The 62,220-nt window shown below is 30.4% G+C and overlaps 3 protein-coding genes across 4 annotated transcripts; all 3 read right to left on the bottom strand.

Annotated features, from left to right (window-relative positions):
* Nucleotides 1-11,255: 11,255 nt before the first annotated feature.
* Nucleotides 11,256-17,237, bottom strand: LOC111020867 (Protein kinase superfamily protein). The gene is made up of 10 exons (XM_022297660.2): nt 16,947-17,237; nt 16,725-16,852; nt 16,446-16,564; nt 16,196-16,314; nt 15,329-15,727; nt 14,331-14,585; nt 13,487-13,644; nt 12,697-12,912; nt 12,408-12,557; nt 11,256-11,464 (listed from the first exon to the last, which is right to left on the bottom strand). Exons 1-10 carry the CDS (start codon nt 17,080-17,082, stop codon nt 11,306-11,308), a joined length of 1,839 nt encoding a protein of 612 aa, XP_022153352.1. The 5' UTR covers nt 17,083-17,237; the 3' UTR covers nt 11,256-11,305.
* Nucleotides 17,238-24,615: 7,378 nt separating this feature from the next.
* LOC111020847 (protein GLUTAMINE DUMPER 3) lies at nt 24,616-25,185 on the bottom strand. Its single transcript, XM_088127689.1, has one exon. It carries the CDS (start codon nt 25,183-25,185, stop codon nt 24,778-24,780), a length of 408 nt encoding a protein of 135 aa, XP_087983815.1. The 3' UTR covers nt 24,616-24,777.
* LOC111020846 (diacylglycerol kinase 7) lies at nt 25,099-34,481 on the bottom strand. 2 transcript variants are annotated; one of them, XM_088127688.1, is made up of 14 exons: nt 33,878-34,481; nt 33,383-33,505; nt 33,146-33,283; nt 32,982-33,067; nt 32,631-32,718; nt 32,291-32,366; nt 31,208-31,290; nt 29,247-29,317; nt 28,938-29,015; nt 28,353-28,440; nt 27,660-27,776; nt 27,355-27,477; nt 26,891-26,931; nt 25,099-25,238 (listed from the first exon to the last, which is right to left on the bottom strand). In XM_088127688.1, exons 1-14 carry the CDS (start codon nt 34,241-34,243, stop codon nt 25,196-25,198), a joined length of 1,521 nt encoding a protein of 506 aa, XP_087983814.1. In that variant the 5' UTR covers nt 34,244-34,481; the 3' UTR covers nt 25,099-25,195. The 2 variants fall into 2 exon arrangements, with proteins under 2 accessions (XP_087983814.1, XP_022153322.1); XM_022297630.2 differs by lacking the exons at nt 25,099-25,238; nt 26,891-26,931 and having other exon boundaries at nt 27,000-27,477; nt 33,878-34,479.
* Between the last annotated feature and the right edge of the window lie 27,739 nt (nt 34,482-62,220).

The following is a 62,220-nucleotide window of genomic DNA, read 5'->3' as shown; positions in this document are numbered from 1 at the left end:
AGTTAAGTTATACTATGTCAATTAAATATATATTTTTTAATGTATTAATGATATTTTTCAATCTTTTTTAAATGAAAAAATGATGTTTTTCACAATCTTGTCATCGGTATTGTTTAAAAAAATCAATTTAATTCTTAATATTATAACATTTTTAACAAATTATTTAAGTGTGACTGATTATAAACTTACAAGGTATAATTAATACACAGCTGAGGGAGTAAAAAATTGGTGGAGTTAGCCTATCTAGAAAAGGAGAAGTTGAAAATTTTACCAACTTCTTAAAAATTTAGAATATTAATTTTAATATAATTAAAATTTCTAAAATTTAAGAGACTAAAAAAATTCTTAAAAATTAGACAATAAAATATTTGGTTATATTCTAAAAGGAAAATTTCAGTTATTCGTTGGCTATATCCTTTGTCACCCTCAAAGTGAATTCGTACGAATCTACTTCTCCATTTTGATTGGTTGAAAAAACATTACCATTTTTAAAGGTTAGAATAAAACTATTTAAATTATTGACATTTTTGTTGGTTAGTTTTGACAAGCTATAAGTGGAAGAACATGGGGATGGAATTATACAATTAAGGCAAAAATCAATTTATCGCCTTTCCAAAAAAAATAAAAATCAATTTATCTTTAATTATCACAATTGGACTATTAAATTTTTGTTAATGTATCTACATTTTTACTTGTCTATGAATTTGACATGAACATAAAAAGAGTATTGCCATTTCTATGATATTAGGAAAAAAATCGACAAAATATAAGAAAAACTCTACAAACTATTACTAACGTTGATATAGTACTAATAATTATATTTTTCTTAATTTTTGTAATTTTTTTAGTACAACATATGTGGGTAGGGATCGAACTCACAACTTTTTGGTTGTTGGTATATGTCAATTACGATTGAGCTGCTTACTTTGACACTTGATTTTTGTAATTAAAACGTGTCTTGTCAACCACAAACTCCGAACTAAAAAAAAGTAAATACTTAAAACCGTAAACTATACTCAAATTAATATGATATTGATTACTCTACTCATTGAATATTTGGAAGGTCTGCTACTCCAATTATTTTCATAAATTTATTGTTCCCACCCTTAATTTAAGGGTATGTTTGAGAAAATCACTTCTGTCATTATCAAAATCACTACTATTTTCATTAATCATGTTTCAAAATTTAAAATTTTGATTTTAGCAAAGTTTAAAATCACTTAAAATTGATTTTTAAGGTAATGATTTTGAAAAATCAATTATACTTAAATCTTCATTTTATAACCGAATGGTCTTTTATTTTATTTTATTTTTTTATTTTTTTTGAAAAGATAAACTAACGGTCTTACCGCTTGATATTGTATTACTATTTATTATTAGATTAAACCAAGTTCTAAAAACTTGTATCAAGTTACAAAAGACAAGTCAACATGAACACAATAAAAACATATTAACTCCCAACTCTTTTTTTAGATTAAAGGTTTAAATCAACATATCCATTTTATTGTACTACAAAACAAGAAAAAAGTTTTAAAAAATACAAAAATCCTCTTTATTGTTTTTAGATTCACTAAATGGATTTAGTAACTCTTGGTTTGACATATTTGTTTTCTTTAATTATTTTGTACTTTAATCCAAATGTGGAAATTCTATTATTTGGTGAGTAAATTCTTATTTTCAGATTTTTGTTCTCCAACCACGAAAAGTATTACTTATTTATTATTTTTTTTCTTCTTACAGATACGCAGCATTTCTTTCTAGTTAGGTGGGAAATTGCAAAGATATCTGCGTTAAATTAGGCTCAAGTTGTCAAGCGTAGACTTAATAAGGTGCATTCAAAAACGTTAAACTGACAAAGAAAATCCTTATGGAGTGATATATATGATTTTTTTTTTCAAATATGAAAAAAAATCAGTAAGGGTTTAAATCTGATTTAGCCTCTAAGGTTATTCCATTCTAATACTTTAATTTTCAAAATATCTATTTAATCTTTAAATATTAATTATTTTTATTTTATATTTTGACATTTTGAAAAGTCCAATTTTAGTTATATCTTTTAAAAATAATCATTTATGTTCTTAGCATTATTTTGCTTTTAATAAATAAATGAAAAACACAATTTTAAATATGTGTAATATCATGTTGACATGGGTATAAATGATTATTAGATGGACAACTATCAGGTGACAAAATAATAGTGAAAACAAAAATAATTGTTGGTCATACAAGATTCTCAAAGAATTTATAATTCTTGGACTAAATATAATTTGTATTAATTTTTTTGGGTCATGGCTCGTTGATCTTGATTATATGAGTGGCTTGTTGATTGGCCTAATGGCTGACTTACAGATCATGATCGACATTGTTGATCTTGATTAGCATTTTTGACTTGTTGATTTTGATTGACTCTTCAACGTGCTAATCTTGATTGGCTCTCCTCTATTTTTAGAGTCTTCTATGAACCTTATGTACTGAACTTGAGCTCATGTGCCGAGCTTGTGATAACTTAAGCTTTGAGTTTAGTTGACGATGAGCTTTTGACCCATCTAGTTGTGAATTTAGACTTGGAAAATCTTGAGTAATGACTACATCCACGACAGGCTAATAAAAAACGGCCAAAGGTTTTGTATCCTTCGCAGAATCATGATTCTTTGGTCTCTGGTGATACTAATTTTAAGAAAATTTTGGGTTCTCATTTTGCTCGTTGCGCTTGTTTTCTTCACAGGTGGCAAATAGGCTTACTATCGAACAAATAATTAGAAATTAATAGACGATTCTAGGCATGTCTTCTTTATTTTCCATAAGAAAAGAAATTTTTGAGCCTTTCATTACTCAGGAATTATGCAAGTAAGTCAATCATTGTGAGGCATTAGAAGATAGAGATGTGGTGTGGGCCTTATCACTTCTGCTGGACACCATGGGCAACAACTGTTGCATACTTGTAGATACAGACTTCATAGATAATTCCACATACAGGGGTAAGCGTAGATGCCACTCAGAATGCAGCTTTTCACAAAGAAATTTAGATATATCGACCCTATATAGAGTGACATGTACTCTGTTTATCCTTACCTACTCAATTTGTATTCTGTGTTTTTCAATCACTACCTACCCTATCACGTTGGAGAGGGTGAGTTAATACTGTCATAATATTGTTACTCCATCCCTATTTTCACTCAAAAATTTCTATATCAATTTTAATCATATTACTCCAACATAATTGAGCTTTTGATGGTTATTTCTTCCTAAATAAATAAATATATATATATATATATATATATATATATATATATTTAGGAAATCTACGATTTCAAATAATAAAAAGTTTGATTCTGTAGGGTTATTTCTCCTCTAAGTTTTTTGGTTCTTAATATCTCATTGCTGCATAAGTTGTTAGTTCAAAGGTATATTTGTCATCAAAAGAAAAGGCAAGGATAATATTTGGTCAATTTGTTTTCACGGTATTATTGTCCAATTTAAATTGTAGTATTGAACATAACTGCCAGTTAGCCATTTTTACAATATTTGATAGTTTTGACTATTTTTCAAATCGCTCTATTTAATATAATCCTTCCTTTAGTTGCTAACTTACTCAAATTTGACCAAATTTTATAAATCGAGCAAATCTTGAAAGTTGAGGAACAAAAATGGAATATTAACCTAACAACAAAAAAAAAGGACAACGTTGCAAATGTGTTGAATTGGCAAAATCTTCACGAGATATTAGCCAAAAGGACAACTGAAACGACGTCATATAGTTCCAATTTTGGTACAAAAGAGAGTGGAATCATTTTTCACACACTGGAAAATTGGATTGGCCGAAGAAAGAACAGTGGAACAAGTACAAATTCAGAGATGGTAATTAGTCTTTTATGATGTGAATGAGTTCATTCTTGCAGCTTTTTCATTTACATGAAAAGATGAACAATGAAAAATTTCCTCCAAATCCATGTTGAAAAGACATGTATGGTTCATAACTTTATATATGGGATTAAATTTTCATTAACATGATATATTTCTAACAATTTTTTAAATTATTTATGAGTTCAACATCGATACGAGATCGATCTACGTTATTATTATTATACTATAAAAAGTCAGCAAAATAGTACTAATATATGAACATAAATAATAAAACTTTTTTAACTCATTTAAAAAATGTGAAAGAGTTGTTAATTTATAAATTTTTTATTTTTATAAATTTTTCAAAATTATCTATTGATATCCATATTTTTATCGACATTCCATGAAATTGAGATCTTTTATATATAAAAGTAACTGTGGATCTCATATTAATACTAATTGAAATTAGTTTAATTAACTTTTTGAAGAAAAATTGTCGTTTCTATACCCCCAAAGATTTTTTTTTTCCAGATGTCTATGTCGTTTTCTAGAAACTAGTTATTATGACATTTTCTAACATAAATTTTTTTGAACAAATTTTTTTTTCTCGCAACAAAAACCTTCAACCTCTCTCTAGATTGGGAAGATTTATCAGAAAAATATACATGGGAAAATAATCAGTTGGAGGCAAAATCGATTTAATAGAACAAAAAATGCAACCTCTCGCTGTGGTGATGATGTGCCAAAGACATTGTCAAGATGAGGTTGAGAATCGTTTTACGAAGGGGAGAGAGAGATCTAAGTTCTCTTTCTTTTCTTTGTTCAAACTCTTAGTTTCTACGATTCTCCTCCACCACTTACTCCAGCTTTACAAGAATAAAGAAAAAGAAGAAAAAAAAATTTTGATTTTGTTTTTGGCAAAATTACCCCTTTAAATTTTTTAGTTTCGACTTTGTTTTAGTTGTCATAGTAAAATTTTCAATTTGCCTTTTATAGTTTGGGTGTAATTTTAGTTCAATTCTTATATGTTTAAAAGTTTGAACTCTGCCATTGTAGTTCAGTCAAAGTTCACAAAAATTTTAGTCCTTACGAGTTGTTACTATATTAAACGTACATGACATACATGTTTTTTGTTTACATGGTATGAATTGTTTAGAAACAATTAATTTTATCACAATTTAAACAATAAATTAGAAATACAAACACCCTAATTAATTTCACCACCCACATAATTCAAATATAAACATCGAGCATAAATATGAATAACAAATTCGAATAATTAATTTTATGCAATTTGTAATAAAGAAAATTAATTGCAAAAATTAAATAGAGTAGGGTTAGAGAAAATGACACTGAAAATTTTATAGTGGTTCGGCAACAACCGACCTACTCCACTCCCCAAGCGCCTCTTGGGTATTCGACTAATAAACTTTGACTCTTTCCACGGTAGGAGTCAAACCGGTATAAAACCTTCTTTTTCCGGGAGCAAGAAAAAACCCGATCATTTCCACGGTTCAGGATCAAACCGTTACAAATGCTCTTTTTAAGGCTTAAGAGCAACCCTTACAAAGGATATGAAATTTGAGAACGAACTTACAAACTCTCTCAAAGAGTGGGTATACAAATATTTGCTCACAAATTTGTAAGAAAAAATTCTTACAAATAAGAGCCCTCAAATTAGCTAAAAAAAATAAAATTGGAAGCTCAAATATCTCTCAAATAAAAAAATCTCCCTCAAGAATATAGAACAAAAATTGAAGCTTTGAAGAGAAATTAACAATGTAGAAATTTGGAGAGAAAACTGGGAGAGAATGAGTTGTGTAAAATGTTGAAGGAAGTGAGGTTTAAATAGGCGAGGAAAAGTTGAAAATAAATTTGAAATCGAAATTGAAATTGGACCCTTAGATCTTTAATGATTGAAAATCAAAGGTTAAGATTTAATTGAATAAAATAATAATCGATTTTGAAAATATAATATAATAAATATATTTTTTTCTTTCTCTCTAACGGCTCTTCAACACTTTTTTTTGTCTTTCTTTCTTTTAAGTTACCGCTGTAACTTAATTTTTTTTTAATTATTTTCTTCTCCTTTTCTTTTCTCTTTTCGTTCTTTCTATAAACTAAAAAAAAATTTCTTCTTTTCTAACTATAAACTAAAAAAAAATTTCTTCTTTTCATTTTCATTTGTAAACTAAGATTTTTGACTCACCACATGTCCTCCTCTATTCGTCTGTGTAGGATTTAGATTTAATTGTCACGTCATTCACTTTGGGAATTTATCCTTTCAACTTGATTCGACAATAACTTCTTCCTTTGAGCTCCGATTTGGGTAATTCAAAAACTGTTGGAACCCTTATTTCGAGCTCTACACAGTGGATACTTCAAAACACTAAAATTATCAAATAACAAAATTAAGTTTATTATCATCAAAACATTAATTAATTAATTTATTAAAATTAATTAATTTGAGATTAAGGGCCAAAAAACCAACATGTTTTTGTTTATTGCCTAATATTTAGGCACGAGTAAGACATATGAAAAAAGAATATGAGTTTAACTTAAAGATAATTTGTGAGAGTGGACCGAATCATATGTATATCAAATTAATACTTGTAAAATCATAGTAACTAAATTAAAACTAATGAATTTTTTTTAGACAGAAACTAATGAGTTATTATTTAGACGTTTTTGGTAACCATACATGTATTTCTTTATCCACTTAACTTTTTGATTCCCTTTTACACAAAAATACATCCAAAGAAAACTAACACTTTCACTTTTGGAAATCCTAAAGTATTTGAGGTGTGAGTGCGACTCATGAATGCCCACAAATTGCATAATTCATTCACTTTTTGACTTTTATGTCAAAATTGATTAGATCAAAAAATGGGGAAAGAAAATCTTCTATTTAAAAGTTGGCACTAATGGTAACAAGAAGTAGAAAAGGATCAGAAATTCCGAACTTGTGGGTGGCCGCAATTTACAATTTTTCTTTGGGTTAATTCGATAGCTTTTTAGCTTTTTTTTGTCCCTGTAATTGGGGACACTTGCACCCAATCTAAAGTCCGAACTCGAAACATCAAAGATTTTTAGTATTAGTTAAACTCATCCAAAATTTTGAATACAAAACTTCATAGTAGATGGTATACAATTTTTTAAGCTTAAAAATAATAAGTGTTAAAATCTAAAGTGACCAAAACTAAAACTCAATCATTTTCAAAACGTGAAATACATTTAAAAAAAAAAAGTTTTGTGATATCATTGTTAATAATGAGAGTTGAAAGCTTCGTCAAAATCTTTAGTTGAAGCCCTACCATTTTAGATTGAAAAACACCTTAATTCATCCAATATTATTGAATCAAGTAAGAGTGGTACATGCCAAAAGCATTCTCTTGAAATAATATAATATTTCATGAGATGAAATTTCGAACCTACAATCTTTTACAAATATTATCATTAGGACACACCACCATTTTTTATTTTTAAATGTCTTTTTTTTAAATCATTTAAGTGAACTGGTACATGAAAAATACAAGATTTAGGCGAGCCTCTATAGAAAAGACTTGTTTATGAAATTTTTTACCATCGGAATGGAAATAAAGAGAATTCAGACATCTCCATATTTTTCTTAATGGTATATATGATATCGTTTACTTTGGACCTAAGCTGTTATGACTTACTTTTGTCTCATTAATTAATTTTGAAAAATGTGTTTACATTTCAGACTAAGCTTCATTACTAGATGATAGTTAGGGCAATTTTAATGCTAAGACGGTAAAACTTATCCAAGTTCTTTAGGGCTTGTTTGTTAACGTTTCTGTTTATTGTTTCTGTTTTTTTATTTTTAATGAAGAAAAATATATTGCATGGTTCCAACCTCAAAGAATTCAACAATGATAAAACAATCTTTTTATTTATGTTTTGGAACAAATTGGAAATAAGAACAAATAAGGATAAACTTGTTTTGGTTGTTCCCAAAATTTCTATACAATTGTGATAATGTTCCCAAAAGAGAAGAAACAAGAAACAAAGTTAGGTGTAAAATGCTTAAATTCTTTAAAAAAAATTGGAAACAAGAAACAAGAAACGGGAACGTTACCAAACAAGCCCTTAGTGAATTTTATTTTAAGGAAAAATTGGTGTCCTTATGAACAAAAAGCCATGTGTGCTCTTTGTTCAAATCTTACTAGAAAAGAAACACTACCTAGTGCAAAAGAAATTTATCCTTAATACTGTGATCACTATATACTTAATACTAAAAACTGTCCAAAGTAACTCAAGAAAAAACAGGTCATTTTTACAAATTTAACTCTAAAATTAACACTCTCATATTTGTGTCTATTTGTCTTTATACATTAACAGCCTAATTATAGTTAAATTTGTAATATGACTTTTTTTTTTAATTAAGTTTTTATTGTCACACAAGGTTAAAAAGAAAATAATGATATGAAATCAAAATACATTTAATTAATTAAGTTGTAAATACTTTATGTTTTAAGTTTCTTCTATATGTTTTTAATTTAATAAAATAAACCTGTGCACTTAGCCAATCTGAACAGTCCTCAGTTATTTAAGACATATATCTCTAACTCTCTGTTAGAGGTGATTTTTTACTGACAGGTTGGTCCCCTATACGAGTTGACTTAGACATGTTATTAAAAAAATGAATTTTATTGATAAGCATACGAATTTCGTTCATTAGTGAATTGAGTTTCATATGTCGAAATACATTTAAGTGACATATTCACCTAAATATCTAAATATGTCGATAAAACAATAATTTAATAAGACCGACATTTTATCCCATGACATTATAAGTTCATAGCTAAATAACAAAAAATTAAAGTGGTTTTCTTTTCTAAAAATTAAAAGAAAAAAAGGTGGAAAATATAAAGAAATGGGAAGGGAGAGATTTTTTTTTTCTTTTTTTTTTTTTAGTCCACGTGGGTGGGACCCGAGGGAGTGGGACGTTTGAAAAAGACGAGAGATTGAGAAAACAGAATCACGTGACGAGGACGGCCTCACCACATCCCCTTCACGTGAACCGCACACTTTGTTCCCTCTTCCCACTCATCGTTCTAAACTGTCTTTATCAATTTTATCTATACCTTCATATTAATATCTCTCTTAAATCTAAAATCCTAATTTCATTTTTCCTTTTCAAATAAAATAATACATCATTTAATGACGTATTAAATTGTGAAAAAAGGAAGTATAGATATTACCGTAGCATTAAAAAATTTCTTAGGTTGTATTATGGATTGAAATTCAACGAGTATATTGTGTATATAAGTGAAAAATACATATTAATATTTATGGGTTTCATCTCAAAATTAATTAGAAATGAGAGGAATAATCCATATCTATTATAAATTATTATAAGATCTATTTTCTTTTCGATACCTACAAAGAGTTCATAAAATCGGATTCATAAATGTAAATGAAATTTTTCAATGAGAAGCAAGTCAACACCACTCGAAGGAAAACCTGCTACCACTGCAATCATTGATGCTCTTTTGCCACCTCTTTACTGATGTCAAGGAAAAAGGATCAGAGGTGTTTAATAAATTGTTTTGTTGAGGTATTAAGTAATTCTAAATTTACGGAAGTCTCTAATTTGGGTATTAAATTTCCATCCATATTTCTATTGATATTTTTATATGTCTATACATTTAAATTGACATAGGAATAAATCAGAACATTTTCAAATGTCTTATTTAAAAAAGATCGACAAATTATATAAAATAAATAAATATATATATATATATTTTAGAAATGAATAATGTGTAAATAATATTAATAATAATTTTTTTTAACTTTTTTAAAAATTAAAAAAAAAGGTCAAATACTTATTTTTTTTATGTAGATATTTTTTGACCACCATATTTTTATTGGCATTTTCATAAAAGTGAGACGTTAACATGTCCAATCAGCATCAATATTTAAAACATTGGTTCTAACCACATATATTTTAAAACACATTCAGTGTTGTCCTCTATCGCGAACATACAGGGGTGGGTGTTGCACTCTATCGGAAACATATGGGAGTAGGTGTTTGTGATTTTCGTGCCTCTATAATTCATTACATTCGCCAAGAACTCTTGAAGTTATATATTACTTTGAAGTCTACAAAACAAGAGGTGTATATGGACACACCTAGAGAGACACTTCATCCATTGTTTAAACTACGAGGTCTTGAGATCAAGCTTTGAATCACTGTGTTGTTTCAGTTCATATATAAAGATCCACAGCGTAAGTCACACTATATCGATTTAAAAAAATGTCTGATTATATTTTCATCACTCTATAAGGTAGACTATAACACAGTCATTCAAGGAATTGTCATTAATTAATGACCACTAATAAAAAGGGGCAACTCATATTTGCTTGATTTGAATTAAGTACATAAATAAAGATAGTTATTTTTTTTTTCATATTCCACTTGAGATATTTGAGAGATTGGTCATTGTGAACTACTAAACTTGTTTATTGCAAGTTAATGATCATCTCTAATCTTTAGATATAGACTATAACACCACTCATTGACTTAATACATAAAATTTGATAAAATATTTGAAAATTTAGTTGTTGTTATGTATGGAATATTGAAAAATTACTTAATGTACGTAGGAGTAAGATTTGTGCTTTAGGATTCCATTTAAAACACTGAAACATATTCATGTAAGTAAAATATTAAATAAGCTGGAGAATCTTAAAAGTTGCAACAAAATAATATTTAAATATAACTCAATAATTCTCTCCATTACCTATCCTCTATCTTTATTGCACAATTTTTTTGCTAGTCTTTTTTTTTTTTTTTTTTTGGAAAAAGTTGTCTGCTAGTTTATGAATATTGACTTTTAAATATTTATTATAACTGATTTTTTAGATATGTGTGGGTTGGGAAAGTTAAAGAAATTGTATTTATTATTTAGCCATATTTTTTTGACGAAAATATAGAGCGTCGGTATAACTCCCAACGAGGTCTCAATTTCATAGAAATATCGATAAAATGTCGATATCGATGGATATTTTTGTAAAAATTAGAACAATTAAAAAAATCGTAAAAATCTTAAATGAACAAATAAACATTTTACTCTTTCTAAATTAGTTAAAAATAAATCGGATATTTTTCATATTTTGTCGATTTTCTTGTACTATGATGGAAATGTCGATTTACAACTCATATCGATATCGAACCTATGAAAACGTGAATATGTCGATGAAAATATCGACGTGTCGACGAATATTTAAAATCATACTTTCAACGTTAATCGTTTTTGTTGGAAATATTCCTGACGTTTACTATCAACTTCTTGAGACGCACAAAAACAACTCGCTGACATTGGTGTTAGAAAACATTCATTAATATGTATAGTAGAAGATCAAGATGTATAAATAAATGCATAATGTGGAAGAATAAAATACAAAGATTTTATAAAGCTACAAAATTTAAATACCCTTATAAATAGTCCTCAAGAAGAGTGTCTATTGGAACTTGATACCCAAAAATCATGGAATAATCATCCAATTCTTCTTCATCATCAACAGATGTGAACTTTGGGATTCTCAAGCTCTTTGCTATCTCTGAATCATGGCCTTTAGTTAGCACCTCCAATACCTATATATTTCATTTAAAAAAAAGGCTTGGGTTAATATCTTTAATACTAAAATAAGGCAAGATAGATTGCTAATTAATGATTTAATTCTTTTTCTAGTACAAGATTAACTTCATATTCTATTTTGATATGTTTTAAGCTTTTGAATAATTTAATGGTTAATCTAAATGGTACTAAAGTTTTATCAAAAAAAAAAAAAAGTACTGAAGTAGGATCACGATCTCGAAAATTTAATGAAGTCATTTTAGAATATTTATGTTTTTTGTTTTTAATTTTTAAGAAATGGATGCTAGTTTTTTTCCTATTTAATTTTTATAAAACATTCCTAAAGTTTGTATAGATCAAAATGGCATAACAATTTTGAATATTTTACACTTTTAAAAATTTAGTTTCCAATGAACTCCTTTTTTTTTCATATAAAATTTCGACCCATAAACAATAAAATAATTAACACTGGCCCTTTGTATTTTTTTTTTTTTGCTTTTTTTTATTTCATGATCTTGAAATATCAATTCCTTCTTATTTCATATTAATAATAGTTCACACATGAGAGCTCAAAATTAAAAAATAATATTCAATCTAACACATGAAAAACGTTAAAAATATATTAAATAATTCAATTTAACCGAACTATTTAGAGAAGATATTTGACTCACGAGATATGTATACATATATATAATCTAAAGTTGTGAAGTTGAGCCTACTTTTAATAGTTTACTTGTTTCGAACTACGAATTCATCATTTTTTTTCCTATCAATTTACAGTTAACACAGTCTCTTTTTCTTCATTTGAAGGCAAATAATTAATGTCGACTAAGAACATAGGAAAAGGTAGACGACAGGCACAGTGTAACACTTTTTAGTACCAAGTTGGTCCATCCGATTCATAATTGAATCCCAAACCCACAGCTTTTATATCAATGTCTTATCATGTCAATAGCATACCTCGCTCATCGATGGCCGCTCGACCGAGGACTGTCGAACGCACCAAGAAGCAGCCAACACGACTCTCTGCAGCTCCTCTGCATCGTATCTGCCCTTGAGCCTCGGGTCGGCCAGTCGCCCGATCTCCCCCGATTCCATCAAAGGCTTTGCCTACAAAACCATCCCTTTTTGTATTTAATTTTTTACTTTTGAAAATTATGCAAGAAGTAAGGAATTAATATGATTTTAAAACAAAAATTACAAACAAAAACAGGCCTTACGAGGCGAAAGGTGTTGAGAAGGGCATTACCCATAAGAGAAGGCTTTGTTTGGATGAGTCCACAGGCCTTCTGCCAGTGACAATTTCTAAGAGAAGAACTCCAAAGGCGAATACGTCTGTTTTCTCATCCACTAAACCGTGCATGAAATATTCTGGAGCCAAGTACCCAAACGTGCCCTCTATTGGAACCACTGCATGGTGTGTCCATTTGTTTGGAAGCCATTTTGCTAGCCCAAAGTCCGTTATCTGCCTCGTCCATCAACAAAATCTCGATATAATGAGTTAAGAAGAAGAAAAAAGTCTTCTTTCTACCAATATATCGTGCACAACTGAAGTCTCGTATTAGTTAGAAGCAAAGAAGATGATAATTTGTAAGTAAAAACGATAACTTTTTGGATGGAGAGGATAAAAGCGAGTTCATATATGATAGGCGAGTTTATGATGCCTTTTAAAAAAATATTTTTAGATGAAACATTTATTTCATAAGAACTTTGAAAGAACACTTTTAGAGTTTAAAATTTTTTTTAATCTATTTTTAGTTATGAAATTTTTTAAAAAGAACACTTTTAGTTCTCTGGGATACTTTAAAGTGTATGTCAAATAAACAATCTCAATGAATGAGAGAGAAATCTCGAACAAACTAAAATCTTATGCATGTCGGGATTAAGAGGAGAAGATTGTTTAACCTTTCTCAATCGAGTACGAAAGTAAATTCATCTCGACAAACAATCTTATATCATTTCATCACAGAGCTAAAGAATGTGACTAAAGTCCTATATCGGTTATTGTAACGGCGGGTAAATATTCAAAATTTTCTTACCTGGGGTTCATAATCAGGGCCAAGAAGAACATTGGAAGCTTTGATGTCTCTGTGGATTATGCGATGTTTACAACATTTATGGAGATAGTGTAAACCCCTTGCAATTCCCACGCCAATCTTGTATCTCACTGGCCATTCCAATATCTTGCTTGTTTTGCCTGTCCAAATTTCACCACTTTTCTCAATCATTTTTCTTAACAAAAGAAAATAAAAAGTTTATATCCTAGTCTAATACTTTGAATTTTTGGATCTAGTGGGTTGATTTAAGAGAATAAAAGTAAATAGGGCAAGAGATATTAAAGAATGAAATCAAATGATTTAGCTTATTGTAAAAGGTCAAATCTATATCGCTATGGATTACAACAGGTTATGCAAATCTAGTTCTCTACAACGTATTCTTTTATATATGATTTGGAAATGCATTACTGTACAACTTATTCTTTCATCACCTTATGCTAATTAAATTTGTTTTGAGGTGCAACTCCATGAATATTTATAATGGTATAAGAGCCTAACACGCTCAAACAAGCACTTGATTCCCAAAAAATAAGATTAGGATGTGGTCATGATTGGGAAGTTCAAAAGAGTCATCATCTTGAGAGAGGGCATATTAAAGATCCATTGAAAAGATAAAGAACTTAACAAATGATTTATAATATACATGATCAGCTAACTCCTCTAATTGCCAATTGGCTAGTTTTCAGATGAAACCCATGTGAGTATTGATAAATCTAACTATTTATCTACATATCGAAAGAGTTATTTGGTTTATGGGTTTCGAAAGTCTAAGAAAGGGAATAAGTAAAGGCATGAGAAATGAAAGAAGAGTTTTTTTGTTTATTACCATGCAATGCAGAAGAAAGGTTTCCATTTTGGGAGAAGTTGAAGATGAGATAAAGGCCATTTTCAATGCAGCAGCCAAGCAAGGTAGCTGTGTTTGGATGGAAGACATGGCCAATTATTCCCAATTCCATTAGAAACTCTTTCTCCTTGTTTGAATCTTTGTTGTCCTTTGTCAGTCTCTTCACTGCAATTATCTTCCCATCACATAGCTCTCCTTTGTAAACTTCTGAATATCCACCTTGCCCTGCCATCTTATCTGTTTTCATTTCAAACACAGACTAAATCAAAACCTACTTTTTATTTATTAAATCAAAATCAATAAATAAGTCTTTTTCTTTCTTCTCCATCGAGGGGCAGGGACAAAAATTTGATTTTAAGGAGCCGTTTGATTGGTGGGAATCCAAGATTCCTGTTTGACGGATATCTCAATTCTATGTTTGTTTTACGAGAATGTAGGATACTCGGGAATCTTGAGATGCCCAACTATCCTATAATGCCCATATGGGAGACATCTTACGAGTATGAATGTCCAAGATTCTGGTGTCGAGGGCATCCTCGACTCGCCACATATTTACCCTTCATTTCTTTCTCAAATACAATTTTACATTGTTTCAAGTGTGACCAAATCATAATATAAGATCCACCTCCGTTTTAAAAGATAATAAAAGGGTTATTTTGAAACGGATCGAGGGTTAAAATAAAGCATTTTAAACAATAAAGGTATAATTTGTATTAAGAATCTTACATTGAAATAAATTAGTGACAGTTTATAATAAAAGTGCGTCACTCCTCTGACATGTTCCACGTCAGACCTAACAAAAATTCCTATTTTAATATTATAATTCACAATTTATGTCATTTTTGTAAAATCTTAAACCTAATCCTATGTATATAAAAATACATATTTCTTTTGTGTGATATTTTCATAATTCTCTTATTCTAAATTTGAAAAACCTTATCTATAATTAATCCAGAAGAAGTAGGGGTTAAAAGTAAAACCTGGGTGGAAATTATTGGTGGCATTTACAATCTCCTGATAGCTGAAGCATCTCAGCAAAGGCTGACCCGATTGCTTATCAGAAAAGCTGCAATTTCTTTTCCGAAATGGTGACCCCAGAAACGAAGAGATCAGCTTACACGGCGACAACCGCCGCCGCGGCTCCCCCGATAACGGTTTCAAATGGGAACCTAGCGGCAGCGGTGGCGGCGGAGATTCGATAGTGCTTAAAATGGAGTCGCCGGAGGTGGAGGAGTCCTCCTCCTCCGTCGTGGTGGTGGTGTTTGAAACGGAGTAGTCGCCGGAGGCTTCCACCTCGTCCTCTGCCGCCGCGCGCGTCGGCGCCCTCCCGTTCTCTGTTTTTGGAACTATGTAGTCCTCGCGCTCGCATTTATCTTCTCCTGTGATTTGAAAATGATTGTTGGTAATATTATAATTTATAGTTATGTGAAGTTTGGGCCCCTAATTATGAGCATTTCGTGTTTATGAAGATTGTTCTCTAATAATGTTTTAAGGAAATTTTATTTTTATTTGTTTTTTTTAATCTTAATTTTAGAGTTTTAATTAATTTTTTTAATACCCTCCATTAATTAAGTTTTTATAGCATGCTTAGCTATAAACTTTGGTAGATAGTGGTGGATCTAAGCTTATAAATGTCGAATTAACAAGTTAACTTGACAAAGTTTGATACTTATTAAAAACTTTTTCAAATTCAGAAATGAGATAGATACAACCGTGAAGAAGTACCATATAAAAATTTTTAGAAGTAGACATAACTCTAAACTTAATAATAAAATAATGATGGTATTGATCTATGAAACTGCCTAAAACAAAATGATATAATAAGTTTTTTGTTAGTTATATTTTACCTTTAGATTGAAGAGAATCAGAGTCCCAATTTTGCTGCAACTTTTCATGCTTTCCCAAGAAGACCAAAGCACATTTCTCAGGAGCATTCTCAAAACAATACCTTGCAATGCTGGGAGTTCTAATTGAAAAGAAAATAAACCAAAAAAAGATAGAAAAACAAAACCATTATTACTCATCAACTCTCAAAACTTAATTTGCATCTAAAGTAACTCAACATCTTAATTTTTTAGCATTTAGCTTTTTCTTTACCTGTTTGATCCGTTTCTCGTGCCACGAACAACGAGAAAATCAGCTGAAATCGCCTTCGCTTCCTCGGTTAGACCTCTTTCGATGCTTGTGTTGAAACCAACCCTTGCCTCCAAATTTACCTGAAGATGACGTTCATTTTCAAAGTCCCATGTCAATTACCATTTAATATGATCTTTTTTAGTAAAGTTCAAAAATGAAACTGGGTAAATTAGTGTCCAAAGTAGATAATATCATAAAAACTGCATTATTTTTAACATAGTTCTTGTACATGATCGATACCTGTTTGAATTGACTGATGTTGGCAAACTCTCCCAGAATCGATATCACGTAGGCTTTTGCTCGACGAAGCTGCGACTGAACTTTTGTCGTCGTTGTGGTCGATCCACGCTTCTTCGTATCCTCACTAACTGCCATCCAATTCAAAGAAAACAAAGAAAATTTGAGAGGCACGAATTAAACTTACAAGAGTATAGAAAAGTTGAAACAAGTGGAAAATCTAACCAAGAACATGAGTAGCAACAATGCAGTCATGTTGATGAGCTAGAACATTGATTGCCCAGGAAAGAAGCTCCTTGCTCTTGTCGACGTCGTCGGAAGGGATACCGACGAGTATCTTAGCCGGGCACGAGAAACCCATCTTCCTCTTATCACTCACTACCAAGAAAAATGAAACTATTCAATTGGACTATTTGAGGTGATCTATGCAATGTAAAGAGAAGTTTTTGTTATGTTTTCTTGTGTGTGTATGTGAAGAAGACCCTATGGAGAAATGGAAGTTTGAAAGTGAGCTTAAGAAAGAGTTTAGAAATGCAACAAAATGATTAAGTTCAGTAGAAGTGTGAGGCCACCTTATCCTACAGCATTCATTCCAATATTCTTGTTAAAGAAGCATAAATGAAAACTTTCTCAATGTAGGAACAAACAAAAGTTATTCTCTCTCTTATTTTTCTTTTGATTTCTCAAAGGGCATTGAATTGTTTTGTGGTTGGGTGCTTTGAGGAATAAGCAAAGGTATGGAGGAAATCATGCATTTTATGATTTTGTCGTGCCATGAAAGCCAAATAATTTTTTGGAAGCCCTTTTTTCATAACTTATATAGGGCATTGTGCTTTAATTTGTGGGATTTGGTAGGAAAAGTTATTAGAGCCACTTAGAAAGGACTTCTTTTTCACTTTATTACCAACACAAGCCTTGAGAATGCACCTTCTTGTTCTTTAACTTTTTTGGTTGGTCCATTTATTTATATGTTTTTGTTCTACAAGATACCAATATTGGATTGAATAAGATATATTCAAAAGTGTAAAATGGTAGTAGTACAATTTAGGTTTTTAAATCTCAATTTGGTTTATGAAATTACTTTCAAAATGATATTTTAATTTTTGGATACCATTTTGATCCTTACTAAGTACTATTATTTTTTTCAAAGTGAAAATCTATATAGGCACCTAATTAAGCTATGCGCCGCATGCGGCATGTTAATATACATGTAATTGAAACCACATTAATTTACTTAAAAAGCAAAAATAAGATAAAGGATCATAATGATTTTTTTAAAAAAATATGGTTTAGAGACTAAAAATGGACATTACATACCTTCTATATAAATTTCAAAATTCATTTCTAATATCATTTAAGACGATAAACAAAGATTTGTAGCCAATGTTCGAAATGTCGAGGTCTCGATTTTATGGATATGTCGATGGACATGTCGATGTCGACGGATATTTCGGAAAAAATTAAAGAAATTATAAAAATTGCTGGAAATTGTTTAAATTAATAAATGTTACTTTAATGATAGCTTAATTAGCCTATAATTAATCACTTTTAATCATTATAGGTAAAAAAATGAGTAATTTACTTTTGAAAATGTCAACATCGATGAAAATATCAAAGCAAGAAAATGAAAATTAATGACTAATCAAATATATTTTTTAATTACATAATTAAATCAGACATTTAATATCAATATTATGATATTTTTATGTCAAATAACATACATAATAAAATTTTAAATAAATTTTCATGATTTTGATAAGAATACAAGAGAAATAGAGGAAGAGGTGATAAAAAGAAATTACTTAATATATTTAAAATAAATATTAGTAAAAGAACATAAAAATTTATTTATTAAAAGAATTTAAAGAAATATTAGAGCAATTTAAAAAGAAAGAAAAGAAGGAGTAATAGAAATATAAGAGTGGAGAAAAGAATTCAATTTTAAATTAAAAAAAAAAAAAAAGAATAACTTGAGGGACAAATTTTGTCCCATCCCACATCACTCGGAGCGTGAAAGGCGAAGGGAGTATTATCCTCTATAAATACTCTCCTCCCATCCCTTTTCCACGCAATTAATACAAGGCTGGGATGGACTCTTCTTATTTTCTTATTTTGAGCCAGGCACCAGCAAATGGTCATCTAAGAGATCATACCTATTGTACTTAAAAAAATTAAATAATAAATTAAATCACGAGCATGCAATTGAAAGAATAGTGGAAGACATTATAGTAAAGAGACTTAACATCTCAAAGAAAGAAATTCATTTTGGTAAGTCAGCCGAGTGAAGAAATCCCCAATTTTACAATTTTGGAATTTAGCGATTTCGGAATTATCCCAAATCGCTAATCCTGGCCCCTCCAATCTAACCAAATTTCCTCTTTAAAATCATTTTCTAAATGTCGGGATTAAGTCGATAGTTTTAAAATCGAGGGACTAAATAGAAACTTCTTTTCAAATTCAGATAACAGAAGTGTATTTTATCCCAAAAATTGGAGATACGAAGGTCTAAATCTCTTATCTTAGATGTGAAGACAGCTCATGTGTATTTCATATATTGAGGAGTTTTTACGTCTCTCTTGCCTCTCTATACAAAGGCTTCTCTGTACGTTCTCAAGATATGAATGAGAAGATCAAATGGCTTTTCTTTTAGAGTTTCAATATTGTATCAAAACGGAAGGTCCTGTATTCGAACCCTAGCGTAGGAGCTCAAGTCATACGACAGAGTTCGATTAAAATTTTTTTCTCACAAATACAGAAGCCGATTCTACCGGGCCAGATATTGAGATCAACCTAGATCTGGTCCTCAAATAGTACAAGAGGTTATGGCTCTTCTTTTGACACAAGAAAATAGAATTGGTAGTAAGAATGTCGTAGTTAACTTTGATGGAACTCCTCCGTTCCTCAATACAATTCTGGTACTAATAATAGAGGTCGGGGTCGAAATAGTAGAGGGGGAAAGCAGTGGAATGACAGAGGACGTGTTCAATGTCAATTATGTGGTCGTTTTGGACATACTGCTGTAAAATGCTATTCTCGTTTTGATCCTTGATTTCAGGGGCCTCACAATTCGAGTTCTGGTAGTCATGTGCCTTCGTTTCCATCTCCACATTTCTCTACTGGTCCTTCTCAAATGTCTGTGTTACTCACTGCCCCTGATTTGAATCAGGATACAAACTGGTATCCAGATTCCGGTGCTACTAATCATTTGACAAATAACTTTAACAATTTGTCTGTACCATTTCACTTTAGTAATACTTCTTTTCAAACTTCAAATAATCGTATCTTTCATCTTAATAACTTACTCCATGTTCCTCATATTACCAAGAATTTTATCAGTGTCAGTCAGTTTGCTAGAGATAATTCAGTATTTTTTGAGTGAATGACCAAAGTACTGGCACCACTCTTCTCCAAGGGACTCTGCATGATGGAATGTACCGGTTTCAACTCTCTCCTCTTCCTTCTGCTCATCTATCCACTAGTAGCTATTCTTCTCCAGTTTTGTCTCATCCTCCAGCTGCTATGGTTTCATCTTCTACATTTTTATCTACTGATATGAACACTTCCCATGTTGATTTGTGGCATAGGCGGCTTGGACGTCCTGTCCTTCCAATTGTTAGAAAAATAATAAATATACACAAACCATATATTTCTTCCATGAAATTTCACTTTTGTAATGTTTGTGCTGTGGGAAAGTTTCATTCTCTCCCTTTTATTCCTTCTAATACTGTGTATACTGCCCCATTGCAATTAATTGTTTCTGATTTGTAGGGTCCTACTTTTACAGCTTCCAATAATGGTTTTAAATATTACATTAGCTTTGTGGATGCCTTTTCTGGTTAAACTTGGATTTACTTTCTTCATTCCAAGTCAAATGCATTTTCTGTGTTTCATCAATTTAAAACTATGGTTGAGAAACAATTAGGTTGTTATATACTGTGTTTTCAATCGGATGGGGATGGTGAATTTAAACCTTTCACTCCTTTTCTTCAAAAACATGTATTCTTCTCTATGTCTAAACAAAATGGGATTGTTGAACGTAAACATCGTCATATTGTTGATAGATATACTAGATTAGCTTTGTTATCTCAATCTTCTATGCCTCTTTCTTTTTAGGATGATGTTTTTGCTACATCTGTCTATCTCATTAACAGGTTACCTTCTACGGTTCTTAATTATGTGAGTCCGTTGGAGAAGTTGTTTTGTCATAAACCTAACTATTCTTGGTTAAAAGTGTTTGGATGTAAATGTTTTCCTTGTTTGCGTTCTTTTAGTGCTCACAAACTTGATTTTCGTTCTCAACCTTGCACTTTTATTGGGTATAGCAATAAATATAAGGGTTATAAATATTTGTCATCTTCTAGTAGAGTTTTTATATCTTGCAATGTTATATTTGATGAAAACTCTTTTCCCTTTGCAAAACCCAATATTCAGTCCTTTCCACAAATATCATCATCTACTTTTACAAATTCTTCTCTCCCTGTGTTGTCACCATCATCTTCTTTTCCTATTTCTACTCTAACAAATCCTGTACCCATTCCCTCGGTGGCTGATTTTTCTCCAAATATTTCGGTTCCAATGGCAACTGGTCCACTTGCTGTCTGTCCTATACCTGCTGCTCTTTGATGAAAATTTTGTTTCAACTCCCACGGTACCTGCTGTAACAACGGATACACATGTTGATGTACCAGCTATGTCTAGTGATGTGTCCTATCTAAGGTCTAATAACTCTTCATTGTCCACTGGTTTATTGAATGTTGCTACTGAATCAGTAGTTCCCATTGGTCCTTTAGATGGTTCTTTGTCTGGGGTTTCTTGTCTTATGGGTATTAATGCAGTTGGTCATAGCTCTCAGCCGACTGATATTTGTGCAGCACCTAGAGCTAATATTTGTGCATCACCAATCGGTATTAATGCGGCTTCATCTTCCTCTGTTCTTAATTCCCATCGATGGTAACTAGAAGTAAGAATGGTATTTTTAAGCCTAAAGCATTTATTATTGATTACAAATAGGTTGAGTCATCTTCTGTTAAAGAGGCTTTATGTCATGATCATTGGCGACAGGCTATGTCTGAGGAATATGATGCACTTATGCGTAATCATACTTGGGATCTTGTTCCTCAACCCTCTAATCAGAAGATAGTGGGGTCGTAAGTGGGTGTTTAAGATTAAAAGGAATTATGATGGCTCGATTTCTCGATATAAAACGCGTTTAGTGGCTAAAGGGTTCCATCAATCTCCTAATATTGATTACTCAGAGACTTTTAGCCCAATTATTAAATCCATCACTATTCGTATTTTGTTAATGTTAGTCTTAGCTCACAGTTAGCCGATTCATCAAATTGATATCAACAATGATTTTCTTCATGGTCTTCTTTCTGAAACAATTTATATGGAGCAGCCTGCTGGTTTTTCTTCTTCCAGCTCTCCTCCTCTTGTTTGACGCCTACGTAAAGCTTTATATGGTCTCAAATAGGCTCCCTGGGTTTGGTTTGATAGGCTGAGTATATTTCTTTAGACTCTGGGTTTTGTAAATTCTAAAGCAGACTCGTCTTTACTCATTCGACATACTTCTTCTCATTGTTGTTACATCTTGGTGTATGTTGATGATATTCTAATTACAAGAAGCTTCACGACTATGATTTCTCAGTTGATTTCTACGCTTCATCGTCAATTTTCATTGAAGGATTTGGGGTGGCTGAGCTATTTTCTTGGTATTGAAGTTTCAAATCCTCCTCAAGGTGGACTATTTCTATCTCAGTCTAAATATATCATGGATCTTCTTGTTAAAGCTCGTATGGCTGAGGCTCATGCTATTTCAACTCCAATGGTGAGTGGTCCTTTGTTATCTGCTAGACAGGGTGATAAGTTTGTTGATGTTCATCAATATAGGGGTATTGTCGGTGCTTTGCAATATGCCACTTTGACTCGCCCTAATATTTCTTTCAGTATCAATAAAGCCTGTCAATCTATGCACTCTCCTACTTTGGTTCATTGGCAATTGGTGAAACGAATTCTTCGTTATCTCAAGGGTATAGTGGATCATGGTCTTCTGTTATCCAAACCTTCTCAGTTTTCACTTCATGGTTATGTTGATGTTGATTGGGCGTCGGATCCAGATGATAGAAAATCAACGTCTGGATTTTGTGTATTTTTTGGTGGAAACCTTGTTACCTGGGGTCCAAGAAACAATCTATTATTTCTCGTTCAAGTACAGAGGCTGAATATCGTTGTCTAGCTACTGCTGCCACTGAGCTGGTTTGGTTGTCTTCATTGTTTTCTGATTTACATATCTCTTTACCTCGCTTGCCTATTTTGTGGTGTGATAATCTTAGTGCAGTTCATCTCAGTGCAAATCCGGTGTTACATTCGAAGACAAAACATATGGAGCTTGATATTTACTTTGTTCGTGATCTTGTTCTTAATAAGAAACTTTTGGTTTATCATCTTCCTGCTGGGGATTAGGTCGCAGATATTCTTACTAAGCTATTATCTACTGTGAGTTTTGCACGTTTAAAGCTCAAGCTCAATGTTCGGGATCCTTCCTCCATTAGCTTATGTTGGGGTGTGTGAAGGCAACTTACTAAAGATGAATGACGTGGCTTGCCTATGTGGATTTATTAGTTTAGTCTTGTGGAATATTTTTGTTATTAGATTGTTAGTCTGTTTTTGTCTGTTAAAGTTTTCAATTCATGTGTATTTCATGTATACAGGAGTTTTATGCCTCTTTTGTCTCTCTATATAAAGGCCTCTCTGTACATTCTCAAGATATGAATGAGAAGATCAAATGACTTTTCTCCTGAATTTAGAGCTTTAGTATTAAAGAGAAATAGATGTTATTTATCGTTGAGCTGAGCTCATGATTGCATTAACTTGATTTTATTAGTACTATGTTTTCAACTCGATCTACTTTTATATTGCCAACATGAGCATACAACACTTAAGCCACTTTACTCATTTCCTTGAGATGGGAGGTTATATAAGAATTTTTCCAGTATATAGTACTCTCTTAATCTTTCCACCGACATGCGTATAACTTAACTGATCAAGACATTACTGACCTCTCTTAATGGTCAGAGGTCAAATATCCCTCCCGCCCTCATAATTTTTAAAATAAAAATCTTCATTTTTATGCTGCAAGTCATTCTCTCTTTCTTTCTGTTATTTTGGTTGCCTAATCCTACTTTATTTCATTCTTTTTCTTTCTCCTTTTAGTAAAGTTTATGAATCTTAAATTTCTTCAAATACCCAACCATTCCATTATTCCCTCTATGCCAACTTTCCTTTTGTGGCATCCCTTCCGAGAGAGAATGAAGGAAAAGCCATTCCTTTGCTCAAGCCAAAATGGGCAACTTCTACATTTATTTAAGATGTTCAAAAATATATTAAAACTAAATATATAATTAGTCCCTTGTCTTTTAAAAATTCAATATTATACCTTTTTTTTTTATAACCCAGGAGTCGGCGACCCTTATTAAATTTGATGAAATAGGCGTACCAATTTCATCTCATAAAATACAAAAATAAAAAATAAAAAAATATATGTTAATTTGAACATATCTCAATTGATTATGGAGGGAGGTTCGAATTCACACCCTCACAATATTTTGTTGAACTAAAAAAAACAAAATCATTTCATTTGCCTGAACGCGTAGTAATAACTTATTTTACATGTCACCATTGACATATATCTTCAACCAAGAGGTTGTAAGGCACTTATCTTTACTTGCCAATCGGAGCACAATTCTCAACTGACTAAGGCATTTATCTCCGATCAAAAAGTCATGTCATGGGTTCGAATCTTCGTCCCATAGGGTAGTATTTAAAAAAAACTTATCTTGAAATTATTGGTTGCTATAAAAAATTGACATGTTAAAATGCTTTGTATAATAACTACTAACATCACAAAAATTATCATTTTTCAAATTCATATATCATCATCCTTCTTTTACATTTTAGTGATGGTAAGGATTTAATTTAAAGAAATTTAATGTACAAATGATAGAATTGAAAGTCCAAAGAGATCGACCATCAAATTATTTTTTTCTTAAAACAAAACTTAACTTGAAGTACAACTCTGCAATTCCACCCCTTCATGGCGACACATAATTTTACTACGACAATCTAAACTTAATGACATGGGTGTGGCTATGAAACTTGGGTTCACTTCTCCGGCCATTACTACCACAACCTTGTCATCAAAGTCATCCGGTGTCAGCGAATTCCGATCACCGCCGCCCTTGCCTTCGCCCGACTCCACATCTGCTGCTCGAGCAGTATCATCGTCACCGTTCGATCCAGATACATGAGGCTTCCAGCAGTACAAGCAGGTGAGGATCAAGAGACTGAAGGCAATGAGGCTTGATATGGCTGCAAGGCCGCCGAATAAGTACGGCACCGGCGAATGCCACGGTGTGGCGAGTGAAGCTGCCTCCATACTGGTAGAAGAATCTCCGCTGGCTGCCATGGCTTTATCTCTAGAGCATGTGAGTTTGATGTTTGTTTTCAGAGATTTTTGAGCTGGGAAAGAAGATAGGGGATGAAAATGAAGTGTGCATATGAGAAAGGTATATATATAAGAGAGAGAGAGAAGGAATATGGTGGGCAGTGGGGTCTAATTATGGAGGCATCAAACAAACTCAAGGAAGGGGATATAGAGCTAAGGAACAAATGAATTAATGAAAGGAAATAAGTAGAAGAAATGAACAATGCATATGATTTTGGGTAGGGATTTAGTTCAAGGGAATTCTATGGGAATTGGATATTTCTAAATGAGTTATTGTAACCTTTTTTTCAAGAAAGATACTCAAAACAAATTTGAGTGGTTAGGAATGGGATTATGGAATGATGAAATATTGTTAGGTCGTACACGGAGATATTGCTACATACTTTGTCTAGTTATAAGATATGATAAGTATATCTAGCTCGGAAAATGAAAATGAGATGAGATTTTACTTAAAGGAACAAAATGCCTTGGACACCTAATGGATCTTGAAGGACTGTTCCTGCATCTACCTGACCAAATTCTCCCACCTAAAAATTACTAATTAATGGTTCGTTGATCAAGTTGGATAGATTTGCCCTTTGAAACAAGGAAAATCTAGCAAGGTAAGTTAGAAAACTCGTCGTGGTATGGTGCAAATCCTATAAAAGACCAACCTTGGAAAGCCGAGCAATGAGAAAACGACGTATATCTTTAAAGAATAGGTCATTTTTCGTTACACACTGTATCTAGTGAGAATTAGTTAAGTTAGGCAGGGAATAACAAAAATATAATGATTATTCCTCTTTTTCATAAATAAAAGGTCAAATATCACTCCTTTTTACTCTGCTTCACACAAACTCTTATTTTTAACTTGAGCATCAAAATGATATTTAGTGAATATGGATGGTCATTTCTTTCCCTATATATATGTTTATAATGTCTCTTCTCCTCATCTTTAATTTCCTTCTCTGTCTTGTCATGCAGTCAATAAACTCGAGCAACTTTCCAACCAAAAATCAACACAGTATTTTTTTAGAGCAAAAATAAAACATAAGACAGCTGTTTGAGAAGAAACAAAGTTTATTGTATATTGAAACTCTTCGTAAAACAGAGGTCGGTAGTTTGCTATATTTTAAGATTAATTCAATGTGGGGATATTTTACTCTACAAGAAGATTCAAATCCTTTGGATTATCAAAACCCATCAACTTATAAGTGTATATGGCTTAAAGTTACTCTATATTAAAATGTTAAACTTAAAAGCTCTGTATTTTTTAGAGTGTTCAGAGTGTTCATTTGAGAAATTCTCGTGTTGCACCCACTTTTTATTGTCAATTTAAGATAGTTAAGGTATCAGTAACCTTCTTAAAAGTCGAAGGTCGAACTCATCCCACTCCTCGTGTGGAAAAAAAAGAAAAATAACTCATCTAATCCCTAAAGGCGTTTACTTTTGTCCTTTTAGTTGAACTTTTAGCCACTCTTATGACCAGTCCTAATAACATACCATGTTTCAATAGACTGCATGTCACCATATGACAGAGAGAGAGAGAAAATTACTTATTTCCACAAAGTATAGACAAAGATTAATGTTTTCCTTCTCTTTTTTTCCCCTAAGTTTCTAGTGTGAGAGAAGAAATGAGCAGAAAGTTCAGATTAAACCCAAGATTTCTTAAAAGAATTCCACATACCATTTCAGTTGGCATTCTACTTGAAGTAGCTTTAACTCCACCTGGGTTGTATGAAAAAAAAAAAACAGAGTTCAGATTCAGACCTAATTAACCAAAATAACCAAACCAGTAGCTTCAGAAGGTGGGGAACTTCATGAATTGCCAAATGAATTAATGTCACACAGTAGAAATATAAATACGTTTTGAGGCTCTTGGACACCATCACAACTCATTTGCAGATTAGCAACTAACTGAATTATTCAGTGTCCCTAACGAGGATCATGTGTTCTTCCCGCCAAATGAATCTGAAATAGCAAACTCTCACACCTAAAAATTTACTTGCAGAATATTAAATTTACAGTCCAAAAGGACGACCGGCCAATAGCTTTACATTAATGGTTAAACCTAACAGTGAGAAATGATCAGCAGCATTAACAGTGTAGCTCAAGTTATTCTCCATTGATCATTAGTGATTGGGAAGGTACCCTCTTGATTTCAACAAAAGTCGAGAACTCGTCGCTCATTGGTTGCTTCCATGGCTCTCCATCCATCTGCAGAAATGCATTCTTCCATTCTCCACCTCGAAGTTCAAATCGAATTGCTGCAGCCTGCAGAAAATATTTTTCCAACGCTCATACACTAAAAACCATATTTCTATTCTTTTTTCAGTTTCCAGGCATTCCTTCAACTTGAATTCAAATAACGCTTCCAGAATGACATTTTTTTCTCACCTTGCAGTTTTAAACTTTTAACTAACCATTTGATGGATAAATCAGCACAGCTTCTTTACCTGAACTATATGTTTTGCAGAAATGAGCTCTCCCATAACAAGTGATGCATGCCATCCTTGCTTTAGACCAAAAACTTCTAGAAGGCCATCATCCACCTGTGCCTCAACAAACCCTCTCTAAAAACAAATTGAAAAAGTGCAAGGTAAGTATAATTTCCAATACAAGCTAATAAGCTAATAGAAGTTTGAATAACGTAAAGGAGAAGCAAAATTGTAAATTTGAGTTATAAAGCATGACAGCAGAACCAGGGTGTTGCAAGCCTTAACAAATGGAGATAGACAGAGATTTAGGTAGTCATTTACAGAGAGAGAGACTTTATTATAGTCGAGTTGAATAAGGAATTTAGGGGCAGAAAGAAAAATGGCAGATTATGGTAGAAGGATGTTACAATACCATATACAGTTGAGTTACTAAAACATTTTTTACACTGTTCTCTTACAAAGCAACCTCAACAAGGAATACGATTCCAAAACAAAAACCCAAACTCCTATTCCTCCGGCAATAAATAAATAAATAACCAAGCCATAAGCAAATTGCCAAAATTAGTGCAATAGCAGAAACTATATCATGTTTGATAGTTCTCCAAGTGCAATTGGGCTATAATCAGATTGAAAAATTAAAAATCTGACTGGACTGTGAAAGTGCAGATAAGCAATGCTCGATCTGTAAAGAGAAGAAAAGGAAGTATGTACCTTTTCCATGTACTCTGGTGTCAGATTTCCCCATGGATGTCTGCCACTGCCATAGTTGTTGAGATTCAAAGCAACCAGAGATCTTACACTGCAGGAAACGACTCACACAATAAGGTAAATGCCTAAAGTTGGGAAACAAAAATGGTCTCCCCTCAGATTCAAGCTCAACTTAATCAGACTTCAATCCCAACATATTCGGTGCTGGCTACGTAGTTGCAATATTGAAAAACTCTTCAAACTATAGCATGAACAATTCTACCATGCTTCTTGATAATCCCCCTTTCCTCACTACCAGACAAATTCACGCAGAAAAAATTGTAGAGTTGTACTAGTAATATCTGCTTAGCAGAAAAGTTTTGCTAGTAGCCATTAGTTTTAGTTTGATTGTTAGTTACTCCTAAATGCTGCTGCAACCATTAAGCTGCCACATAGCAGCTACCCTGTTAGTCACTAACACATTCCTTTAAAAGGACAGTTCAATAAACAAAACTGTTTAATTCATCAATATCATGATTCATATTAGACGCATGAAGTTAAAAATACCATTATAAATACAACCTAAGCCAAGAAAAGGTTGCATGATACCTCGAAGGGATTAAAACCTGCTCCCAATCCGAACAATTGACCTTTTTGACGTGCATCCTCAGGATGTTTTTTAGGCCCCTACAACCAGAAAATTTCTTAGAAAAACTGGCCTGCAGATATAAATATTGTTTCTTGTTTCGAATATTTTTAAAACTCATTCATATCACAAAGAAACAATCCTTAAACCCCTTTTTGGGGTTATTGGTAACACATTTTTTCTTAAGAAAAATGTATCTGAATCAGGCAAAATATTACTCAAAAAACTGTTTAGGTTAACAAAAACAAACACTTCACGTGGGAATATCTGACCTTAAACCCGGATCGCTAGAGCAAGGCGTGAAGAACCAGCCTTGACCACAACTGTAGCCAGAATAAATCAGCTGCAATAAGAGATCTATTAGTTGAATAAACCAAGTCCGATCAGAAACTTTAGGCAACGTAACATTACATGATTTACACGCACAAAAAAATAAAGGCAAAAGAAAACTTCTTAGGCCAATTCATCAACCAAAGATTAAAACTACTTCACTCCTGATCATATTTATTTGCACATATTTAAAATGAAGCCTCGGGATCCAAGGTTAGCTACATATTAATAATCACTCTGGTGGAAGACCATTTCCCATAAACATCATAGTACCTTGAAACTTGGATCCTATGGAACTGTTACCATTGAATCATTGATCAGAAGACGGTTACTCATTAGGATCATAGGGGACCCTCCTTACTCACCATATAATAATCACTATGTAAACAGTGGAAAAACATTTCGTATAAACATAGTAACCTTAACACTTGGATCCTATGGAATTGATTCTACTGATCTTAAGGTAGTTATTTTGCAAGATCATGGGAGACCCTCCTTCCCTCACCAATATTCTTCCACTGTCTCATCACTATTTAAGATATTTACTTCTGCACTGTGTGTTCATTTCAATGTTTTTAACACATGAGGGGCAACATTGACTGCTGGGAGGCCAAAGGCGCACAAAAAATATGGGCTAAGTGAAGCAAAAGAAACTTGATAAAGTAATAAATAAATATATCTATTGTATTTTATACTCTAAAAAAATCAATATTTAAAACATGAATTATTAATAAAATTGTTTAATGTCCAAACAAGAATTAACTTAAATAATTAAGAAAAATGAGAATTAAGTTAAATAATTAAGAAACATGAAAACAAAGAAGTTTTTAGAAAAAAAAGGCGGCCCAAAAATAGTAGTTCAATATTATTTAACAGAAGATTACAAGGAACAACCACATGTTAAAAAGGCTAACCAAATACTAAATGCTTGTAGATATCACTTCTTTCAATCTTTCTAGTTATACCTCGGACAGCACTTTGTAGATGGACATTACTTGGCTGATTGGATGAAAATCTTTTACCATTTTCCTTCTTCTTGACCAAACAAATAAATTTTACTTTGAAAATGAACTCATCCTTCCATTTCTATAGAAATCATTGTATATATATAAGAAATCAACTTTAAAAACATCCTAAAATTTCGTAATGAACTCCATTGTAAATCAGGTGCTTTATCATTGCCCAAATTTATCGTAGCTACCACAATTTTGTTTCCTAAAAAGGTTTTTTTCTTTATTTGATAGGAAACATCATGCATTTCATCGTTCTCAAAAGGTGTTTCCAACTGCGACAGATAGATAAAGAATAACCTCCCCTTACCACCTCACCCGCCCTGACTTTACTTTCATCCCAAATGATCAACAACCATCCCAATTTTCCAAGATACTCCATCCCCGTTCAACTTATATTCTGTGAACTCCACAAAGACTTCACCACCCTCCTATCCACAGTTGTGAGATCCAAAGCTTGGATGAGTTAATCTAATTCATTCTTCGGATAATTTTATTTTTGTAATTGTGTAAGAAATGAATTCGTTTAGGTTTAATTAAAAAAAAAAAAGTGTTGAATATATGAGTCTCATATTAATTTAATAAACATTCCAATGTTCTAAAATAACTTTTTAGTAAACCCTTTAGTGGTTCATTTTTCCTCAGAGAGTAAGCAACAAATATAAAAGAAAGAGTGGGACATTGCTGAGGACCCCTATGGTAATATTGCAACTAACTATCATATCATGTTTTTATCTCATTATCTCAATGCATGATGATTTATTCTTGATTTCATGGGTCAGACCAACTTTTAGTGGAAGATGTTCGTAGTTTGAGGAAGAGTAAGACTAATACTGAAGTTGGGATAGAAGCATATAGTACTCAAAATTGAAGGGATAAATTTTTAATCCAACCTTGTTCGCTATTGGACCTTGTGCAAGGTAAGGTTTTTCGTTACGTAAATGGTGGAAGCCATAAGCAACTTGAGCATCCATTCCTGCATGAACAAAATAAATAAGTAAACCTACTTATGCATAAGCAATCAAACAATTAAATCAAGATCATTTGATGCAAATACCCCTAGAGTTTAAAATTGCATACTTTGTTACCATGTGATATTAAAAATTAACAAAATTCATCCCTATGTTAAACTAACAAATAAGAATGCAACTGTGTCCGCATGTGAATTCCATCTCTCCTTTTGCAAGGGAGTAACTCCATCATATGAGAAAATTATATCTCTGGTCTGAAGCCTAGCTCCCTTCACTATTCAATTGATCGATTAAATATGGAGGTGAGTTTTATTTATATTTGCAGACCACAACACATTTGAACACAAATGCATTTTGATACCAACCAAATTTGTAAAAGCATATATTATCCCCTAAATAAAAAATAATAATAATTAAGAATGCTTAGGCAGAAAACCAGTCATTGTTGCACATTCCCATTTAGACCCTTCAATAACAGTCGCAGATAATCTGGTAGAATGATAGGTCTTTGCTGAACAAAGAAATATAGAATCAATGACAACTTGATTACTATACAACTTTAGAACACATGCAATAATTCAATGACTGTACCGTTACTTAAAAAAGACTGATGTCCTCAACTTCCATCTTCGTCAGTAAAACCTATTAACTATAAATAATGCAGAAAATTAACAGAACTCAAGTAATGCCAGGACTGAAAAGGAATACTAAAATAATCCATACTAGGCATAGGCTAAATATTAAAAGTAGAATAATTATGGACCCGATGAACTCCACTTTTTCTTGCTCAGAAAGAACTTTTCTACAGCGTCTTAAACATCAATTTCTGAATACAAACTCTTTTATATCGACGCTTATGTAAATGGCAGGATAAATACATCATCCTCAAATTTTCAAGCATATCTTCTCCGGGATTTATAATTGATGAAAATGTTATTGGCATAAGTCGCAAAGTATCCACCCTTTAGGGTATGCGCAATATTTAGATGCAAATGCTTGATATACCTATGCTGAAGTAATTATAAAATACTCCTCCGTGGCAGCTTGCTTTCTCTGATGATGCCTCCTTAATTTCGAAGCTCTGTGTCCACAAAAAACTTCTACCACTGAGATATAAATCTTTGTTGTCACATAATTATTTGGAAATGAAAAGTCCACGTTGTGAAGATTAGCACTTATAACTTGTTTGTCCAAAAACTTCCAAATGCAAAACAAATGACAGAAAGAAAGATAAGATATATTTAAGGTCAATTTCATGGGTAAAATACCAGAGCCCATCCGGTATATTTATTATTTTCAGCTAGACTATGAAAATATTAGAAACGAAGTACTAAAATGCACAAACCTCATCAAGAGCACCGTCTTCTGTAGGTCTCATGCAATGTGGTAATTCCACATTTATGCTATTTGGTGCAGATAGAAGAACATTCCAGCTGCATCACACAAGATTCAGACTTATAAGAAGTAATGTCCCAACTACATCCATAGGATGCAATAATTAGTTTCACTGATGCTCTCACTATGCAGAAGCACAAAGCACCCTTAGCCATTACATTTACAGAAATGCGTACTATCAAATCATTCACATATGCAAACCTAAACCCACAATCACCATCACACCATGTTAACTTAAATAATAAGCAGAACCACCCTTAAAACTGAGAAAACCGGACCAAATATCCTGCTCGTGAATTACCTATCCAATTTACAAACCCGGCCAGTGGTTGCCCTGTCGAGGGATCTTTTGATGGCTGACTTCCAAGCAAAAGGAAAAGAACCACCCTGAAAAGAGCATTCAATCCTCCAATAAATTAAAACATATATAAATGACTAAATTTTTCATGAGAAAGGAGAACGCACCCAGCCAAAGGTTCTGGATAAGTCATTGCCAGTACCAAGAGGAATTACTCCTACAGGTGGAACAGGCAACCGCCCCTGCTTCTCAAGTTCTAAAAGACAACCAAGAACCCAACCAACAGTACCATCACCACCAGCGACCTGCTCCATTATCCATCGAAAAAATACTTAGTTCCCATCATAACCAAAATTCATAAAGCTACAGATCTACTGTATACTTCTTTTTCACTTTAATCGTACCATGACCCTCATCTTGTCACGGGTCTCTTTAGCACAAGCATCACCAATAGCAGCCAATAACTCGAGGCATTTCAATCCATACTTGACAAATTCATGAGGCTTCACATCTGTTAGGTCAAAAACCTGCATAAAAATTATTGACCTTTGAAGACCAATGTTTAGGAGCATTAACTAAGGAGAAATACATATACTTGTATTGTTCAATTAATCGTCTCACTGAATAGATATTATTTATCCAAAGGCATGAAGATCCAACTCCAGAAATCCCTAAAATTTTTCAGGGAACTAATAAGTTATCTCCACAATCCTTGACATGATAATGCACATCTATTTCTGCAAATACACCTTCTAGTCGAAAGAAGAAACACACCCTTCAAGCAAACTTAACCTCCATTTTTAAAATTCCAAAATTCTTATACGAGCTAACAACAATTACGACTGCATATAATAACTAGCCATGTGAAATTGAGAAACAGGAGAAGCAGTTGTATGGACCTGTTCTTCGCTAATTAGCATCTGGAGCCTCTCCTTGAGCAAGCGGCCATGACGACCACCACTCCTCGGATTAATGAAAACCACCATCGGCGACTCCGGAGGCTCATTAATCTCCGGCGCAAAGGCTGAGCCGGAGAGAGAATTAGCAGCCGGCAATCGGCTCTCTCCGGCAGCCGGGTCCTGCAGGCGGATGGAATCACGCATGGCAAACCGAAGGTACTGCGGCATCTGAAGCTTCTTCCGCAACTCCTCCTTGTCAACGTGGATTCCCGTCAATCCACATCCCTTCAATGACTCGATCATCGAAGATCGAGCCGCGATTCGAGTTGATGAATCTTCTCCGCCGTTGGTCGTTAGCGACTCCATTACTCTCTCCCTCTCCCTCTCCCTCTCTCAGAATCTCAAAAGTAAGGCCTCTGTTTCTATGGATTATATATATGGAGAAGGGGCCAATCGAGTGAAGAAATCAAATCATAAATTCCGGCGAAGTCACATTCATGCTTCTTCGGAGTTGGAGAAAGAGAGAGAGATTTTGAGAGAGATGAAAGCCAAATTGGAGAGAGATGGCGAGAATTTGGTTGGTTGGATTCCATTATAATAACCATTAACGGCGAAGCCTCCGGCGGATTTTACAATTTCTCCTTTTGAAGGTCCGGCGACGGAGTTTGGCAGACAGTTATGCCCTTCAAAAAATTTGGTTATTTACTATAATGTCCTCATATGGATTTTTCTTTTTCTTTTTTTTTCTTTTGGATTATTTTGTTGTAGAAAAAATTAATAGGAGTTCAAAGAAAGTGCTTCATTTTACTTAATTAGTGAGAGTTTTGAGACTTTTATTTGAGGTTCGATTTTGTATGTTAATTTATTAAGACTTAATTTTCGTAAAAATGAGTCAATTTTATGAAATTTCTATTTTATGTTTTTTAATAGAGGATGAATGCAAGAATTTTTTATTTTATGAGATGCAATTATTTGATTAATCGTTTCTTTGTTTTATTTATTTATTTTTAAGCTTTTAAGTAAACTTAATAACTTAAAACTATTCTAGAACAAATTTTATCTATTATTAATTGAAAATGTTCCATCTCTTAAAATTAAAATAAAATGAATGTTCAAAATAATATAAAAAAATTAGGTTCAATAATTGCAAGGTGGAGATTGAACTATATTTTGAAACGATAATATTAGTCTTATCCACTCAGTTATGCTCTAATGGCGTACAGTGTCTAAAGTAATGTCTTGTTAAAATTTTGTTTTATAATTAATTTTAAATAACCATAGTAATTGAATCTATATTTAATTTTTTTGTTATATTTTTATTAAATTAATATTGGTCTTATTTTAGGAATATTATATTACTTTTTAAGGCTGAGAAAATGATTATGTAAGTTTTTTTTTTTTTTAAGTTTGAATATTCATTTAAGCTAGATTGGGTTAAGCTAGATTGAATGTTCATTTAAGAAAGATAAATAAATAATACCTTTTCTCCACACCAATATGTCTAATCGCATATTTAATATTTTAATGACTTTATTCCTCTAACTTTCTCATTGGACCCATGACATGACATAGCATGATAGTTACAAATTTATTGCAAAATGTATATGGCACTCAATATAGTATAATATATAATTTTGGGATTTCTTGCTTAAAAAAATGGTCAAAACAAGCCTACTTTAACGATAATTGACATAAATCTCTAATTAAAAGATTGTGAGTTCGATTCCCACCCCCACATATTGTACTAAAAAAAATCTTGAATAAGTAGATGACGTGTATCATAACCAGTTGAACACTTTATTGGTATCATAACCATAAATTCGAATTAAATATATCAGTTAAAAGACACAAGCACGAGGACCACTTAACATAGTTTCAATCTCAACAACTTTATTAATTATCATGGTTATTGATGAGAAAATTTCTATTTTCTACCCTTCAAATTCTATTTAAGGAATTTAATAGGATATGTGTTACACCACAAATACCCAAGCTGAGTCCTAAAGGTACATCTGAAATACCTACTCTTCTTATTTAATATCGTTGATTGTATTTAATATGTACTAATTTAAGCATGTAAATTTTTTTTTTTTTAGAATACATAATTGTTTACCCTTGGCAGTAAAGTTTAAACAATTTAATATAGAATATAAAAAATTAATTAAAGGTAAAATTAGAAATGTTTGGCTATAGAATTGAATGTAGTCTTTCAACATTCAAGTTAAAAGTTTATAATAAGTCTAAATTTTCAATTATACTAATTTAATTTAATGAGGACGAAAACTCCATAGTCATATATATGCCAACGATTTTTGTTTCTTTGGTATATTTCAGTTCTACATAATTAAATGTATTAAACATGTTTGGTTTCCAAAATTTTGCTAAGAATTGATACGTATTTTTTGAAAGGGAATAACCAAAACATAGAAAGTATCAAGGGAATAACCAAAACATAGAAAGTATCAAGGGAATAACCAAAACATAGAAAGTATCAAATTGGGTTAAACTTTTTGAAGTTATATCTATTATCATACATTTTTTAAGCCTCAATTATCATAATTTAATAAACCAATAACTCTGAAAAAAATTATTAAAGAAACTAACATAAAAACATAGAACAAGTCAAAATAATTCAACATTCAAATAGATTATAAAATTCTTGAAATCAATGAATTAAAAGAATAAATTAAAAGAACATGAAGAGGTGAGAAACAAGATTTTAAACGTTGAAGGCGATCAAAATACTGAAGTTTCAATTTTATGGAAATGTTGAAAGAAATATCGGTAAAATGTCGATGTCGATGGATATTTCTAGAAAGATTATAAAAATAAAAAAGGTGTAAAAAATATTTAAGTTGACAAATAAACATTTTATCATTTCAAAATAAGTTAAGAATGATTAATATTAATATTATGTCTATACTAGTGATATTTTATTGATAATTTCATATTTTTTCAATTTCTTTTACATACTATGAAAATGTTGATTTATCTATCGTGTTAATATAGACACATAAAAATATTATTGAAGGAATGTCAATAAGAATATTTTATATTCTCCAAGATCTTATTCCTCAATTATAGTTTTCAGAAACTTTACCCAAAAAGGAGTGTTGCCATATAAGGAAAAAGGGGAGAAAAACTAATTGGCAGAGGGCAGAAATGGAATTTTAAAATTAGAGAAAGAAAAAAGTGGGCCTTTAACCGTTAGCTCCGTCAGTTTTGACGGGCCCACAAGAAACCAATGGCTTCGTTTGGGTGGAAAACAGTGGGACCCACCAATGACACACGCAACTAACGAATCCTATTGGGGGCTACGAAAGGCAACCAGCTCGTAGGTTTGCAAAACGGCACCGTTTTATCTGGAAAGCGAAAATACCACGATATTCTTTACGATGTTGGCAAGATTAGAATATTCGATAATGTAATAATTGATAGAAAAAAATGGTTAAATTATAAATTTAGTTTAATTTTCGTATTTCGTGGAAAAGATTCTTACTAAATTAAAAGTGTCTAATAAATTTATAAACTTTTAATTTTGTGTAAAGTAAATTAGATTTGTTTAAAAAAATTCATGGATTTATTACCTATCAAATTGAAAATTCATGAATTTATTAGACACTTTTTATATTTAGGAGGCTAAGTAAACAAAAAATTTAAAATTAAAGGTAAAAAAACACGTTTGGTCCATATACTTTTATTAAAGTAACAATTTAATTGCTGAACTTTTAATTTTAATTATAACGATTTAGTCTATCTACTTTCATATTAATTAATAACAATTTAGTTCTTGAACTATAATATGTAACAACTTAGTTCATATCATTTAAAATTTGTAACGATTTAGTTTTACCACGAAAAACTCTCATTAAAATTAAGTGTAAGTTTTTATCATATAAAAATTTAATTTTTGTAATTTATAAATAAATTTAATCATTCGTCGGTTTATCGATCCACATATATAAGAAATTTAACAAAAAAGACTTCACAATAAGGACTAAGTCGTTATAAACTTTAAACTTCAAGGATATAATTATTACCTGCTAAATTTTAAATACTAAATTGTTATCAATTTGGGAGTACATGCACTAAATAAATCGTTACTTTTGAAAGTTCAGACTCAATTACTCCCATAAAAGGATTTTTTAACCAAAATTAAATGACATGTTAAATATTTTTTTAAAATTAAAAAATCTATTAACCACAGACTTAAAAATTTATTAAAATATAATTTAACCCAAAAGAAAATAATTTAATATTTATTATAAAGTCAAACATTAATTTTGCGCAGACTTAATATTTATTTATTTGTACTAAAAAAATATTATTTATTTTAAGAAAGAGACTTCTTCCTAAAACTTTTTTGTTTTTAATTGCATGACAAATTTATGGAGATTGCAATAGAAAATTCCCCAACTTCTTCTAAGTCAAGTTTTTAAGAACGTGTGTAGTTTGTCAAAGTAAACGAATGAAATCAAAATCATCTTAATGAATAACTTGCTTCTCGTGGTCCCAATAAAAAGACTTGAACATTAAAAAAACTTTGTACATATATCTCCAACTACGAAGTTATAAGTTCGATCTTCCACCTCCATATGTTGTACTAAAAAAACAGACTCGTACCCATTAGAATATGTTGACTCTACATAATTAATAAATAAATGAGAGCTAGGCTTCGTTTGAAGAGTGCTTTTGAAAATACTTCCCAGTTAATATCATCAGTAATAACATAAAAGTGTTGTGAGAAAGAAAAAAAATGTTGAAAGGACCTTAAAGTGCTTTGTGAGAAAAACTTGAAGAGGATCTTAGGAGAATTTTAAAGAGTATAGAAGCAAACATCAAAATAATTTGTTATTGCCAACATAATTTTGTTTACGGTGATTTCAGACTGAACTTGAGCAGTGAGAAGATCGATGAGGCCAAGCTTTGTGGAGTGAGTTTGGTGAGGAAGACATATACAAAAAAAAGCAAATATTCCGACGCTTAAGTCAGTAAGGGTCAATCTAAGGTCTCAAGCCAATATTTGATTGCGTACATGGAATTAAAATGAAGCTTTTAGTTATAGGGAGTCGGGCGATAACAACGTACAACCGTTCAATTATCCTGTCAAGAAATCTATTGCACAAGGTCAGTCTGTTGGGTCCCCAAAGTCGGATCACTATGACATTACCTTCAACCAAGTGGAGTTTCACCAAGCTTATGAATTAATTACCTCTTAGTCGACCTGTAGGTAGACCATGTCAGTTCTCCGAGATCCAAGAAAATATCTTCACATACTCATATTTCCTAGCCCTCAACATGGCAAGTTAAATTTTATGCTCCAAGATTGATAAGCTTGGATTATAACCTTGGAGATCAATTTTGTCATTTAAATACAAATCTCTCCCTCTCAGTTCCTCTAATTTTCTCTTTTTTTTTTTCTAAATATTATTTGTCAATTTTTACAAATTTCTCAATCCTGATCCCCACCTCTCTAGTATTCTCTAATTTTCTCTCTATTTCTAAGTATTATCTTTCCATCTTTACAAATTCCATATAAATTTAAATAAATGATAATTTGAATAATAAATATAGAGGAGTAGAGAAAAAAAAGAGTGAGTGACAAATAAAAATAATGAAATGATTAAGGGGAATAAATTGGGAGAAAAAATTTGTAAAAGATAATGAGAAAAAGAGAAGAGAGGAAATTAAGAGAAGATAGGAGTGAGGTGGATGGAAAGAGAGGAATGACAAAATTGTCATAAAAAATAATTAAAATTACAGGATAAAATGAAAAGATAAGAACAGATTATTTTGATTTAATCCCTGAAACAAACACAAACTTGTTTTGAGTTGTTTTGTAAAAAAATATCTTTTACACTGTTTGTGTTTAGAAAAAATTCCATAAAAATCCAATAATGTTTTTGTGCCGAATCCAAAGCAGTAAAGTTAATCTTGTACTTGCACATTGTACTTTCATATCCTATTTTTGGAAAGTGACCAATTTGGTTCTATATTTTATAAAATTTTAATATAAATTTATAGTTATATTTCACAAAATTTAATTAACAAAATATCATAAAAAATTAAGTAGAAAGAAATGAGATAAAATGAAAATAAAGAGACCAAATAGACATTTTAAAAATATAGTAACTAAAATAATCCAAAGTCCATGATCCATATAATGTTTAAACTTAGTATTTTTGTCGTTGGATACTTTTGGTTAGCAATTATTTCAAGAGTGACTATTAATTATAAAACAAAATGTATTCTATCACAAATTTTTCCCACAAGAGAAAAAAGAAAAAGATTCCCCAAAATATTGAGACAAGATAAATATAGAAATTTTATAGTACAAGAAAAGAATGTGAAACACAAAAATAGAAACAAGAACAATAATTGAAGATAAATAATACCAGTAACAACGACCCTCTTCCAACTCAAGTTAATTTTTATCAAAAGGCAAAGAAAAAATATATAGCCCTCTTGACAACGGAAAGTTCTCTAATACAGCGTGATAAGAAATTCTAGAAAAGATTAATTGAGGCTCCCTAGATCATATAAATATCTCTAAATTTGCTTGCATAACTCAAACAATGAAAGATTACGTAGCTCAAACAAAGAAAAATTATCAAAGTTATATAAAAAATTCCCAAAATTTCACCTAATTTCAACGAAATCAAGTTTGACATAAAAATAAGTTGGATCAATATACAAAATCGTTTCTTTATACAAACAATAATTCATTGGATGCAAATCAAAATATCTTTTTAAACAAATTTTCGTAGAAAATTGCATCACTTATCTAAATTTGAAAGGTAAATGGGATGAAATTGAAAGTTTAAATAAAAATAGATAATCTTGTCCATTTCAAAGTAAATTTTTTGGTTTCATTTTTACACAAATACCCTTTTCAAAAGTTTAATTTGCACACAAAACCAAATTTCGTAGAACATATCAATAATACCCAATAAAGTGCCAACCAATTAAAAAGTACCAAAAATGCCCTTCTGTAAAAGAATTTATTATAAAAAAAATAAACCCCCACCGTGATTTTATCGAGTAAGAAAATAACTAAAACTTAGGAAGTTTGAGAAATAGGGACAAAGGAGAGATAAATGAATTTCAAAATTCAAAGAAACGGGAAAAAAAATCTTCAGGAACCTTCTCAAATTTATTTATTTTTTTTTTCTGAATAGAAGAATTAGACGTGAGACGATTCAAATTAAACTTATATCTCTCAGAGATGGGTAATAACTATTACTAAATTCAGTTTATGTTGATTCTCAAATCGATCTTCACTTTAATTAAAATATTATATCACTTATACATAATAAATATGATAAGTAACATCGTAAATAATATATAACAACCTTAGAATTACAAAATAAATACAATACTAACATATGTCATGCCTAAATAATGTATTAGGACTATTTAAAAAAAAACATATAATAAAAAGTAATGTATTAGGACCCCGAATATATAAATGATGTACATTTTAACAAATAATTATACATTTTATAAACTACAATTAAACTGCAATGAAAAATATATAATTTCATTAATTACACATACAAGATGTAGAAAAGTTCATGCAATAGTAATATTTCTACTCGTTCTATATAATTGAAAAACAGTGTTCTAATATACAAAGTTAATATACATGTGTGATAACGCTATCTCTAATGCCCATAAATGAATACTAAAAATCTTCAGAAAATCCAAAAGTTGTACTCCGTATCTCCACAATGATATTGTCCGCTTTGGGTATAGCACTCGCGGCTTTACTTTTGGTTTCACCCAAAAGGCCTCCTATCAATAATGGAGATAATTGTCCTCTTTTCTATACACATGATTATTCTATTCCTTAGCCGATGTAGGACTTTGTTTGCAATCACCTTACAAACCCAACAATATGCACAATTTACTTGTTAATGTGCTTATTCAAAAGTTTATAAATATCGTTTTACTTTGATTGCATAAACTACGAGTGATTCTTGAAGGTTTACGTACGGCAAGCTCAATCCATGGGTTTCACTCACCTCGAATCAGATTCTCTCTAACTCTATTAGACTCATTTAACGAGAGATTTTTACTCTTCGAGACGAGCTTGGTTGACTAATGGACATAAAAAATTGGCCTAAATTTCTCCTCCATCACCTTCAACTATGTCTCTAGATTGAGCAACAAGCCAGCTCATATGTAGCCAAGAATGACCTATTTCAGGTAGTCACGTGCAGCTCCTTATCGAGGAAGATTCCCTCTCAATGTAGCTCCTGTGGCGTCAACTTAATTTTAATGCACTGCTTTTATCTAAAAAAAAAAGTTTATAAATGTTGTTGCTGATTTTCAGGGAAGGTGTCACGTATGTGTCACATTCTCTTTTCGTCTTCAAACTCCATTTGATCCTCCATGTAGAAATTTAACACCCATGTGGTATTTTGTCGATTGTACTCTAATGCCTAAATTAGAATTTGGGAGGGAGTAAACAAATATGATTGTACGAAGCACTAAGGTTTTAATACAATAACAGAATGGGGGTGTGAGGACCCTCGATAACTTGCATCTCCTTTTGACTTGTTGCGTAAGGAGGCACTGTGGGTTCTCATTGTCAGACCTCCCAATCGTCTTCATACTCTAGTCCGTACGATGCGCTCAACACTTTCCTCATAGTGTGCTCGGGCTTGGTCTGATGTGCTTGACACTTTTCTTCTTTGTGGGCCAAAGAGCTTCACGTATCCCCATACGACACACCTCACTAGTGCTCTAAATTCACCCCTCAACAATAAATAACATACCTTTGCTCAAGATTACACGTTCATATGCATATTTAAAATTTATAAATGGTCTACATTTTCTCACAAACACATGATTAATGGATTATTATTTTTCTTTTAGCAAAATGTTAATGCATATTCAAACGTTTATAAATTATGTACATTTTCTCGATAGCATGATTTTTTAAAAATAAATGTTATACATATTTTCAAAATCTACATCAATTTGTCTAGAAATTAAATCAAATATATAAAATAAATCTGTTGTATTCAAGTGATTGAAAACTTCATGGAATAGAAATACCTTAATTGTTAAAATTGCTACAAAGTTTACAATCAATATATATGTTTCTTATATAGTTTAAATTACATACAAACCATCCAATTATTCATACATTTTTCTTGCCTAACTAAATATTAAAATTGAAGGAAAAACTATACAATCTTTGACATTTCTTATATAAATAAAAAATATCTAAACAAATTTGAATGAACTCATTCATGCAACAAATTATCGCTATAGTAATTAAAGAAAAAAAAAAAATCTAAGTGAAAGAGAGGACTCATCGATTTGATTCACAAAATAATGAAAGCAATCTAAAATTTAACTCAAAATGATAAAATAATAATAATAATAATAATAAAAGTAGAAGAGGGGTAAAATGGTAACACAAAAGCTAACATGTGTTAAATGGGCCGAATTTGAAACAAAATTGGGATTTTGTCATGGGCTTGTAAGTAGTGCTTCATTACCAACAGGCTAAATGTGGCCCAATTAGCCCAAAAGGGGTTTAAAATTACCACGAGATAAAATTAAAACTTTTATGGATAATCCAAATATATAATTAACCATATAAATGCACTTTTCATAATCAATAACTTTTAATTAGTTGTTTCAAATTTCACTTTTTTATCATATTAATTTTTTCTAAAACATTTCTCTGACTTCTCCAAAGCCCTATGCTAGCAGAGCCAAGATGATCTGAGTTGTGTCCTATATTTGATCACAAAAATTATCAACTCTGTGAAATTAAGATTTTGAAAGCCGAACAACACACAAAACCTGTACCTAATAGAAAAGATTTTGATGCTCAAATCAGTTTAAGTTGATCTATACTCAAAGAGAGAATAGTTTTGCATACCTGAGGAGTGAGACAAAACTCTCTATTTATAGAGTTTGAGTTTTCAACCTCGTTTGATTGTCTCGAAAGTTTGTAGTGTGTTGTTGGAAAATAAGTTGCATATTTGTACCATGCAATGTTTTGATATTCGACGCGAATCAGCTATTTATATCTTCATTGATTGGCTCGGCCTCTATGAAGTTTCGGATGACCAAAACACATACATCGGCTCGCCCAAGAAGGCAGAAAGGTTGTTATTCTCTTTTAAAAGGTTTTAACCTTCACACCGTGTTATTATAATGACTCAGCACTTTTCGACCCAGAAATCACCTCCAATGTTGAAGACATTGAAATCTAATATATAATATGTTGTTTGAAAAAAAAAAGATAAATAATGTGCATAATGACCAGTAGAGTCTTGCGATGTATGTTGGCCCATTTGAGAATGGATGCTAGAGAAGATAATCCAGCCCGTTTAAGGCCCACCACCATTTTTTTTATGATTTGAATTAATTGACAATAATTAATGAATTTTTTTAATTAATGATTTTATCTTTTCCCATTAGTATTTTGGTTCTCAAAATTTTTAAACCTGGATTTGAATTCTTCAACCAAATTTTGTCCTTGTCATAAATATTTATTTATTTTTCAATCAAATTTAAATATTTATTTATTTTTCAATCAAATGAAAATATGGCATGATATATCATTTATTATCAATGTCAAATATAGGACGAAATAATTCTAGATTTTAATTAAACCAACTAAACGTTGACTTAATCCACAAAATTGAGTTTACTGTAGAAACATGAGGTTGAGAGAAATCCATATTTGAATCGTGACGAGTTTATGGGTTTAAAATTTTTGTAAGAATACATATGTAATTTTCCAAGTAAAGTTTGTAAAGGCTAATTAAGTTCATGTACTTGAAAGTGGGGGTGGGGGAGGATAAATTAGGGAGGGAGCCATTGTGAAAATTTTGAAAGAGTTTGGCAGAAAATTGTAGCATTTTGGGGGAAGGAATTAGGCAAAAGAAATGAAAATGTGATTCAAAACATTAAGAAAAATAAATAATAGTAAACTTTTTTTTTTTTTTTCTGTCCAAATTGGCCAAGTTGGATACGGCGCCGATTCTCTGGAAAACTTGCATGTCATGTCTTTACACCACACATCAAAATCTCTTCACTTTTTTTGCATTCAATTATCCACCATATATATATATATATATATATATCTCTCTCTCTCTCTTCCAATTCCCCTTTATGAGGGTGTGAAAAGCAAGAAAAGCAAAAACACTCCAAAGTTTGAAACTTTCAAAAAACTTTATGTATGAGAACAAGAAACATGGAAGATATTGTTTCGAGAAAACGTCGTCGAGAGAGAGATCAGAGATTTGAACTCAAGATGGGTCGTTTTAATTGACTACATAGACGAGAGATGAATAAGGTGGCCTTCGGGTTCCTTGTGAAAAATGTTGGTAAGAGAAATTATTCTATGGTAGTAAATGTAAGAGAGGGAATCTAATTATTGAAACCTCCGTGTTTTTTGTTTCTTTTTTTCATGGTGTCTTCGTGTCTCTCTTCTTTTTCTCTTTGTCAAAATGGTTTGAGAAAATAGTAAAAAAATTTAAATTAATTGATTGTATTAAGGTTGATAATTATTGAGTTCGAATGGGTAAAAAATGATGTGATTCAAGTAAAAAAAAAAGAAGAAAACATTTGAGGGAAAAAAAACGTGAATCTTGCTACCCATCTTAAAAAACCCTAATTCCAAAAATCCATACTCTCCCTCGTCCAATGAAACATTAAAAAGAAAAAAAAAACTTATAACAATCTAGTAATAACTGCATAGAAAATTTTAAGAGATTTAACTAAAACCATAGAAGGAACTCTAAAACCATCGAGCAAACCATAGGAGTACATTTTCATGTCTTCTCTACAAAATAAGGGGAAAAGTAGAACTAATTTTTAACCTAAAAAGAATTATATTAAACCAAGTTGAACATAATAAAGGGGCTAAGTCATGCTACACATAATAATGAAAATGTATCATGCTCATAAAAAACAATAAACATCTAGTAATATAATTAAATATAGAAATATTTTATAATATTAATTTAATCAAACTACAAATATTATATAATGTCGCTTTTAAAACCATATAAAATAAGTTGAAATCAAACCCAAATTAAAAAGACTGAAATGATAATTTTTTTTATAGAGTTGGATTTGAACTCACACATAGATACTTAAATCAGTTGAATTATGTTCAGATTGACAATTAAAATAAAGTTGAAACGATGTAATATGCAATATTGTGTGTGGGGTGTGGTGAGTGGAAAGGTTGATTAAGAAAATGAGGCATATTTTCAGCTTTTTGGGTGGTGATGCAAAAGATGCATGCTTCTAACTTTTAAACAAACCACACCCACATCTCTCAGATTCCTCCTTTTTAGGGTTGTTACAAATTTAGTGGAGTTGTTGCATTTCAGAGATAGAGAGAGATGGAAAGGTTTCCTTTTTGGGTTTCAATCTTTTATAGGTAATCTTTTGTGTTTCTCATTTCTCGGGTTTAAGAAATATACCCAATGGATAATTTGGGTGGTTTGAGACTTCAAGAAATTTGGTTCAAACTACAAGGAACGCAACTCCACCAAACAATGACCCTTTACGTACCTTCTAGTTTCTACTTGAGCCATGTAATTCTTTTTTTATTATTATTAAAAAGAAGTAAATGGAAACAAGAAACGGGAACGCTCTTTGATTCTTGTTTCTAAAGTTTTCCAAAACATAGATAAATGTATTGTGTGTGTATATAATATAAACATTTTGAATATTTAATTTTAAAACTTTTATATTTATTTATATTTTTTTTTAACTGTTTCAATCTTTAATTTTCCATTAATCGCCGCGCCGTTTGGAGAATGAGCCTATATATAGGCATGGCTTAGTCAGTTATTCTCGCAATTCAGATAAGATTCGGACCGCCACTTCTCTGAAAGCATGGTTCTTGCCTCCCTCCTTGGAGCTCGTCCATTCCTTGGGTGATCCCTTGCTCTCACGTTCGAGTGTTTGCTCGTCGTTTAGGCCGGTGAGTGAGATTTCTGCTCATTGCAGTCACCCCCGGGGTTCTTCGCACCTGGATAGTACCAGGACCCTTGTGCCCCGGCCCTTGATCAGATAAACCCCCCTATGACCCACAACTAAAAATGAGCCTTGCGACGAGACGCGGACATTCCCCATGCTGCGATTCCCTCCAGTCCGTTCCCGGGTTGGGTTAGGAGAACATCCGAGCGATTGCCTTCGCGGATCCTCAGTCACTCAAATATATTTTTGTCTAAATACATACATATTTCTATCACACGGACACAAGTGAACAAGAAAGACCACCCATGCCGACATCAAAATTTCAATTATATTATTTTTTGGAATATTAATGACAAAAGAGAAAACTAAAACAATTCTTCCAAATAACTTCAACTATTACTTGTTTTTCTTTTCTTGTTTTTTTTTAAAAATTCACTATTAATGTTTAAAAAAAAAGGTTAAAAGCTCAGATCAGAGAATCTCAGTAAATGTAAAAAGCTCTTTTTTTGTCTTAAAAAGTTTGGAAAAAAAAAAGAAAACACTTTTATGCATGCTTACACGTGGGCTTGACAGAAAAGAGGAAAAATAATTAAATAAAACAAAATAAACAGCAACAAACAAAGAGGATTGGAATTGGATGAATGGAAAATGAAGGCAAGCTAAGGCTGTGTTGAAAATTTTGTATTATTAAATGTACTTGTGAATTGTGATGATGGAACAAACAATTATGGACCATATACACACATCATGTCTCCCCCATCTTATTTCATCTTTTTTTTTTCTAAAATTTAAATCTTACGTTTTGTTAGGTAAATTTCTAGAATTATATTTTGATAACTCGACTTTGAAGATGTCTATTTTTGTCCGACTTTTGAGAAAAAGATAACTCATTTTCGTTGTTATTGTTCTTATCGTTTGATAGATATAGATTTTTTATGCGGGCATAAACCAGTATCGAATTGGTGAAATTAAGTGAGAAGATGATGATAAAAACTTTGTTTTTTTTTTTTTACTTTTTAGGAATAAGTTATTTTTTGTGGGTTTATTGTTCAAGATTTTGTGTAATTTTAAATTCTAATGAATTTCAAATGAATTAAATCGTTGTTGTTATAATTTCAAATCCTAAGTATGATTTTATGTTAGAAATTTTGCTGGCTAAAACAATTGAATTTTTTAGGATTTCATAGAATTTTAGTAATTCACATTATCATATTCAATTTGTAAATATATAAATATGATTCTGATTTTACAAATATGATAGGTTTTTTTTTCTCCTTTAATTTTTAGCACGCTTGTTTAAACAGTTTTATGTAATTCTCTTTTTATCATTTATATCACGTACTAATTTATATGTATCAGTCTACACTCACAGACTATCAATAATAGACTTATAAATACTTCAAGGCTATTTTAGACCCTTTTTTGAAATATATTTGAAAATTTATAATATTGTTGTTGTATTTGCAATTAATTAGACATGTTTGTCAAAACAAATCTAATTCAACAGTAATTGACATACATCTCAAATTAAGAAGTTATGAGTTCGATCCCTCACCCCTACATATTGTATTAAAAGAAAAATTAGACATGTTTTTGTCACATCCATAAATTTAATAAAAAATAACAAATAAAAATTATGGAATAAGTTCTTATTAAATGGATTCATCAAAGGAAAAAAAAAACTAACAATAAGAAGATTATGAAACAAGCATTTTTTTATTTGTTTCTTTCTCATTCTTCTCAATGTTAGCAAAACTCTTTTTTTTTTTTTTTCTTTTACTTCAAATAAATTTGAAGGCTGAAGATTGAAGATATAGATACTTTAGCCGTTGAAATGACAATATTATTGTCAACCTAACCCCTTTTAATTATTTTATTAAATATTTTTGTAAAAAAGTGGTAAAACGAGGATTTCACAGCTACCTTAGAACATAGTTCAAATAAGTCAAGACATATATAATACATTAGTTTTTATTCTATTTTTTTTTCTCCTCTTAAATTAGCATAGTACATTCATCATTAAAAATTAGGTCAAGCATTTGAATTCCACTTTCATATTTTCTAGCCCTTATTAGTTATGAATGGTTTTAGAATAATGGTGTGACTTCTAAAGTTGACTTCTGATATAACACTTTTTAGTGCAAGGGGTTGTTTTTATTGTTTTGGAGAGTGAGTTGAATTGGAAAAGATATCATGAAAGGGTGATTTAGTAATCGGTTCATTTTTATTCTTTTAACTCAATGTATATCATTTGATTTATAGAAGAAATTAGATACGTTTTTTTTTGAAAAAAGAAATAATCCGCAAATATCACTCTGGATTGTCTAGCTTATCTTTCATCCATTTGTCACATCAAGCCAAATCAGCTAACAATTATTTAAGCCAAACCGAGCATAACCTAAGTGGTTAAGACACCTTTATTATTTAGTTACAGTGGTAATGTATTAGACTTTAAAAACGAGAAAATTAGAATTAACATTATATGATGGTTTAAGAAATTATATTAATTTACATTTTAAATAAAATTAGAATTAATATCACACATTTCATCTAATAACATTATAAATGAACTCAATAATATAATTATATCAAGAACATTTATTTGTCTCTTGTGGTTGCCATTCTTGTTCTTGGCTTCAAATGAACTCAATAATCTTTTATTATTTATATTAAGTTCTCATTATCATGGAGGTTGGGTTGATTAACTTTTAAAAAAAATGAATTTAGAGAATAAACAACAAATATGGTGGGGAGAAAATGCTCCTACATGATTTTACTTTTAAAAAGTTTAAATAAAATTATAGTACGTATTTGGTTGATTTGATGTCAGCCCATTGGTTTAAAATATATGATTTAAAGTACCCTCCAACTTAATTAAGTAATTAAACAATTAATACTAACGTTTTTTAATTAACTCTTTGGATTTGTCATATTTAGAATAAAATGAAAAGCTTTTGCTAGTGGAAAGGACAACTTTACATAACATTTGATAATTAAAATATTAACGATACTTTTTATTTAAAGTGTCTCAAAAAGGCATAGCGATTGCATGTTGGAGAAGGAAAAATCAAACATTTTGGTCCATTAATTTTTTTTTTTACTTATTTCATTCTAGTGCATAAACTTTTTTCTTTATTTTATTTTGATCTTAAATTTTTTAAAATATTTATATATTAGTTCTTGAGTTAAAAAAAAAAAACATTTTTGTTGTCAAATCATTCTATCATAAATTTCCACTTCATCCCAAAGTCCACCTCAACCACTTAACATGTGTTTTTTATAAATGCATACGTTAGCACGATAATATACATATTCAAAATTACATTATCTTCCTATTATATAATTGATAGCAGAGACTAGCTAAAATGAACCTGTTGATTTCAATTTTTGTTGTGTATATATAAAAATTAAGCCTAGAAACACTATTTCGACCTATGTGTCATTTTTTCCTTCACCGACCCCAAAGAGTTTTTTGTCGTATACGAATTTCTCCTTCCACTTGCTTTTGCAGCATTTGAGCCATAAGTTGAAGCCTACGAAGGCCCCACATTACGCAAAGATTGTTGCCGTTTTCCAAATACCTTAGAACCATTTATATGTTATTTCAATATGCATTGATTGTATTTGTGAGCTACTCAACATTTTGTTCAGTTTGTTCATTTAACACTTCTTAATATTGCTTACTTAATGAATTAGATAGTATAGAAGGATTGACGTGTGTTGTGGTTGCTGAATTTTTGAATTCTATTGAAGATGTGTATTAAAATTTCTACTGATTGTGTTGTGGTGTGCTGATGATTGTGTTTGTGATGTGCTCATACAGATTTTTTTAATTATTAATTTATTTTGTATGACTGTTTGGCTGGAAATATTTTGATACAAGTGTTTTAGGTATGATGGGATGTGGAATATTTTATTAATATTTTTGTTTCAGGTGTTTTAAAAAACAATATCAGTTTATAACTGACATTGCAGCCATCTAACATTGTAATTGTGAACGAAAACAATGTCAGTTATAGAGGAACGATGTCGGATCTATCAATGTCGGTAATTAACTGACATTATATGGACAATCAATGTAGGTCTAGAACTAGCAGTATAGACCAATCGACATCGTAGGCTACAATGACACCAGGGTTAATGTCGGTTGGGAACCAACATTGAAATAACCGACATCGAACATATACAATGTCGGTTTTATTGATGTCGGTTGACAACCGACATTGTACGATACGATAACACCCGGATTAATGTCCGTTTGAAAACCGACATCTAATATGTATGATGTTAGTTGACAACTGACATTACAGGCCAATTTTGTAGTAAAAATTTTTTTTATCTACTTTTTTTTAAAACGTTTTCAAAATCTAAATCAAAACAAAAACAAAAATGATTGATCTGTGAGAATCTTTGATCATAAAGAAATTGTGAGAAATCATGGATCATTCTTTAAACAAAAACCAAATGATTATCAAATGAGATTTTAATGAATCTAAATAAAATAACCCTAAAAATTGGAAACCATAATATGATTTGAACCTAACTTTTATTGTTTATTTGTATTGTGATTTTTTTTTAATAAAATGATATAGTAAAATAGGTTTGAGTGGAAATTAAAAATAATGTTAATTAAAAAAAAAAGAGGGTTGATAGAATAGAGGTGTTAAATGGGGTTTGATGGTGTGTGATTATAAAGTCTTGGGATTGATCTGTGAGAATCTTTGATCACATGGTGATTGTCTGCTTGATTAATATCAAAATCAATCTTATGGAAAAAGATTATGATTTCTAATGAGACGAATTCCCTTTATAAGGTGGACACCACAACCACCAACCATATTACTTCTTTTTTCTTTTCCTTCTGATGATCTAAGTCGCATCCATTCGTATGCTCATTTACAGCCAACTCAACTTTTTCTAAATTCTTTTAGATATTCAAGATCGAGTGGAAAATAGTAAAGACTTTTTGCTAAAACACGTCATCAACAACATGTGCGTCGAGAGTGAGAATTTGAACACACGACCTTGATCAGAGATAATGTCTTAACCAGTTGAGCTAAACTTAAGTTGACATATAATAATGTTGGATAACTATTTGACCTGATTTGATTGTTTGCATCTTCTTAGATTTTTATGGTATAAATAATTATATTATAGTCGACCGATAATTGACATGTATTCTTTTTATCGATGTTGAAGATTTGATTATCCTCCTCTCCCAAATTGTTGTACTCGAACAATAATTAAAACCCATTAATCAAGGAGTTTGAAAATTGAGGCATCTTATAAGCTCATTATTCTCTACATTAATGGACAAAGCTGTGTGGCAAGCAACCTAAAACTATTTTCTTCTCATGAGTCAATGCTTAATTAATTGTGAGGCCCATCTTTTTCTAGAAATAATTAAAAAAAAAATTGTGATCTAGCACAAAAGGATTAGGCAGTTGTTATTGGCCAAACAAGAGATGTTAAACATTTAAGAGTCAAACAAAAGCATTGGCTAATCAACAATTCCAACCCAATATTATACTCCATGTTAATTATTTGCAAGAAAAAGTTGTTAGAAAATTTTTAATAATTCCGAGGAATATACTCAATGTTAAATTTGGTTCATACTTCTTACTTTGAGCTAATGTCAAACTACATGGATTGCAAATATCGTCCAGACTCAAATTTTATAGAAATGTTTATATCAATGAATATTTGGAAAAAATTGTAAAAAGAAATTCAAAATTAATATTAAATATTTATATGTCCCTATTAGGGATAATTTACTGATATTTTTATATTTTATTGATTTCTTTACCATAGTATGGAAATATTTATATTGAATCCATGGACATGTAAAAATATGGATAGAAATTTAATACTCTTACATGTGTATATATTGTTGCATTAATTTATTGTTAGATTTTCACAATGTCATTTGGTAATGTTTCTAGTTTTAGGTTAGTTGTGTACATTTTTTTAACAAAAAAAAAAATAATTCTTAGACCATGCTTCTTGTTTATTGTTTTTACTTTTTCTAAATACATTCACGAAGAGCTATTTTATCTCTTCAAATTGATAAAATGCATCATAAAATATCATAATTGTTTCAAATGTGTTAAAGAAAAACAATAACAAAAAAGCAATTTCCTCATTTAAATTGGTAAAATGCATAATAAATATATCAAAAACTTAAAATAACATAACTATTTCAAATGTGTTTCTTTTTTCTTTTTTTTTTTTTTAAGAGAAAACCATTTTAATCAAATTTTCCTTTTTAAAATTTCAAGTCGTGGAGAACAAAGGAGAAGAAACAAAAAATGAATAACATGAAACAAAAGATGAGGAACAAGAATGTTATCCAATGAATATTTCTAAAATGAATGATTGTAAATAAAATTTTGATACACATAAATTAATGAGTAATTTTATATATATAGTACAATATGTAGGGGTACCAAAGCGAGCACAGCTCAGCGATAATTGACATATATCTCCAATCAAAAGGTTGTTAGTTCGATCTCCCACCCCCACATGTTGTACCATATATATATAGGAACAGAGACTTAAATTCATAACTTGCTGGTCGGACATAGGCAACGACTTAACTCGTTGAGACTAACGTTTGCAATGAATAATTGTGTATAAAAACATTATGTGTCCCTTTTAGAACAGGAAGATACAACACGTGAGAGTGGGGGTTCAAATTTATAACCTTCTGGTCGGACAAATATAGGTGTCTTACCTCGTAGAGTATATTTAGTCAGTGTAATTGTATATAAACATTATGTGCCCTTTTAGAACACGGAGATATTGGGTATTGAATGTCTCACCCACTAAAATGTTGTATTTAAAGGGAAGAGAGGGAGAGGGGTATTTATGGGTGTAGTTGAATTTGTGTCTTATTCAAATTTAAATACAATTGCAACTATTCAAGACCTTATAGGTCCCCTTTAGCATTAAAGATTAATTGAAAAAAGTACGTCTTCCTTTTTAGATAAATAAAAATGAAATAAAATCATTATTCAAAGAGATAATCAATGTTAATATTGTATATATCTTATAAATTAGCGGAAGATCCATTTAACCCTAATTTTTTTTTGAAAAAAGTATCAATTTTTACCCCCAATCAAATTGATACAAAGTTGAATAGATGTTGCAATTTTTGCGAACCGATGCCATCTAATTTTAGCAAAAGGAATAATGTTAAAAATCTCTAAAATTCACTAATTAATTTCAATGAAAATTAAGCTTTATACAAAATTAAACTGCATTAAAAGTTGACCATTTAATATTCAACCAAAACTCATAAATTTTAATAAAGAAAGCATTTTAAGCCAAATCGAGCGTAGCTGGTAATTGACACCTACCTCCAACTATGAATTTGTGATTTCGAAGAAACCCCTCCCCACATGTTGTACTAGAAAAATAAAGAAATCATTTCTAATATTTCTTTTTCCACTTAAAACCTATCAACTTCGTACCAGACTTATGTTTTATAATTCATCTCAATGCAGTTAAGAATAACTTTTCTTTTAACTATTTTTTAAACAAAATTTTATCCAAAGTTAAAAATTGCAATACTTATTCAAGTTTAAGCGATTAAGATTTGTAACATTAGACTATTCAAATTTAATGTAAAATTTGATGAAATTAAAAGTTCAGAAAAATTGATATACCTTTCAAATTTGTAGTTAAAAATTGACTTTTTTCCTTTATAAACAGATTAAAATTTTGATTTGAAATAGTTTATTGAACAAAAAAGTGTCAAATAATTAAATATTTTTATCAAACGTTTTAATCATTTATACAATACACCCAAGTACAAGAAAAAAAAAATAGTGAGCAGAAGATTTCCAAAATCGTATGGTTATATTTAACTGAAGTTTAAAAAATAAAAATAAAATTGTTTGTATACACAACTGAAACATGTTAAATAGACAATTTCATAACTATTCAGGTGAATACACATTATTATCGTTTTTTCTTTTTACAAACCAACCTAGATTTCTAATTTTTTTTCATACAAAAAACTAACATTACGACCATATATATATATATACTAGTCAAACCATACATACGTTGAGTAGAAAATTCGAACTTTTAATTTTTTTTATCGTTCATATATATCTTAACTAATTGAGTTATGTTCGATTAAAGTTATTGTCTAAACTTTAGAAAGTACATTTAATTAAAAGTTTTAACTTTCCATTTTGTCTTATTAAATTCATTTAGGTTTTAGTGAATAAATGTAATTTTTTTTTAAAGTTTGGGGATTTTTCTTCCCCTTTAGTGAATGTATCTAGAAAAAGTACTCCTCTTTCTAAGATACATTTTTGATAAATTTTCCTTAGAAAAAGTTGGATGCTTGTGTGTAAAGAATCTTTAAAAAAAACAAAAGGAAAAAAGCAATAAAAACACCCAAATTTTCACACCTATGAAGTGGAGAGAAAGTAGCCATCTTTTTCAAATGTGTTTATTCTTTGTTTTTTTTTTTTCTTCTAAGTGGGATTTTCTATTGTTGGTAATTCATTAAGGATCCCTAAAAGTTGAAAAGGAAAGTAGATGCCATATTCTTTCAAAATAAACTTAGCTTTTGAACATTTTGGGATTTTGGGCATCTTCCAATAATATTTCCTAATGAAAATATCCCAACATTTCAAAATATCCCATGGAATCATGTCTTAGTTAATTAGCTTTGATCAAATGTAGAATATGCAATGTGACCAAATTAAGATGGTAGCATAATTGCTTGAATATTCTTGTCTAATTATAAGTCAATTAATTGATTTCTAATTGAATACTATATAATATATATGTGTTTTCTCATTAATTTGCTAATTAAGTAATTTAGGGGTATGTTGGACAAAACTTCAAAATATTTTCTCTTCTAAATCTTTAAAATTAAATGATTAAGATGAGATCGACACATATATCTGAAAGAAGGTTTGATCACACTTTAAATAAAACCCTAAAATGGAGGTTTAAAGAATTGAGTTCAGCATTTCGAGATTATATGTATGTGTACAATTTACATAATTAACTCGCATTAAGCATTATTGGCGGTCAGAGGAATTCTCCTAGTCTCGTCACACAATTCCTACAAATATTGCATGATTGATTTAACAAAATATTAGAATATCAATCTTAATGGATAGGTTCCAACCACCATCATAGATAAAGTTAATAAGATAGTCATTTCAACGATATACTTTTGATTAGAGAGAAAAAAATTCTTGAGGTATTTAATCATCGATATTTCATCGGAAATTGAACTATGACCTACATACATAAATATACACACATATATATATAATTAAGTTGCATGTAAGATCAATCTCTCTTCGTAATTAACCTAATGTTTTGTTTAACTTTTCATGAGTCATGGACACACACTTATTGATGAATCAATTGTTTTGGAGTTGAAATGGATTACAAATTGCTCTAAGGAACTGAACAAACTTTGTATGTACGTATGTGTGTAGTATTGCATCGAATTGGTATTCAGGTTGGTATGAAAGATCAGAAGGGAGTAATTTTTGGTAAATGGGATGATGGTACGATTCAACTTTTATTGTAAAAGCGGAAACTAACGGTCATAATTTGCTTGGATTGGTGTCTCTCCTGCCCAATTAGAAAGCAACACTACTTTCCATTATTCCAAAACTTAAAAGAAATAATAAAAATAATTAAAAAAGGAAGAGAGAGAGAAAAGATGGTAAGAAAAAGTCTTGTTGCTTTGATCACAAGAAGCTACCAAAACTTTATAGAAATGAGATGTTTGTTTGCTTAAAGTTTGACCTTTGATGACATGATTATACTTCACATTTGTGTATATATTTATATTTGTATGTAACGTAAATGAAAGCTTTTTCCTTTGGTGGGGCTTTTCTTGCACTACTCGAAAACACTCTCTCTTTTGGATCCTACTAATATTCCATCCATATTAATTAATATCCCTTTTCATCCATTTCAATTTTCACTTTTTGCAAAGAGAAAAAAGGGTTCTTACCCCATCCTTTCTTAGCATTTCAAATCCTCAAATTATTTCTTACTATAACCATTTATTTTTATTTGGACTCCGATGAGCTACAGCTACCTCAATCAGTCATTCTGACAACTCATTAATAAATGATTAATTCAAATATACCGTTCTTAAGATCAATAATTCAATCTCTCACCACTGTAATTATTGAACAAAAATCATCAATAAATAACTCCTTAGTTTTTGGTTATCTATTTTATTTTTTAATATGTTAAAAAAAACAAAATATCTATAGTCCTATTTAGATTTACCAAAAACAAAAGGAAAAAGAAAATTAGGCATCTTTAGCCAATGTACTTTGAGTGGATAACATTTGAGTCCCATACTTTTTTATGACTTAGTTTTTGTGTACTTAATTTTTTTTCTTAAAAAAAAAAGGTAATTTTGAGTCAACATTTTAAATTTTGTTGTAGTACATGTATTATAAATGAGCAAATAATTGAACCTTTGTTACAATAAATGGCGTCATATTTAATTTATAATTTTTTTTCCTAATCAAAACTTAAATTAATCCAAGGACTTAACGTTTACATTTCTAAAATTGCTACCGATAAAAATATGAACACGAGAATACCATAAGAGCCCAAGTTAGAGACTAGTAACATATTTTTTACCCTTTCAAAGATACCTACCCTAAAAATTTTGTTTTTGTTTTTTTGTCAAAATTTGAGTAAGAGCGTTTAAGTATTTTTTCTAAAGGGCAAGAAACCGAAACAAAGAAATTTCCCCCAATTCTTTTTTGGAATGTATTTTGCTATATATATATAATATTTATTTTGTGAATTATGGTTCACTCTAGTGGCTATCATTTGTTGGGTTTGGCAAGAATTGTTTAAAAAGAAATAGGGTTCTTAGTAGGGTACAACTTTTTCCTCACCAAGGAACCATAAAAGTATCACCTTTTTGATAATCAATGTTAGAGAGAGAGAGAGAGAGAGATTGAAAAGTTCAAATTCAAAGATGTGATTCTAAGATATATATGAATTATTTTACTAGTTCATTAATTTAAAATATATAAAAAGAAAAAGAGAGGTTTAAAGTGCTGATGTCACCATAGTTTTGTCCAAAACTTGATGGAATTATTGTGTGCAGATCATAGCTAGAATGATATCCACATTCACTATTTAATTTTTCCTTCTTATAGTTTTTTCATTTTTATTTTTTTCCATTTCTAATTCAAGTTTGGATTATCCTATTCCAATGAATTAATACATCACAAAAGCGAATATAGTTCATCGGTAATTGACATGTACCTCCAACTAATAGGCTGTGAGTTCGATTTCCCTTCCAACATGTTGTACTAAAAAAAAGAGTTAATACATGTGATAACCTTATTAAACCTCAAATTTTATACTAGAGATGTACTTAGCTTAATTGGCTAAGACACTTATATCTAGTCCTACAAAACTCCCAAACTCATCTATCAAATACCGAAAAAGATACACAACCTCAATATCAAAATAAATTTTTTTTTTCTAAATATATTCTCTCTATAAGTGGATATGTCAATGGTATGATCAACTATGTGCAATCATATTAATTTTCATTAAGTCTAATACCAATCCTTATGTATTAAAAAATCTTAATGAAAAAACCATCAACTTGGAACAAGGGAAGGGGAAGGCATGTTTCCACTTAAATTTGCACCCCACCAACTCCAAAACTAAATACATACATCTCTAAAGATTTTGACTAATTCACATAATATAATGATTTTTTTCTAGCTCAAAATCATGCCTAAACAAAAATAACCCACTTTTTCCTTTTCCATTTTTATTTTTTGAAATAAAAAATTAAGATAAAAGTCCAAAAATGAAAATCAAGGTCTATTTGATAATGTTCTTCTTTCTTTTTTTTTCCCTCCTTTTCTCTTTTTCAATTAAGAAAAACTATAAACTATGTTTGATAATTTATTTTTGTTTATTGTTTCTTGTTTTTTTTCTTTATTGAAAAAAAAAACATAAATCAGTTTAGTAATATTACTAGTTATTTGTGCTCTAAAATTTTAGATTATAAAAATTAAGAGTTTTATATAAAATATTCACATAATGTATTTTTTTTTTGTTATGTATTATTTATTTTCAAAATAAAAATATAATGATTTTTTTTTATGTTTAGAAACAAAAGTAGGAAAATTACTTTTGTGATTATTTTCAAAACTTCTACGCCCACTTTAAAAACATTTCTTAAAAATGAGAAAATAAAATAGAACATTTTGTTCCCATATACAGAAATTTAAATGGTTTCTTAAGATAGATTTGTTTTTGTTCAAATTAATAAATTCATTTGGTTTAAACTATATTTTGATTCTTATATTGTGAATATTTTATATTAAGGTCTCAACCTTCAAATACTATTTTAGTTTTAAAAAGTTAATTTCATATTTATGATTAGGCCTTTACTAATTATTTAATAAAATAATCAAAAACTCATTTTGAAACTCGTTTTTCTTTACCCACCCCACGTAGTTTTAAATATGCGACGCACGTGTATATATACATATTTATTTATTTATTTATTTATCAAAGAAATTAATAAAATGGTATTTATATTAGGCATGTATCCAATAATCGAATTAAAAATTAATGTAAAAATTAAAATAGGTATTTTCTTGGAAGTTCAGGTACAAAATGTCCTCTAAAACTGAAAGCTTCTTAATAATCAAAATATAATACACATGAAAGCTTGGAAGATGAAAATAAGATTTAAATTTAGATATTTTTCTAATTAAAATATATCATAATTTAAGAAATATCAATATATTTATCTATCTTGAAACAATTTGAGACGTGGAGTCAATCATTAAAATAAGTAATGATTGAATAATTGAAAAAGTATTTCTTACAACAATTATTCAATACAATTATTTGTGTACACATATAAAATATGCATCATGACTTGGGAAAAAATCACCCAATATTTTTTCATTCTAAGTAATATTTGACTTGGGGTATCAAAAAAAAATAATATATATAAATATTTTTTTGAGGTATTCTATATATATATATATATATATATTTGACTTGGAATAATTGGTGGAAATTTTAATCAAAGCAAATGTGTCTTTTTGACTTTGAAAATTGGACTAATGAAGCCCCAAATCATACTCATAGCTCTAATTTGTTCTCTTTTTTTTTTTGTGAATTGCAATATTCTTTAAAATAGAAACGCAATGTAGTGACTTTATTTATTGAAATTTATTGAATATGAAAAAGATGGATTCAACTCATTAGGTAGTTTTGTTAGGCTAAATATATAAGATCATTCTGTGTAATTCTTAATTTCATTCTTAATTTTATCCATCTTGTTCTTAAATTTGTTGCTCCAAAAAAAAAAGTCTTAAATTTGTTAAGTATTCTTAATTAAGTCATTTATTAAAAAAAACTGTTAAATTTTGTTAATAGAAAACGAATGTATATTAATTAAATTATTATTTTTGTTGACATTTTTAAACATATGTGGACACGTTATTTAGAAAAAAAAGGCGAAATTTTTACTCAAAGAAAAACTGTTTCTATAATAAAACAATGATACATAAACTTTTTATTAACAACCTTTTTAGAAATGATCTTATTGAAATTTTTTAATAAAAATTAGAGACGAAGTTGATAATCACCTAAAATATTAAGGGAGCATTGAGTTTATTTAGCCACTTCTTATACAATAAGAGATGAGAAAACTTTTTAAAAATTAAAATTAAAATAAAGTTGAATCTACATAATCCATGAAATATGGTATGTAACTTAATTAAAGATATCTCTTATTCTTCTCTTCTTATACTTTTGTCGTTATTATTTCTCGTTTCTATAGAGTCTTACGGTCTTTAAAATGAATTTGATCCTTTGTTCCAAAAAATTGTACTTTAATTTTCTAGCTATTCACCTTGTCTCGAAAAACAATCTTAATAGATTCTCCTAATCGTATACTTAATTCATACACAATTAGATTTATCATTAATTGATATCTATAATAATAAATTTTCATACTATTATAGTATCATACATTATTCGATTACTGTAATTTTAACTTTTGTTCATTTTAGTCCAAGTACTTCCAAAATATCTATTTTAGTCCCTGTATTTTAAAAAAAATGACAATTTTAGTTCATTCATTCCTATCTTTATCTCGCTTATTTCAATGTTAGCATGATACTTCACTCAATAAATTTTTTGAAATATAGTCATAAGTTTGCGTTAAAAGATTTCCGCTGTGTTAAAATTTTGCAAATAAAGACCAAAACAATCACCTTTCAAAAATGTAAAGACCAAGATGCGATCGTTTTGAAAGTATATAAACTAAAATGAATCAAAATCCAAAGTATAACAATCAAAATAGACAATTTAAAAATACAAGAACCAAAATAAATACTTATATGCTTCCAAAAGCGGTCCAGTTAGAAAGGGCTAGTCTCTTGATCATGCTCGCTTAAAGGTCTCAAGTTCAAACATTCTAGCAAGCTTAATGTCAAAAACTCTTAATATCTCTCGGGTTCAGACCTTGAAGTGAGCGAGTGCTCGAAATACTCCCATTAATTAAAAAAAAAAAAGAAGGAGAATGGTATTTAAACTTTTATTTTTGTGACGAATCATATTTGATATTCTTAAAAAGGTAAAGGAAGATAGATGGCGTTTAAAAGGAGGATCCACGTTAGTGTGATGAAAAAAAGGTAATTTTGTGTGTTTTGAATTTTGATGAGAGGGAAAAATAAACCTCAAAAGTCTTTATAAACGCGTAGCCCCAAAGCCAAACTCACCATCGCGTGCGCTTTCAAAAAGCTATTTATCATCATCATCATTTCTTTCTTTCTTTTTTTTTTTTTCCTTTCCCTCTCTCGTAGTTATGATTTTTTTGGTTGGTATAATATTTTGGTTTACTTACTTTTAATTTTGGTTCGTTTATATTGTTTATGTATATCTAATATTTCAAAGTCGTAGTACTTCTACTTTCAAAATATTCGTTTTGAATCGTACTTTTAAAAAGTAACCAACTTAATTAACATAAAATTCGTACACAATGTAAACTCTTTGTTACAAATTTAAAATTATGTTTCAAGAAATTTAGTGAGTGAAATGTTATGATGGACATAAATTAGATAAAAATAAAAATGAGTGAATCAAAATTATCACTTTCTAAAAAGTACATGGACTAAAATGGAGGTTTATCGAAAGTATAGGGATGAACAAAAGTTGAAAGTACAGGAATCAAAATGCACGTTTTGGAGGTACAATTATTAAAATGAACCAAAGCCAAAAGTATAACCACGAAAATATTATTTGAATCTAACTCTTTAAGAAATCTCAGGAAATATATTTATTTGATAGAAATTATATTATTATTATTTTTA

This window comes from Momordica charantia (genome assembly GCF_013281855.1).
Source record: "Momordica charantia cultivar OHB3-1 chromosome 8 unlocalized genomic scaffold, Mcharantia_2.0 BLBB01000008.1, whole genome shotgun sequence".
Taxonomy (NCBI): domain Eukaryota; kingdom Viridiplantae; phylum Streptophyta; class Magnoliopsida; order Cucurbitales; family Cucurbitaceae; genus Momordica; species Momordica charantia.
Note: the sequence above shows the minus strand (reverse complement) of the source record. Positions and strands in the feature narration are given on the sequence as shown.

Coding starts and splice junctions, on each gene's coding strand:
- LOC111020867 (XM_022297660.2), bottom strand. CDS start 17,082: ATGGGTTTCTCGTGCCCGGCTAAGATACTCGTCGGTATCCCTTCCGAC. Junction 13,645..14,330: donor CCTTTCTTCTGCATTGCATG/GTAATAAACAAA, acceptor AAATTTGGACAG/GCAAAACAAGCAAGATATTG. Junction 12,913..13,486: donor GCCCTGATTATGAACCCCAG/GTAAGAAAATTT, acceptor TGGACGAGGCAG/ATAACGGACTTTGGGCTAGC.
- LOC111020846 (XM_088127688.1), bottom strand. CDS start 34,243: ATGGAGTCGCTAACGACCAACGGCGGAGAAGATTCATCAACTCGAATC. Junction 29,318..31,207: donor AAGGTCCAATAGCGAACAAG/GTTGGATTAAAA, acceptor CTCTTATTGCAG/CTGATTTATTCTGGCTACAG. Junction 27,777..28,352: donor CACCAGAGTACATGGAAAAG/GTACATACTTCC, acceptor ATTTGTTTTTAG/AGAGGGTTTGTTGAGGCACA.
- LOC111020847 (XM_088127689.1), bottom strand. CDS start 25,185: ATGGCAGCCAGCGGAGATTCTTCTACCAGTATGGAGGCAGCTTCACTC.